We start from the raw sequence: 60,549 nt of genomic DNA, 5'->3' as shown, positions 1-60,549 counted from the left end.
ATTAAGAAAAGTAAATTGTAGAAAAATTAATTATGATGAGAGATAGCCTCCAGCTTCGCTTTGCCTCAATCTGTCTCGATCACTGAAATGAGTTTTACTCCGGGTACTTACCAGTTACAGTTTATAAGGCTCAACCCTTGTAACTTACTCTTCTAGCTGATGAACTAATTTTCCAAAGCCAATACTTGAAATTTAGCACTCTTTGGATTAAAGATATTGAGATGTCTAAAGAAAGGTTGATTGACTCTCTTTATCTGCCGAAAATCAAGAAAGAAACCTGAAGGTATGGAGCGCCTTTGTAATTCTCACGAGATTGGATTGAGTCGCAGCTTAGATATCAGCTAATGAAAGGTTAGCCAAGCATGATAGAACTCATGCTTGACGTTGGAAAGAAGAGTAGATGAAAAAGAAAAGAATTTTATTAGAACGAAAGAATAAACCAAAATCAATTCTATACTAAATTCTGAACTTGTAAGGTACATATGTTGAGCTTCACCTTGATGAATATTTATAGCTTAAGAATACCTAAAGAAAATAAAATCCTAATAAAAATCTTTAACGGACTAAAATCTTAATTAATTAAACAATAAAAATCCTAAATAATAGTAAACTACAATTTTATGCAAACTAAAATCCTAATAAAATAATAAATGTTTGAATTTAATTACAACTTTTAATTCCTAAAGAATTGCGGTTCGCCTTGCTTTTCTCCTTTGATCTTGCTACTTGGATTATTTTAATGAAGTTGGTGCCCAACTTGGTATCTGAATCTGAGTTGGGGCCGACTTCTCCAAATAATGAGATAAATCTACTTTAATTCACACTTTAATTATTGTTTTCTGAAAAATAGAGTCATGCGCGAAATCTAACACAAATAACCCAAATTAGCACTATAAAAGGGAATAACATTGTTTAATTAATAATAAATTATTAACCAAATAAAACACTTGTCAATGTATCTCACTGTTAAAAACTTACCACGTTTAGTACCTAAACTATCAATTTTGGTCATGTTAGTACCTAAACTTTCAAAAAAAAAAAGTTTAAATTTTGAACAAAGGTACTAAAATGAAACAAAAAAACTAAACTTTAAATATGATTTTGAAAAACGAAAATTTAGGTACTAAAACGAATCAAAATTGATAGTTCAAGTATTAAATACTTAATTTACCTATTCTTAATTAATGTCACTTGTCATGTTTTAACTTTATGTATCTATTTCAACCGGAAAGATAAATTTAAATACTTATTTCGAGAAAAAATATTTTAAATATTTAGAAAAAAATATACTTTTTTTCATGATCATCTGATCAAACTATATTCCTTGGTCAATTTACGGCATGATGTGGTGGGATATTTTGTGTACAAAAAGTATATACTATTTAGAGTAATTTGCTAGGATATATATTTTAATCAAGTAATATTTTTAAAATATAATTGCAGATATTTGTTGTCCAACCGAATTTAAACTCTCAGTTAAGACTAATATTAAGAGGTGATTTACATTTTAATTAATTTCAAAAGAAATGTTTTTAATTTAGATACTATTTCAAAATGCCTAGAGTTACTCACCAAATATTTTCAACGTAAGAAAATCTATATTTAAATACTAACTGTTTTTGGACATTTAATTATTTAACCCAAAAATGATTGGTAAAATCTTTTTTGAAACTAAAAATTATTTTCTAGGAAAAAAAAAAGAGAGGACACCATTGCTTTTGTTTACCCTTTTTTAGCCCCCAGAAAATCATTTCACGATGTTCTTCGTACCATTTCCCCTTCCTCTATCTGACAGGTACAAAGAAAAGCATATTTTTTTTGTTCGTTTTAATCGTGTTTTTAGTATCTCAGTTTCTTTGTCATGTTGTTCTTTACAATGTGCAAGTTTGTAAGGATTTTGATTGTATTGTGCATCATCATGTTCCTCACATCGAAACAATTAAGTTTAATATTGTTCATAGTATATCATCTTTCCCTTTAACATGTTCTATATTCTTATAGTTCTTAGTTTTGTGAATCATTTTATTCTCTTGGCATTGCTTTTCTTGATTATGAATGAAGCTGCAATATAATTATTGGTTTTAATTGCAAATGCATTAGTCTATAGTTCCTATGTTTTTTTTGGTTTGTAGATTAGAAGTGAAAGATGGGGGAGAGGGTGGTAGTAGGTAGATACTGGTGTTACATATGTTCACAAATGGTGAATCCAACAATGGAGGCAGCGATCAAATGTCCATTTTGTGAATCTGGATTCCTTGAAGAAATCACCAGCATCAGACCTCACTCCCACAACAATGGCGGAAATGATTCAGGATCAATCAGCAGTGTTTCCATTTGGGCTCCAATCTTGCTTGGTTTGATTGGTGGTTTAGGCTCTTCCCAGTTGCGCCTCACGAGCAGGGCCCAAACCAACGATGCCGATGATCCCACGGATGACGAACTTGGAAGAGAGTTCGAATCCTTGGTTAGGAGGAGAAGAAGAGGCTCGGGTTCCGGTATTCGGATGCTTCAGGACACGAGAACCGAATCAGAGAATATTGAAAGGGGTGGTGGTTCTGACCGTGCTGGAGGCAGTCGAATGATCTTGTTCGATCTGTTCAACGACGAGGCCTTGATCGTTCAGGGTTCGTTTGGTTTCAGCAACGGACAAAGCTCAAATCCAAGGTCAGTCGTTTCCTTTAGTCATTACCTACTGGGACCTGGTTGGGATCTTCTGTTACAGTATTTGTCCGAGAATGACCTGAGTCGCCACGGAAGCCCACCGGCAAAGAAAGAAGCAGTGGAAGCAATGCCGAACGTTACCATTGATGACAATGTACAATGCTGTGTATGCTTAGAAGATATTGAGATGGGGAGCCAAGCAAAAGAGATGCCATGTAAACATAAGTTCCATGGTGAATGCATTATTCCATGGTTGGAGCTTCATAGCTCTTGCCCTGTTTGCCGGTTCCTGCTTCCTTCGGACGGCGAAAAGGTCGAAGGGAATAGCGCCGGAAACGGAAGCCGGAGTGGCGGCAGGGCGGGAAATCGAAGGAGGTACTGGATACCGATTCCATGGCCTTCTGAGGGTTTAGTGACTTTATCAGGTTCTTCTCAAACTGGTTCTTCTTCTACTTCAACTGCTTCATTGGAAGCCATGCCTGGAAACTCAAGTGGAGCTCAGACAGATGACAATTGATAATAAACATTTGTTTCATTCTTTTTCAGATGATATTATTAACTATTTTTTCAGGCCTTTCATGAAATTGCAATACGATTGTCCAATAATAAATGTCAGAATGTCAATACAAAGACAACAAAAAATAATTATGATTATTATTATCAACAAAAAGGAAAAGGAAAACAGTCACCTAATCAAACGGATTAATATCATACTGATTATTGCTGGTAAAGATCTGACATGGAAGCCTTGTTCTTTATTAATGGTGCCAAAAAGTATCCCATGTAGATGCTGATTAGTGCTACCATACAAACAAATAAAAGAGGGAATCCCACTTTAACTTCTTTTAGCTTCGCTTTTTTCCTCAATAGCGCCTGCATAATATTCACATACAAGTTCATTGTCAATAAATTTAAAGGGGTTTCTCATAATAGCTAAAACATACATTGAAGTTCGACTATAATAGATTTTTGTAGTACTCGATCCTGATTAATCGACTAATGGATCGAATATTGGTTATTATACAAAAAAGCGTACATTAACCCTGATAAACAAAGCAAAACTAAAAACTAAAACATGCATCGTTTTGATGTAATCTAATGAAAATCTATAGAATATTTGTATATGGTGGGTGATTCATAAATCCATAATCCAGAATTTTCACTTTACTAAATGATAATGATTATGTTATCCAGACTCAAATATGAAAGCACATATAGAAAACTTACTAGCTCGTCTTCTAAGATTTTTCTTTCTTGAGCTCTCAACCTCCTTTCTTCTGCAAGTTTTAAAATGGTAGCTTCAGCCTGAAAATGATGACCATTATAGGTATATGAATCGAACACATGTATTTTATATGGATATTTCAAGCAAAATGAAGAGCCTGAAGCAACAACACAAGACAACATACGCAAATAAATGATGGCAAGATTTTCAAACCTTATTTTAAACTGTGGTAACTATGTAACTTTGGCTACTAATTGTATAACTTCTTATAGATAGAAGCTTACTATAGAAAATTGTGCTTCCAAGGTTAGTAACAAATTGCCTTAGAGATAGATACACTCACCTCGCCTAGCTTAGATTCAAGGTTGGCCACGTTTGATTTCATTTCTTCTACATCTTTTGCAAACATTAGCTCCTCCATTGTCTTCAAAATTTTCCCTTCACCATCCTTCAATGGATTGGACTCTTTTTCATTCACAGAATTAAATTCCCCAGTATCAAGAACATTCTCCCTTGGCTTTGAGTCCACATCTTTCACCGGCTTTAACTCCTTGCTATTGAAATTATTCTTTGGTTTCAGCTCCGGGTCTTTAGTAAATTTTAAGTCCTCATCATTAACATCATTTTTTGGCTTCAGCTTTAAATCCTCTGCACAGAACATATCTTTCCTTGGCTTCCAGTTCACATCCTTTGTTGGCTTTAAATCTTCCAAATTTATCATATTTGATTCCTCAACCTTGGTGACCTGTTGCAGGGAAGAGAACATCAATAAAAGTGTTACTGTTAGGTATAAACTTAATCAATGGGACTTGAAGCTTGTCTTTAAACCTCACATTTGAACAAAAGTTCTATTCAAGTTCACGTTCACATTAAAAGAATATATAGATGTTCCTTTAAAAGATAATGCAATCACACATGCAAGTAATGTGTGTATACAAAGATGTAACCATGTCAGAACCGAAGTGTCTTTACTGTAAGGGCTAAAAGAACTAATAATGCATATCTAACCGTCTGCAATGGCACATGAATCCCAACTCTACTGAATTTGTGCTCTTTTGGTATCGAAGCATCGTGATCTGTTCCCTGATTCGTTGTCCCATTAATTGTTGATGATACTGGCAAATGAGGTGGGCTGACAAGAGCAACTTTAAGCTTGTGCTCTTCAATATATCTTCCACTGTCCTTGACAAACTATCAAAGAAAATGATGATCAAAAGTAACTTATTATTATCAAATAAAGCACAAGCAGAGCATAAAATCTCTTACTGTGGCAGATGTAATGTCAGCGTCAATTGTTCCAACAGGGACAACTGTGCTTTGGATTAAGAACTTATCTCTGCATATCATATCGGGAGGAGCTTCGAGCTGAGCTTGCATGGTAACTAAATAAAAAATACATAAGGGTGAGAACATATAATATGGCACAGGGAAGTAAAAAAAAATAAGGATAAAGAACACAAATTAGAAATTTCAGTACTATCTTTCAATTACAAGTTCCATCATTAGTTTTGATTCACTTGTCCTGCCACTGATGAGGCAGCACAATGGCAGATTGTTCTAAATATCAAGATTGCTGTTAGTCAAGCATTTATTTTTTGTTTGCTCGATATATTTGCATTCACAATAAATTTATCATGAATTATCACTAATAGCCAACTACAGAGACATGCACTGCATTTAAAGCACCTAAACCACTACAAAAATTTCTCTTATCGACTTATCCCATTCCTTACACTTTCCTAGATGGAAAAATCATTGAATCCTGTAGGGTCTCTTAGCCAGGAGGCCTTGTATCTACTAACACCATAGTTATGGCCATTATAAAATTAAAGGAAACCTATCTAGATTCAGGTTTGGCTCAAGCAAGTTAAGCTTGAGCTCAAGTAGCTCAGTATGCCAGATTCAAGTATTCTAATGCTTTACACAAGTGGCTGTGAAGCCTAACAAACTCAAGCACAAATAACCAAATTCGAAGTCGAGTACGGATATCAAACTCGTATTTTTAATATGTAAATGAGCTTTCATCGAACCCAATCAAGTGAGCTAGAGTAGTTTGCTTGTATCTCGAATCAAGCTGAAGCATCAAAGGTAAAACTAGATCAAGCTCAAAACTTGAGCTTCATACAGCTTGAGCTCAACTCAACTCGATTAGAGTTGTCAGTTATGCATTTAAATGCATTGTAGTTCGTTCGTTACACGCACAAACATTGAAATATACAATCCCGTACAAAAGCTCCGTACCTGTAAAATCGCATATTGATCCGGGCATAATAATGCCAACATTAGGCCGCACGCAGTATTTCTTGGGAGATGTAGTTTTAACCTGCAAAATACCATTGCTAAAATTACATTGGAATCCAATACTCTAAACTTTAAAAAAATTCCAGAACAAAGGCCATAAACTCTGTTAAAAGAAAAATAAAAAGAATGCCGAAAGCGCTGGTTCAAAGTTCAGACCTTGAAAGCAAGGTTTTGGTCAGTGTTATTCGTGAGCCTAATGGAGCAGTAGCATTGCTTCTTCAATATAACTGCATATATATATATATATATAAACCTTAAATGAGAAATAAACAATTATGCAAATCTAAACGAAAAATCATATACTATTAAATTATTTAGCCCTCAATTCTTTCACAGAAAACTCAGAACAAACTAAATACAATAGATACAAAAACAATCTTAATCTTTACTCTGTTTTCTATAAAAAAATATTAAGAGTTAGAGAAACAGGTTTAGAGGAAAAATGGTTATAAAATAAGATTGATCATTTATTCTAATAATTGGAAGAAAAATAACGACTAAAATGTGTCTTAATTTAGTTACTATTAAAAATAGTTTTATGTGAAAAAAATGAATTGGCAATCAAGTAATTATGTACTCACATTTGAATTCAAGCTCCTTTGGTTCAATCTCCAAAAGTTGTGTATTCATTTTCCTTCTTCAATTAGCATACAAAACGTAATCTGCATATCATAATTATTATCATACTAATTAGCAAAATAACGGTAAGCTAATCCCATTTTGAATTTTAGATATTGATAAAAATATTTGTTTCCATAAAAAGTCGAACGAAAATCGAGTTTTACGTGCTTTGACTCATATCAGACTTGAGGCACTCTGTTTGAATTCCAAACATCGATTACGCAACGATTACACTTCGTTGAAACTGAGGCTATAATTTTTTGAAATCAAATGTTTAAAAAAAAAACACAAGCTGTGTTTAAAATTTTGAAAGCAGAAAACCAGATAATGCTCGGCTTCCAACTCGGAGCTAAAACTAACTCCAGCTTTGAAAAAATTAGCTCAAACGAACTCGGAACTAAGTGGATCTTCAACTCAAGAGAAACGGCAGCATTGTATTTGCCTTCTTTGAAAGGGATCCGGAGATCGAAACTCGAGAAAGAATCATTCAAAACGACACCGTTTTTTCGGGTCTCCACTTGCACTGAGCATGAAATTCAGTGGGAAAGTGAGAAACAGAAGAAGAAGAAGAAATCATACCTGGTTTAACGAAAGAATCTCCGGCCAGAGATTAAGAGAGAGAGAGAGAGAAGGCGATGATCGGATTTTGGTTGTGGAAGTGATGGAAACAGAGAGACAAACAAAAAGGCTGATGAAGCGAAGTGGAAGTGAAAGTGAAAGAAGACAATCATAGAAAAGATACCAAACTCTTCTTTTCTAGAAATAATGAAATATTAAAACGCACACGCAAAAGAAAGAGCCCAGAGCGTGTACTACACAGTAAATCTATTCAAATTTGGATAATTCAAATTATTTCAAAAGTTTTACATTACGACCTTAACATACGATTAAGGAAAGACGTTATTAATTTTATTATTTTTTAATAAATTAATAAAAAATTACCTAAAATATTATTATTTCTATCGATTTTGTTATTATTAGACGTTTTATCAAGCTTGATAATATATCCGATAAAGTGCTACTTAAAATATTATTTTTTCTACCAGTTATATTACCAAATCTGGTAAAACACCCAATAATAATAAAACCAGTAAAAATAATAATGTTTCCAATAATTTTTTTCATTTTCTTAATGTTAAATACTTCTCTAAATTCTCTTCATATTAAAAACTATATACATTCATTCGCATCAAAATAATATGTTTACAATCAAATTTGAACCTAAAATTTTACTTATACTTTATTTTATAATAAATTTCTAATTATTAATCATTAGCCACTGGTTGGGATATTAAGTACACCATAAATCGACAAGACTGGGATTTTAATTAATTGAAAATTTTGATGGAACACCTTTACAACTCCTTGCATAAGCTAGCAATACGAATATAGAAATTATATAAAATAATGTGAAATATATTAAAAATAATGATTTTCGTACAAATATTGGATGTAATAGAATAAAATAATATAAACGATCATAAATCCAATAAAGGGGGCAATTTAACGTCAAAATGTTTGTCAAAAAGCCAAAGTTCCCATAGAAATGGTGAATTTGTCAATAGTGGAATTGTGATGGAGAAAAGGGAAAATAGTGCATTATGACAACGTTTATTTGGCAATTTTCTTTTTTAATGACAGGGTTATTTAATTTATTCTCAATTTTAAAGTTAAACAAATGAGAAAATAATTTTAGTAATAAAAAATGTCTTATAATATACGATTTTAACCAACTTTTTTTGGATTTATCAAAATGACCAACTAAATCGTAATGTGATCGATAATTCGCAACGTGATCTCCGGTATCGCAAATCAGTTTCTAGATTCGCAACGCGAACTTCGACCACAACCACGACCAGACCACGACCCAACCCGAGATGAGACGAGACGGACGGCGGCGGCGGCGCGCGAGAGTCTCCTTGTTCTCTATCACTCAACAAGGAAGTGGGAAAGCCAAGCCTTAAATACTATTCCCAATAGTGTTTCCAATATTATGTGGGATTGAACATTACCAACACTTGTTTCCAATACAATGTGATTATTCAGGAAACAATTAACAATCATGCACCTTAAAACAACTAAATCAACAACCAATTGCATTAGTATTATACGATTAAATATGTCATAATTAAAAGTCAATCTACAATCAATCGCGATTATTGCAATTTTAATTAAAACATTCAAAAATAATATCACTATTTAAGGCTCAATCCCACATAGTATTGGGAACAAGTGTTAGTAATGTTCAATCCCACATAGTATTAGAAACACTATTGAGAATGGTATTTAAGGCTTGGCTTTCCCACTTCCTTGTTGAGTGATAGAGAACAAGGGGACTTTCGCGCGCCGCCGTCTCGTCTCGTCTCGTCTCGGGTCGTGGTCGTGGTCGTGATAATACGTGCCTTTGACACGTCCGCGCGAATACTATATTTTTAGAGAAAATTCTTAAGAAACAAATGCAATACCACCAGTCGTTGCGATTTTGGACTATCGCAAGGAATTTGGAATAAATCGCAACGCGAACTTGGAATAAATCGCAACGCGAACTTGGAATAAATCGCAACGAGAACTTCGACTATCGCAACGAACTTGGAATAAATCGCAACGCGAACTTGGACTATCGCAACGAATTTGAAAAATCGCAATGTGAACTTCGACTATCGCAACGCGAACTTGGACTATCGCAATGCGAATATGTAAATCGCAATGCGATAGTCGAAGTTCGCGTTGCGAATCTAGAAACTGATTTGCGATACCGGAGATCGCGTTGCGAATTATCGTTCGTATTGCGATTTAGTTGATCATTTTGACAAATTCAAAAAAAGTTGGTTAAAATCATATATTATAAAGTATTTTTGGTCACTGAGGTTATTTTCTCAAAACAAAGTGGCATTTTGGTATATAACTTTAAAAGTAGTGGCAATATAGTCAATATTTGTAGCTATTTCCACATCTACAGCTCTGATATCTGAACGCATCTCGTTCGTACAAATTTTTATTTCAAATAAATGTTTATTTTTTCCTTCTGATATCTATCGTTTTTCGCTTCTCTGATCATCCACGCGGATTCAAAACCCTAATATGTTTGTTTGATCGGATTCTATGCCAGTAATCTCCGGACTGTAATTTGTTTTTGTTATTGTTTGCCTGCCGGGAAATAAGGAGGAGGCAAGGTAATGAAAATTCGAACTTTTTTCCATTCTTTTTAGAATTATGGAAACGGTTTCATTCGATTGATGGTTCTACTTCGTTTTCATGAGTTCTTTTTTGGCATTGATTTATTCGTGGAAGTTGGAATTTGACGTGGGTTAACTTTCTAGGGTTTTGTAAAAGCTTACAAATAAGTGAAAATTGTTGAATGAATAGATACACGATCGAACCGATTTGAATTTACTTTTGCATATTTTACTTTGTGTTTATTCGGATATGTGTTTGGTTTGTTTTTCACTGTTTGACCTTTTTAAAGATCTTTACTCGTATAGTTGGAACTGGAATAGATTTTTGTGCATTTTCAGGTGTTGTCTTTTGAGAATTTATCAGTACCTAGACAATGATTGAGATCTAATTAGATATATGTACATTGATTATATGCTATACCTCCTCTGGAATATTGAAGAAAACATTCAGAATGACAGAATCATGACTTGGAAATGAAATTGAGCTTGTTTAATAGATACCTGAAACTGGTGGAAGGGAAAATAATTGTTAAAATAATGTGATGGCTTTTTATTCTGTGCTGTTGTTCTTTCTTTCCTGTCTCCTGGTTATGCGATGTAAGCAGAGAGAGAGGAAGCTTAGAAATATCTATTTCCTCCATTTGAGTTTGTTCTTTGTTCTAAGTAGGAGAAAAGAAGGGAGAATTCTCTCATTTCCTGTGACATTTGCTTCATCAAGTTCGGTTTCCAACTTATACTTTACATATTTATATTGCTTTGCTTTCAAATTGATAATTAGGGTTTTCAACCGTTCAAATGTAAGAAGATGGTTAGAATTGCCATTATATGGTTCTTAATTAAAATAGATTGTAATGTATGACTGAGAAGGGGTTGTAGCTAATCAATATTGGTTTGGTTCAAGTCACAATGCAGACATAAAATTTAAAGACAGTATTAATGTGATATTCCAAGACAGTTGGAAAATGGTGGTGTCAGATATCCGCAGCCAAGTTTATCATTGAGTCACAATGCAAACAATAATATTTAAGGTGCGAATATTTGTATAGACGTATCTGGGACATAGTATCATTATGTCTGTTTTGGAGCCTATATTATAAATCACACTCCACTGGCAAGAGAGACTGCAAAGTTTCTTGCATGAATAATTCTAGTTTCCTTATTTATCTCAATAATGATGTAAAACATTAAATATACATTTGATTAAGAAGGACTTACTGTTATTTAAAATGTAAAATTTGGTTTATTCTGTGGTAGTTAATTTTCATGGAGTTTACTTTAACGGGCTTTAGGCTTGCCTAAACTGCCCCACTCTCTACCATGCACGCGTTCCTGTCTTGTTTTAGAATTTTATCTTCTTGCCTGCTAATTTGACCAGGAATACAATCGGCTTTTAACATTCTTTGCTTCCGTCAGCTATGGAGCAAGAAAATAACAAAAATGAAGCTGACACTACTGCAGACTTGGCAAGATCAGAACCATCTGAAAAGAAAAGCTCAAATTTATCGAAGGCCAAAACTGATGTTGCCAAGAAGTTCCTGAAGAAAAGAAAAGCAAATAATACTTCTGAGGTCCAGGAAAAGGAAAAAGAAGAAAAGTGTGAGCATATCAGAAGGCAGTAAAGCAATCGAAAATGATGTGATGAAGTTAAATTCAACGGAAGAAAACCAGCAAAAGGATGCTACCACGAGTGTGGAGCACGTAGAAAACAACCAGCAGATCCAAAAGAATGATGAAAATACAAGTGCATCAGATAGCAAGGAAAAGGTTACAAAATCAAATTACACTCCCAACAAACGAAGAAGTGGCGAGGAACCTGGCCTTTCAAACAAAAAATCGAAGAATGAAGAAAAGCGAGAGGGTAATAAAGGAGGGAAGCGAAATGAACATAAGGAAAAGGAAAGTATTTCAATGAAGAATAACACAAGTGACGACAAGCGAGATGGTAAGGGAACACAAGAAGAACCTAAAAAGAAAGAAAAGATTGATGGTCTAATATTTATGTGCAATGCAAAGACCAAGCCAGATTGTTTCCGATATCATGTAATGGGGGTATCAGGTGGCAAAAAAGATCTTGTTCTGGGCATTAGGCCGGGGATTAAGCTTTTTCTCTATGATTATGATCTCAAGCTTTTGTATGGGATTTATAAGGCATCCTCATCTGGTGCCATGAAGCTTGAACCGAAGGCTTTTGGTGGGGCTTTCCCTGCTCAGGTACCGTTTGTTTTAGCTGTCTTTACTTGCAACTATTCTTCATATTCATTACTTTAAGGAGATTTGTGTACCAATGACTTCTGTTTCAGGTGCGTTTCAGTGTACATGCTGATTGTTTTCCTCTGCCAGAGAGCATTTTCAAGAAAGCAATCAAGGAAAATTATGATGAAAATAACAAATTCAAAACTGAACTTACTGCTAGACAAGTAAGGAATAGTTTCCTTACCTATTAATTTGACGTTTATAGTTTCTTGCTTATTTTGGCACTAATGGCGTCTGATATTTCCCTTAGGTTCGGAACCTCACAGAACTTTTTCGACCAGTTCCAGTTCAATCAACTGCACCAGCTTTTCATTCCTCATCAAGGGTGGCAGCTCACATGATCGAGCGATCTGAAAAAAGGGAGGCTCATGATCGACCAAGGGAAGCAAGGCTTCCGTCACACAGGGAAGCTTCTCTTAGAGATTATGCATCTCATGAAAGGGTTCAGCGAATTGCACATCGAGAGTTGGCATCTACTAAGAGGGAGAATGGTCATCGCGATTTATACCTTAGTGAGAAGGAATACAGGGCTTATGGTCTTCTGGGAGAGAGAAGAAACTTGAGCCCTCAGCATCATATCGCTCCTACATTAACATCTTACCTGGGAGATCACAGAGAGCCACCTTTGCGACGACCAGATACAGTATACAGGGAACCTGTGCCTTCCCAGAGAGACACAATTCGCTCTGAACCGCTTTACTTGACTGAGAGAGAATATCAGACGTATGATTTAGGTGCTACACGAGCAATGCATCCAACAGTTTCTGCAGCAACTGCAAATACATCTGTAGCTGGTGCTTCCATCTTGGACCCCTATATTACAGATCCATATTATAGCCGTTATTCTGGTGATGCATTGGTGGATGCTTATCTACCACGTCCGAGAGAGGCTCGACTGACTGAAACAGATCTTTTGAGGAGAAGAGAAAGCAACCAAGCAGATAGATTATACGCCGCACATCCTTCTGACATTTTAGTAGATCATAGCCAGATGTATCGTCATCGAGACGGTAAGCCTGCTGCTGCTTCTACGTCAGTTTCGTCCCGGTATTCTTTTGGTGGTCCATCATTGTCTTATCGCTGAGAGTCATCGGTCACATATCGCTAACTCAAGACATGCTCTTTCGAAATTAATGATATATTTTCCTATTGTCTGCATGCATGCTGTTGAACTAAAATAAGCTACTCTGTTAAATGGTTTATCATGCATGATTAGGATATAGCAATTTGCAAGTCAGTACTTTCGGAAGCTATCTGATTGTGGTTGGATATCTCGTCGGAACCTTTTTGCCAACCTATGTAATCGGCCTTTTTGCTAATACACTGTTTTGGCCGTATTCTGTTTTCATATGCCGGCAAGGTTGGCATTATATGTATGTTCAATGCCAAGTATAAGGTACATGCTTGTTTGAGTATAACAAATTTAAAATATAATATTTAACCTTGTGCTGCATAGCCCGTCGATCAATCAAAAGCTCAATGGGTAGCCAATGGTTTCTTTTGCAAGCAAAGATTTGGAAAGTTGAATTAAATTATTTTTCATTTAGAAAAAATAGGAGATTAAGTATCATTGTTTAACATCTCGTTGAATAAAAAAAGGAATATTTGAGATTAGTAGCACTAATATCAAAATATAGAGAACCCTAAAGGTGATTTACATTTAGATGAAATTTAATTTATTTAATTTTAAAATTACATAAATTTTAATTTAATTTTATAACCAATAATTTTTAAATTAATGAATTAATAATAAACCTCAACCTTAACACCATCAACGGTATTATTATAGCTCGACAGAGAGAAAAGGAAAAACGAAAATCGGCACCACAACACGCAACAAATAATGCTTGAAAATGGTACTGAATTTTTAAAAGAAGGGGATTACAGTCAATTTGAGCTTTTGAGAAAAGACCTTGGGATTGTACTTTTAGAGGGATTAATTTGAACTGCTTAATTGATCTATTTAATGTTAGTGAGAGTAAATTTAAACAATATATAATTGATATATTTTGCCTAACATAATTATATAAAACATAGGGATTAAACTCAAATTGGGTTCATTTAACTTGAGATCCCATTTTCAACTTCCAAAAGTCAACGTTCTCCTCAAAATCAAGCAAAGCAAATGGCGCCTTCTTCAACCCTCCTCCTCCTCCATTGGCTCTCGCCTCACTTCCTTCAAAGACATTCTTCTTTGCTCCTGCAACTTTAGCTCTCGTTTCCGCACTTTCCATTCTCTTTTACATCTTCTTCACAACTTCAACTCTCTTCATTTCCCATCAACACGAACACAAGCTTCACTTAAAACGAACGTATGTATCTTCTCAAGCTTCTCCATTGACTCCGAATCTTCCCTCAAATGGTTTTAAAAATGGGAGCTTTCACTTGTCAGCAAAGTCTCCATCCAATGCTTTTGGCGTTGGTGATGGGAATAAAGATGGGACTGTGAGTCGAGTGTCTTCAAGATCTCATTTTGGACCGAAGGGTATGTTGATTTTGAGATATTTGATACTGGGTATTTGTTGGTTCTTCCTTTTGTTTTGTTTTTCTCTCCGTGTCTTGCTTCTCTGGTTTTTTTCATTTGAGCTTCGAATTTTCAACTTTGGTCTCTGTGTGAGTTTGGCTCGAGTTTTCACCTAGTGTTTGTGAATATGCTATCGGTTCATGTTGAACTTCAAAGAAATTAAATTACTTTAAATAACCATAATGATCCTTCGGCTAACACACATTAAAAATACTATAAATGCTTCGACTAAGATTAAAAAAGAGTTAGAACCTTAGATACTTCATATCCCAATTTCTATCTTCATTTTTTATAATAACCTACTTTCTTCTTTATTCAAATATTGATTAACGCTCATTTTTTATCGACTGCACATTTTTATGATTCCATTCAAATTAGAAGAGAGAAACAATTAAAACTGACAAGATAAACTTGTCGTAGTCAACACCAGGCACGAGTTTTGTTTAAATTTATTTGGCTTTCAATGTCTACAAGGTAAATTAGAAGTTTTGGGGAAAAAGGAAATCATTCTTGAGTGTAAGGGATTGTTTGTTTACTTCAGAATGATTAAGTGCTGAATGATTTAGAGGTTCTGGATGAATTAGCTCTGAATTTGAATGAATTAGCTGAATGGTTCAGCATTCAACACTGAATGATTCTATTAAGAGGTAAACAAACAGCCCCTAAAACTTTAAATCTTGTGTAAGTATTTGATTGATTAGTTGAAGGTGATGCCAATTTGTTTACCAGCTTAATCTAGAAACTTGAATGTTTTGCTGCTAGAACTGCAAATTCATGGTTTTTATGGTTCAGGAAGCAACGTCGATGTCTTCCATGACGGAGATATCTTCCTGGAGGACTATCGAGAGATGAATCGGAGCTTCAAGATATACGTTTATCCTCACAGGCGAAAAGATCCCTTTGCGCATGTATTCTTGCCTGTGGATTTCGAACCCGAGGGCAATTACGCTAGTGAAAGTTACTTCAAAAAGGCTCTAATGAAGAGCTATTTCGTAACCAAAGATTCGAGCAAGGCGGATCTTTTCTTTTTGCCTTTCTCGATCGCAAGGCTGAGGCATGATGCTAGAGTTCGTACAGGAGGTATTCAAAGTTTTATCCGAGATTACATCTCCAACATTAGTAGAAACTACCCTTACTGGAATCGCACAGGCTGAGCCAATCATTTTTACGTTGCTTGTCACTCCATCGGTCGATCGGCGATGGCTAAAGCCATGGCAGTAAAGCTTAATGCCATACAGATTGTGTGTTCTTCGAGCTATTTCATTTCCAGATACGTTGCTCATAAGGATGCATCTATACCTCAAGTATGGCCGAGAACCGGAGATCCCCCTAATCAAGCCACATGCAAAAGGTCAAAACACTCACTTCCTTGATATGTAAGACATCATAGTTGTTGAAGTTTTTGGTATTGTTGTTAAAGGTACTTAACCCTGTTTTACAGGAACAAACTGGCGTTTTTCGCCAGAGCGATCTTCGCCGGAGCGATCAACTCCCCTGTGCGCGAAAAGCTTCTGGAGTTCTGGAGAAAATATTCCGTGATCTTTGCTCATCGGTCGGTTTAAAACACCGTATGCCGACGAGCTGCTCGGCAGCAAGTTCTGTCTCCATGTAAAAGGCTTTGAAGTCAACACAGCTCGAATAGCAGATTCATTGTATTATGGTTGTGTCCCGATCATAATCGCCAACTACTATGATCTCCCATTTGCCGATGTACTGAACTGGAAGAGCTTCTCGATTGCTGTCGCAACTGCCGATATCCCGTCCCTTAAGAAAATCCTTCAAGGGATAACTTCCGACGAGTACTCGACGTTACGACGCAATGTACTGAAGGTACGTAAACATTTCCAGTGGCATGTTCCTCCTACTGATCTTGATGCATTTTTAATGGTGATGTATGAACTGTGGCACAAACGAAGTTCTACTCGAATAAATAAATGACTAATTGATTGTATTTGCCAATTCTTTTTCAATGATTTGCTTTCCCAAGCAAACATCATCGATTGATGTATATAATCTCCATTGTTATGAAGTTCTATTCTCTATAAGAAATGCTAAACTTATTATTATGACAAATAACGTGTTTTAGTATCTAAATTATCAATTTTGATTTATTTTAGCAGTTGAACTTTTAACTTTTTTCAAAGTTTAACGTTAAATTTTGAATGTGTGTATTAAAATGAAACAAAAATTAAACATTAAGTATGATTTTTAGTTTCTACTAAATTGATTAATACATAAATTTAAATATAAAAATTGATTAACAAAAACTATTCGAATCGTTGATAAAATATTATATATCTGATTAATAAATAAAATAAATTGATTTATATATAAAAAGTTGGTATAAAATTACAGAAAATAGAAAACCATATGCTATGATTTATCCTCTTGTAGACATTATAACATCGGACATTATGAAGCATATTTTCATAATGCTTGGACGCGAATGGATTGAAAACAAAAGTTGGGCAAAGAAATAAAATTAAACTAAAATGGTATTGAAATGGATTTGATGAATCCGTCTTCAAATTCAATTATTTCCTTTTTGGTTGGGGGATGATGGCTCTTAATCCATGATATTTAAAAAATAGGGTAAAATACACAAATGGGCCCCGACTATGGGTATTGTTTTAGTACGTCCCTTGACTATTAAAGTTACAAAATGATTCTCCAATTACATAATGTTGTTTTTTTAATCAATCTACTATTAAAAGTTATAAAATAGTCATCCAATTATTCATTATGTTCTAATCTCGTCATTTTTATTTTAAAATTGACGGTGTTCTAAGTTTAACGTTAACTTACTGACTGTGATATGATAAAATTTGATCATAGAATCTCAAACGACTATCATATCTCGATCGTCATGTTAACGTCCGACTTAGAAAACTGTCATTTTTTAACATAAAAGGACGAGTTTGAAATATAATGAATAGTTAGTTGACCATTTTATAACTTTTAATAATTGATGAACTTAATAAAGTATATTATAATCGGGATCATTTACACGTACTGTACCCTAAAATAATAATAAATCAATAGTGCGAGTTTAAATACTATTTAATGAATTAAATGTCCATTAGCATCGTCATAAACCCACATTCTTCTCCTTTGAACGAATGTAGCTATCTATCAATTAACCTAAACTAAATCATCAAACGAACTTATAAATAACTAAATTAATTCATTCAAAAAATATTCATTCTCTTTCCATCTCAATGGGGAAGAAATCATCTTCATTGGTTTACCAGATCTTCCAGCACCGATTCCCAGCAACATTCAAAGGTTTCTTCTATTTTTTACCCATAAGCTTAGCCTTAACCACACTTCTCATTTTCATCTACATTTCCACTACTGCAAGTGTCACTAAAAGCCATGCACAAGCCACTCTTTACCTTCTTCCACTTCTTCACCGAGTATCGATCAAACCAGTAATGTCCCAGTGGTTTCATTTGGAGATAATGAGAACGACAATGATAATCTGTTTGCAGATCCTTCCAGAATCGATCGTCTGTCAAGGGCTAATCAATGGCTTCTGGGGAACCTTTTCGGCTTAAGTAATGGGAATTACACAAACAACAAAGAAGCGTACAATGATGGTGATCTCTTCTTACAAGACTACAAACAGATTAACAAAAGCTTGAAGATTTTCGTGTATCCTCACAGCAAAGATGATCCTTTTGCAAATGTGTTGTTGCCTCCTGATTCTGATCCAAAAGGAAACTATGCAAGCGAGCTTATGTTCAAGAAAGCTTTGATGAAATCCCATTTCGTCACTAAAGATCCCAACGAGGCTCATCTCTTCTACATGCCTTTCTCGATTTCTCCGATGAGGACCGATCCACGGATCGACGTTCACGGGATCCCGGTTTTCGTGAAGAATTATATCTCGAATATTACTCAGAAGTATCCTTACTGGAATCGGACCGGCGGAGCCGATCATTTCTATGTCGCTTGTCATTCTATAGGGAAGATTGCGTTCAGTAACGTTCGTGGCGAGACTCAATGTTATTCAACTCGTTTGCTCTTCGACCTATTTTCCTTCGGCTTATCTTCCTCACAAGGATGCTTCTATGCCTCAAGTTTGGCCTCGACAAGGCGACCCTCCTAACCTTGTTACGTCGCAAAGGTGAGTACGATCAATAAAATGTTCATTTATTAAATATATCGATCAAATTTGATTCATTCAATTAACTATATTTTCAGGAAGAGGCTTGCATTTTTCGCCGGAGCAGTGAACTCTCCCGTACGTACAGCTCTTCTCAAGGTGTGGGGCAACGACACCGAAATCTTCGTGCACTTCGGCCGCCTCCAAACTCCGTACTCCGAACAACTCCTCGGCAGCAAGTTTTGCATCCATGTCAAAGGCTTCGAAGTAAACACGGCACGCATCGCGGACGCGCTATACTACGGTTGCATCCCTATAATCTTGGCCAACCATTACGACCTCCCGTTCACGGATATATTGAACTGGAAAAGTTTCTCGGTCGTGGTTCACCATGTCGATATTCCGGTGATGAAGAAAATACTTCAAGGAATAAGCAACGAAGAGTATGGCATGTTGAGGAGCAATGTGCTGAGAGTTCGTAAACATTTCCAATGGAATGTTCCGCCCATTGATTTTGATGCATTTTATATGTCCATGTATGAGCTATGGAAACGTCGTAGTGTTGTGAGGGTTAGGTTAACCCCTTCCGTGGAATTTATGTAAGAGTTTTATCTTTTTCAACTTATCAACCCGGAATTGTATTTTCTTCCTTGAAAAAGCTATTTTAAATATATTATTTTAAAGTCATTTGTATCTTTTTCAACTTTATTTAATGAAAACTTTAAAGTCGGATCCGATTTTAGTCCGCCCCGGTCCATAGAGAGTTTATCTGCTTGAGCCAGCCCAATATTTGAGCAAACTGTTAACAGTATTAGCTGTGTAAACGTCAATCGAGTGTTAGCTAAGTGAGAGAGCGTGATATTTTAGTTTCAGTCACACACGAATTCATGGATTTACAATGAATGTTCTCCATCTTGTTTGAAACAGTTAATCTGTTTTCTCTTAACCCTTCTTCTTCTTCTTCTTCTCGATTCTCTGTTAAAATTACTTGCATATTTCTCTGTTTGCGTTTTTCTGGGATTCTTTTCGTTTTGTGATTGCATCGGAGGGCGTTTTAAAGTTGTGTTGAGTCCTTTGCTTTCAATCCAGATTTGAACTCTACCTACTTCTCAATTCCCTGTTTTCCAGCCATATAAATCTAGGGGGGGGGGAAGAAAAAGAAGGATTTGAATCTTTGATTCAAATCTGGGTTCTTTATGTTCTTTACTGGTTTCCAAGGTCTGGGTTTCTTCACTGGGGGCTTGTTACAACTTTCCAGGTAAAAGAAAAAGGGAAAATCTTTTTCATTATGTTTATTTTACATTGATATGTTTTAATGCAATTATTGGAATTTTGATATACATTGTTTTTTGGACTGTAGGGAGAATTGAGTGTTAACTAACTTCTTTAATGAGTTAAGATGGCGGTAAATTCTAAGCTAAAATGGGTTGCATTATTTGTATTGGCTTTATCTTTGGCATCGTTGGTTGCCCATCTTTCAATGACAAAGTTTTCAAGTATGAATTTAGCCCAGAATAACCCAAACGAAGCTTTAATCCATGCTTTTCCTAATATTGGATCGCCAGTAAGTTTTTTTTTCGGATTCTGATAACAAATGCTTTATTTTCATCTGTTTGCATGTGTAATTTTCTAATTTGATGATGCTTTTGTATTCTTTTAAGCTGGAGTTTAAAAGAAATAAGAGGCTATGGGGTGATGTGAGGTCTTTGGAGTCTTTGCAACCATATGCAAACCCCAGAAGCAGCTATCCTGGTAAAGGGTTTTGCTTAAACTACTTCATTTTGTATTTTATGCTTCTATACTGCCAAAAAACTTAAAGTGAGTGTCGGGAATGGGTATATGTTCGAGATGCATACGTTTGATTTTCCATATTTTTTCATGTATTTGATATGTCCTTGAAGGGTCATATCTTGGTGCTATAACCGAAAATATGTTGGGCATGGTTGTCATGCTTTGGAAAAATAGGGAGTCGGTGCAGCACCATAGACTTAATGTGCCGATGTATTATATTTAGAAGGTTACTGAATTGATATGATTTTTATGCCGAAATTTTGATGAATTTATCTTGTTCTCTAGGTGATCATAACAGTTCAACTTGAACTCACACCATTTTTTGAATTGAATCCGGTTAATATTTTAAGCTTTCTTAGCTATGATATTTCCCTTGTTAATACCGGAATAAAAACTTGTGATCAAAAGATGGAAAGTTGATTATATGTGCAGTTTAAAATTTTTACAGCACCATTAATTCTTGAAATAGCATCGATAGATTCCAATGCATAATCTCGTGTTGATAACTCTTAATAGGTTTTCTAGAAGGGAAGAAAGAATGGTTGAGATCTCTATGATACCTGCAATGCAGTCTGAAAAGAACTATTCGGGAAGAAGGCAAGTGTGTTCTTGATTACTAAATGATCTTATCTGAACTGCAGTATTCTTTTTACTTCCAATTGAACAAAACCACTGTGTGTTTTGCTGTGTCATTGTTTGATAATTGACTAGCTTCAGAATAATTCTTTTAGTTGGTTAATTAGTAAATAATCACCTCTCTTTTTAACAGCTCCGGATGAAAATAGTAACGGTTTCATATATGCAAAAATATTTGGTGGATTCGAGAAGATAAGATCTTCGGTATGACCTGCTAGATGCATTAAAGTGTCTTTTTACTATTCCTTATCGGCTGTTCATAACATTTTTGTTAAATTTCTAGATCAGTGATCTTGTCACCATATTCAGGCTTCTAAATGCTACTCTTGTAATTCCTGAGATACAAAAAAGTACCCGTTCAAAAGGCATCAGGTATAGTTGCTTAATGTAATTGTTTTAAATTCGTTTTCAAGCCCTATATAATTTATTCTCACCTGTTTCATTTTTGCACAGTTACAAATTCAAGAGTTTTAACTATATTTATGACGAGGAGGAGTTCATTCTATCACTTAAAAAAGACGTGAAAATTGTAAAAACCCTGCCCGAGCATTTGAAGGCTGCAAGGAAAAGGAGCAAGTTGCCTATTTTCAAGCCACGAAATTCTGCTTCTCCAAATTTATATGTCAAAGAAGTTTTGCCAAAATTGAAGAAAGCAAAGGTTGTCGGCTTGATTATCACAGATGGACGGTGCCTGCAGGTAGTTCTTAGTCTCTTGTAATTGTACATTACAAATTTATCATAGCTGCGCCAAGATCGAAAAAGTTTGAAGTTCAAGTCTTTTTCCAAGATTTCTCCAAATACATTCTCTAACTGCAAAAAATGCTTTCAGAACTGATTTCTTGTTCAGATGAACCTATTTGTTTCTCTCTAAATTCAAGGGGATTGGTTCTTACTTCTTTGGCCCTTATTAGTTTAACTCATTAGTTTATACCTATCTCTAAACCATACATGCATGTTGAAACATCTCCATTGTATCATTGTTTTATGAATACATCTTTGTTTCTAGGGGAATGAAGATTGACTTTTCTTTCTTCTGATATTTTCAAGGTAATTTTGGTTGGAGAGCTGCTTGTCAATGTCAGGCGGTAGCTTGCTGTTGCAGTATACTTTCTCCATGCTAAAAACTTCTTTCATTAAAATGTCTTTCTGGAACTTTTATAATTTCTGGGGGTTGCTTTTGGTGAATTAAACCGAGCCTTAGTGAAATTTTTTTACTGTTTCTTGTGAATGCGGACTTTCTAAATTGAAGACAAAACTATAAGATCAAATCTTAAAGCAGTAACCATATGTCTTTCAGTCTATTCTTCCACCTAGTATGTCCGAGTTTCAGAGGCTTAGATGCAGGATTGGATTTCATGCACTCCAGTTTCGACCTGAAATTCAGATCCTTGGCCTCCGGATTTTGGAGAGGTATAATTTCCATTTGCCTTTCCCAGTAAATGAAAGTAATGCAATGCACTATCAAGATTTATCCAATTCTTTGTGCTACATATCTTCTCCTTGTTAATGCATCTGCAACTATACTTCACATGAGTATCATTTGATATGCCTACACTTGATGAACCGGAGCTTTCTAATATTCCTTTAGGCTTCGAGCATCGGGACAACCATTCCTAGCGTATCATCCAGGTTTAGTAAGAGACACCTTGGCATATCATGGTTGTGCTGAACTTCACCAGGTCAGCTGTTTATGTCTACCCTAAGTTTCATCCTTTTTTTACTGCCGCATATAATTTTCCCCCTAAAGTCTAACAAAGTCAACTTTTGACATTCTTGTGGAGTATTTTGCAAATTTAACTGAAGAAAACTAAAGGACTTCCATTGTCACCAGTTCTGTGTAATTTTCCTTTGCTTCATAGGTATTTGATGCTTATCGTAGGATGTTCATACAGAACTTATACTATACCGACGGGCACAGTTGATCAAGCAAGGGATTATTAATGATGAACTAAGAGTTGACTAACACATGCGAAGAGAAAATGGTTCATGCCCTCTTATGCCTGAAGAGGTATGTTACAAATAGAATCCTCAGTTGCAAACCAGGGTCACGCTCTCTGGGCGCATTTTATGTACAATTCCTTGATAATCCAACAATTTGCTTGTTTCTTTCCTTGTTGCATGTTCGGTTGATTGAAATTTACACATCAAAGTTTATATGTCCTAATTTGAGATTTTACAATTTTTTTACTTCTAATATGGTGTTGGAATGATGAATACAATGGAGAGAAAGGAGGGTTGAAATAGTTGGGAAACAGAGTGAGAATACCAGAGGGGTAGAAATAAAATACGACATTGATACGGAAATCTTAGTCGAATCCACTGATCCAATGCCGTTGTAACATTAAAGTAGAGTACTTGTGGTTAAATAACACATTACCTTAATGTAAATGCAAAATCCAATCTAGCTCTTTTAAATATATGACCTAATAAGCACTTAAAGTTACTCTTCAAGAAGACATAAGGATGTTTGAATGACTACAGTAATGGACCGTTGTGCTTCTCTTATATTAGTTTATTCCCCAATTTTGTAGGTCGGGCTTCTTCTTCGTGCGATGGCCTATCCCTCTCAAACAATTATATACCTGGCAGGATCAGAAACTTTTGGTGGTCAACGTCTTCTGATCCCTCTACGTGCTTTGTTTCCGAACCTAGTAGATCGCACTACGTTGTGCAGCGAGACAGAGTTGCTGGACTTAGTCAGTCCCGAAGCTCCTCTTCTTGCTGATAATATTTTTCGACCAGCTCTTCAAAAAAGTGAGCAGCAAGTTATAGATGAGTGGAAAAAGGCTGGTCCACGGCCCCGTCCTCTTCCTCCACCTCCTGATAGGCCCATATACCAACATGAGAAAGAAGGTTGGTATGCTTGGATTACAGAGACCGACAAAGAACCTGACCCTTCACCTATGGATCTTAGGAAGCAAGCTCACAGGTTAATTTGGGATGCTCTCGATTATATGGTCTCTGTGGAAGCGCATGCATTTATTCCTGGTTTTAACAATGATGGTAGTGGATGGCCAGATTTCTCAGGCTTGGTTATAGGACAGAGATTATATGAGAGAGCTTCTTCTAGGACTTACCGACCGGACAAGTTCGTATGCAGAAATCGATTTCGTTTTATATAAAACTTTATGAGCTATTCAACCTTTTTCTCTGTAATCGTGTTTTGTTTCACTTCTGTTTTATTTCTTCAAACAGGAAAAAAATTGCTACACTTTTCAACATTATGCGTGACGATATGTACCATCCGAAGCGTAACTGGACGCTGTCGGTTAAGGAACATCTCAACAGAAGTTTGAGTGAAGACGGCCTCATCTGGCAATCACTGTTGTCGAAGCCAAAATCTTTTCTATCACATCCACTTCCCGAATGCTCTTGTAGGATCCCATCCGTTGAGATTCCAAAACAAATAAAAGGCAAAGATGGCAGGATTCTTTATGGAGGTGAAGAGCAGTGCCCCAAATGGATGCATTCAGCTAGGGCCGGAGGCGCTATAGACAATGACAAGGAATCAGCAGAAGACAATGAAGATGCAGTCGAACAGCTAGAATCCGATGTAACTGATGTCACAAGTTGCTTAACATCACTGATTGATCACGACGAAGAATGGGATCCTAATGACTAACTGGACTCTCTACAGATTATACAATCTCCTCTCAACCAAATTCGATTTCCGGTGAGTTATGGAATGAAATTCTTTTTTCCGGCACAAGGGTAGCCATTCTTTTACTTAACAGCTTTTGAGATAAACAAGTAGTCAATGACTTTCGTCTTTATTGGCAGTGACAAAGAAAACCAGAGTTATTTTTATATTGGCTCATACCATCACGATTGAAAGAATTACAGCCTTTGCATAAAAATGCCTTTTAGTTATCACCATGGAAGAGAAGCTCAAACTCGGTGCTGTTAAATGTGTGTAAATTTGCGTAGAGAAAGGATTCCAATGACAGTTTTGTAGAGACAATTCTTTTATCACGTTATTAGTTTGATTGTTTTTTTTCTTTGCTCTGTAGGGTGGAATTTATTAGATACATATGCCATACGATGCAACACTTATTTCCCTCATAAAATTTTAACCATTTTTTTTTCTATTTTCCAAATTCTTTTTCCTTTTAATAGCGCTGTCTTATCACCATTTCTGTCTTCAAAAACAGATCTTATTGCATCTGTCCATTTCAGCAGAGTGTAATACATGATACATTATACATAGCTGTGAGCTTAAGGTACACGATTTCTATATCAACGTTTATTATAGGTGTTTTGATCTGCGATGTTGTTAAGGGAGACGAAGAGAAAGAGAAGAAGGATAAAGATCATGAAGAAGGCAAAGAAGGTGAGAGAGAGAAAAAATGTAAAAATCCTATCAAGCATGAGGAAAAAGAGGAGAACATGGAGACAAAGATAAAAATGTTTATGGAGATAAAGAGAAAGAGAAGAAGAACGATAAAAAAGGAAGGAAAAGAAAAAAAGAAGGATAAAGAGTCGAAGGTGGAGCAGGAAAAACCGAAGAGAATAAGAACAAGAAAACGAGGAAGCATTCTCATTTGTCTTCCTCAGATTCTTCTTCCTCATCTTCCTCAGATTCGTCAACTTCATCTTCTTCTGATTCGGATTCAGATTCAAGAAAGAAAAAGAAAGAGAGGAAGAAAAAAGTGACAGATCACAACTCGAAAAAAGGGAAGAAAAACGACGAGACAAAGGAAAAGAAGAAAAAGGATAAAGATCATAAAGAAGACAGAATGATAGGGGAAGAGAAAATGCAAAGACCCTGTCAAGCTAAAACGAATGCTAGAGAGAACTAATAACAGGATAGAAACCCTTATCGCAAGAAAGGCCAACATCGAAAGGATGATGAAAGAAGCCAAGCAGTAGCAGCAGATAAGTGAAGCCATAGCTACCCGTGAAGTTGCAGTCGCAGTCGAGAAGCAGATCCACCAAGCTGCTTCTCCCACAGAGTAGCAAGTCACTGAAACCGGACCGTAAGTACGATACACTCCACCTCCAGAATACCAATATGCCAGACATTTTGCATTTTGAATTTTCTTCACGAAACAGAGAGCGATGAATCCATGTATACATACATATATAATATGCATTGATGTGAAAAAATATAGCAAAAAAATTGCAGGAAAAGATTCGTAGTAGTCCAAATTACTTGAACAAGAAAATAATAAGGTTTTGAAGTTGAAATATTTTACAATTGTTATTATGCAAGTGCTCTGTCTGGCCAATGAATATAACATATGATCCTCCAAATAAGTGAACAAAAAACTTATAAATAATTGAGCATATGCAACACTAATCCTGAGTCCACTTTAGAACAGTCAATACCTGTATTGGCAGTTCATTGCAAACCACAACACATGCTTTTGGGGCAATAAATAACTGGCTCACTAAGTTCTGCAAGCCACATCCAACACTCATCTCGAGTCCGGATTAGAGCAACAATACCTGCGTTATAAGTTTGGGGGGCTATGAATAACAGGATTATAAGTTCTAGAAATACAGAGATGATCATTACATATATGAAGAACAAGGGCAGAAAACAGGTAAATTGTAATAAATTCCCATGATTGCTCTAGAAATAGCGTATTCAACTAACATAAACAGACAGAGAGAGATGTTTCTACTGTGTATGTACTGTGATGGTGATCAGTTACTCGAGACATGGATCTAAGAGTTCTAAAGAGCTCAGGGAATAATGTAATTCGAGGTTTTCCATTGAGGGATATGTCTGGCTTCAGCACAAATATTCGCATTTCAGTTGACCTGCACTCTCGTGAAGAGTATTTGGTTTTAGTGAGTACATGAGAAAATCCATTTTTCTTTTGTCCAGATCAAGAAGTTTATTCTTCTTCCATGGAGGCACAGCCAAGAATGGATCCACCGGCCGGACTACACATAGGCCGGATTTCCCTCCAGTTTAACGGCCTCCATAAAGGATCACAAACTCTCACCCCAGCTAACATCACCACATCAAACCTCCCAGCTCCTGAATCTTCCCACTTGAGAACTTTCCCTCCAAGAACATATAATTCATGTCTTAGTGCAGCGAAACCATAACCAAAGGCCTCAAGTTCTCGGGAGTGATCAGGAAGGCGAACCGGAGGAACGGCACCAACATTGTACCACTCTCCTCTTAAAGAGTCTCTTATTTTAACTAAGCTCTCACCCCAATCCACCACAGTATAAACTTGATCATCCCCCATCACCTGAAAAGCAAATTGCATTGCCCTCGAAAAAGGCCGAATATCATTGACCATGTGCCATGTTTTACTTGGTGGATCAAAAATTTCGGATGGGTTCTGCTCTGACAAGCCTACCTGGTCACTCAAAACATGAAATTTGCCTTTATATTATATACCTAGGCAGTCCATTTGTGGGTTCAGCATTTCCGGCACATCCTCCCACCTGCAAGTACCATTGAAGTCATAAACCTAGCCAAAGCAATTTTGCAAATAAAAGAAAATTGTGCATATGTCATAGATTGATACCATAAGAAATAAATGATTCTAACACGTTTTCAAACAATTAAAACATCCACCGGATGTCAGCAAGATGCACCAAGTGAAAGTAGCAGAGAGTTGCGATAATACTATAGCTGTTTTATCAACCCTCTTAAGATTAAACAAAAACACGTAATCCTTGAATAAATGGAGCTTACTGATCACTTAGCGGATCATAAACCTTGGCAAGAGAAAGCCCTCGGTGATAAGATAAGTTGCGCCCTCCTGCAACATAGACTTTCCCTGACATAACAGAGCATGCAAAGTGAGATCGTGGTGTTCGCATACTCGTTAATCTGCTCCACCTTTTCCTATAAGGATCAAACTGGATAACATCATTCGTTATCACAGGAGTTTGTCGCGGATAAGCAGTATCACGTGGTGCATGAGAGCCACCAATCACAAGAAGCCGGTTGCAGACACACACACCTGAAAATCCAAAATGCTGCAAACCATCATGGTCTGTTGGAATCTTTGGCAACGGATGCCATCTATTGGCTTCACGAGCATAGGCAATCCACTTATTATTGGAACGTTCGGTCACAACAAATAACCAATCCCCACACCATCCTTGATTAGCTTTATAATTAGCATACTCGGAGCTGCGAACCAAATCTTTCCACCTGTTTGATACAGATTCAAGCACTCCATGGTAACCATGTGACAACCTGGCAAGACATCTCAAAGCCAAATCATCTGGCAATCCAGGAAGAAGAGTTTCTTGAGAAGATTCCCTAAAGCACAATGCAACAGTTAACAAACTTAAAAAAAACTTCGATAACCGCTTCAGAAAATATGGAAATATAATAAACTAGCGGTACACAAAGGTGGTGACTATCAGGTTTCTCGCATTTTAGGGGGAATACTGGCAAGGGTTGAACCATAAAATTTGCTGAAGGTCATTCGAAATTTCATCAACAAAGGATTTTCCAAGTTGGGATAAACTATATAAATACCAGAGGACACACATTCAAAGTCATTAACCAATTCTTCAAAAAAAAAATCAAGCTCCCTTGCATTTCAGCTTTTGCTGACAAACAAAACCAATTTATAAATAATACACATAGCACACAAAACACAACACAAAATGTCAAAATTAAATAAATAAATAAATAAATAAACAATGTGCTTCATGATCAACAAAGGAGAAATGTGCTATGTCCCCATACAAGCCAGCAACAGCTCCCCCGGGCACGAAACTTGCACAAAGATTCTAATACACCTATGTGAGTTAGAGATATCATTTTGATCCAGGACACTTTAATCACTTACACAATCACTCCTCTTTGGTTTTTGCTAATTTTCCTTTCTCCATTGAAATTTTAGCCCATCTCTTTCCTCAACAAGTTCACTGGGCAATTATTTCATTAATATAATTCGAAAATTAACAAACAAGGAACACATAGTAACAACAACATTAAAATCCTACTCCCATACGCGATGGGATAAGGGGAGGTAGTATAGTAGGCTGCAACCAGCGTCAGGTTGAGAGCAACTTCCGTAAACACCTCCGGCAGTCAAAAAATTTAAAATAAAGATACAATACAATGCATGTATAAATAAATATATAAATACATAGTTAAACAGTCTTCTTATGCAGTCTTGTTATGCGCGTCTGTAATGAAAATTAATCTCTACAAATAAATCTGCATAAAAATCTCTGTATATAGACAGAAACGTAAGACCGAGTTAAATTTAAAAAAGAAAACATGAAGAGAATAATTCATAGAAGTCAACGATACTAAGCAAACACGAAAACATGAAGCAAAGTAAACAAACAAACAGGCAAACTTCGATTTTTTTCAAAAATTAAAGACAGGAAAATAAAAACCCAGATTTATATTCGTAATGAAAGCAATAAGACTTGCATGCTTCAAAGAGGCTATCCACATAAACCTTAAAGACTAGAAAGGGAAGTTCGAATAATCACCTGCAAAACAAATAATAATAATTTGATAGATGAAATAGAAAAGAGGAAAGTGCATTTTTTCCTGAGTAATGGGTAAGGGAGAGTTCTGTGATTTTCTTTAACAAATTCGGATCAAAAGTGCTGAATTTTAAGAGAAGAAAGAAATAACTCCTTTATGATACTTTATAAAGAAATAAATTTTGGACGTGGCACTACTTTTTCTAGCTTTGGATCTTAAGTCCACTTTATAAAAGTCCACTTACGTCAGGACTACAGTTGGCGACACCAAGGCATTCCCGGTAGAAATCGGATTTCACCAGGGGTCGGCTCTTAGCCCTTATATCTTCGCCTTGATTATGGATGACATCTATTGTGCAACACCAAACGGTGTTCCATGGTGTATGCTTTTCGCTGACGACATTGTCCTAATTACCGAAACAAAAACTGATCAGAATAGAAGACTGACTACCTGGAAGACTACTTTGGAAGAAAAAGGTCTAAGGATCAATATTGAAAAGACAAAGTACTTATGTTCAAACTTCAATGGGAACCAAAACGATAAGATGTAGAATATGCATCGAAGGACACGTTCTCCCCTCAAATGATTGTTTCAAGTACCTAGGGTTTATGATACATAAAGATGGGGGTGTAGATGATGACGTTACACACCGTATAAAGGCGAGATGGCTAAAGTGGAAGGCTGCTTCTGAGTTTTGTGTGACAAGAAGGTGTCTCTAAAACTTAAAGGAAAATTTTATAGAATGACAATAAGACCAGCGCTGCTGTATGGATCAGAATATTGGGCAATCAAGAAGGATGGAGGCCGCAAAAATGAAAATGCTTCGATGGGTATATGGTAGGACTCTATTTAGCCATTACTGAGACATGACCTCTGATAGGAAAGTATGAAGACTTAAGACCAGGGTAGCCGAGTAGTATGGGTCACAAACATAGGGTGTAACATCTCTGTCCTCTTTTTAATGCCTTTGTAATATTTTCCATGACTTATACTTTATATACGGTTTCTGTCATTAGAATTTATGAAGGCTTAGAACTAGGGTAGCGGAGTAGTGTTGTCTTAATTTAGGTTTTTAACTCATTAGACTTTATTCATTTTCGTAGCTTGCTACCGTTGACTATTGTGTATCATTCTCTTCATGTTCTCTCTTTTTAAATTTAGTCGGGTCTTAAGTTTCTGTCTATATGCAGAGATTTTAATGCAGTGATTTATTTACAGGGATTATTTCTCATTTCATAATTTGGAGGTCTCCTACGGAAGCTGCTCTCAACCTGGTGTTGGGGGCAGCCTACTATCTTACCTCCCCCTTACCCCATACATATGGGAAAAAAGGGACAGCCATTTCATTTCTCATTGCAGTCGTGCATATGAAGATGGCATATGAAGATTATTCAACTATGTATTTATTTATTTATTTATATATTCATTGCATTTTATCTTTATCTTTAATTTTCTGACTGCCGAAGGTCTTCCACGGAAGCTGCTCTCAACCCTGGTGTTGGGGGCAACCTACTACCCTACCTCCCCCTTATCTCATTACACATGGAAATAGGGTTTTGTTGTTGTTGTTGTTGTATATGGACTGGAGCCTGATTAATATATGAGATTTATATATTTTAGAGTAAACTACACGTTTAGTATCTCAATTATTATTTTTATTTTATTTTATTTTTATTATTTAACTATTATTTTTTAAAATTATATTTAATGTTTAGTTTTAGTTTCGTTTTGATCATTCACCGTTAAAAAATTAACATAACTACTAACATGATAGTTTTTTTTTGTTTTTTAATAATGACGTGACATTATCATGTGGTGACATTATCATGTGGTGACACATTAGCATCACCGTTAATTTTTTAACGATAGACGATCAAAATGAAATTCAAACAAAATTATATGAAATAATGGTATACTTTAGGTACCAACTTTGACAAAAAAATTATTTTAGATATCTAAATGAAAAAGATAATAATTTAGATACTTATTTTGATCAAACAATAATTTAAATATTTAAATAAAAAATATTATACTTTAAATACTTATTTGTGACGTAAACCTATATCTAAATCAATCAAAGATTCGTAATTACAAAGGTAATAGAAAATATTAAATTAATAAGGAAGATGGAGACTAGTAGAGTATCTAAAGAAAAAGATGAGAGACTCCTTTTAGATTTTAATTCCTTTCATTTATGTTTAGTGTTGGAATTAAGTTGGAAAATTTATATTGTATTCTTTTATTTTTTATATTGGTAAAAAAATAATTTTTTATTTATAATTTTTTTTGGATAAATCAATCAATTTCATTACCCAAAGAACAAGTCCAACAATAGAACAAAATCTGCTACAAAAACAGCAGTGTTATGTTTCCAAAAACATTCTACTTACAAAAAGAATCAAGAACAATTAATATCCCAAAGTTTACAAAGGGTATAATTTATGATGTCATTTCTATTTATATCCCTATCCCTCAGTTGAAGTCACACCACATCCTTTATGGCAAGGAACAACTCTTGGACGTTTCTACAGTGACCTTGAAAAAGTCTCTTGTTTCTTTCTTCCGAGAGGATGTAGATGAAGGCATTGAGGACAAGCTTCATAATCGAAGTTAGCAAAGATTTACCTTTCCAAGTAGAGCTTGCCGCACAGAAAAAGCATCCCAAGAGGTGATGGAAAATTGCATACCAGAGTGAGTGAAAACAGAATTTCATAATTGATTTGCCATAGGACAATGGAGGAACAAGTGCTCCCTTGTTTCCCAAGGAGCATTGCAGAATAGGCAGTTGCATTCATTGATAATCCCCATTTGGTGAAGTCTCACCTTTGTTGGAAGTCTATCAAGTAATGTCATCCAAGTAATCAAGCTGTGTTCAGATATGTGAAGAGGAAACCAGATAATTTCTGCCAGTGGACATGGGGTCTCTTATCACGAATAGCATCCCAAATTACAGAAACTTTCATTGCTCCAGCAGATAAAATTGAGGAAGCTTCGGTTCTTAGTTTAAAAATACGCCTTAAGTTCCAGCTACAAGTGGGCTGAACATTAAAATTCCAAAAAGTAACAATAATCTATATAACTATTGAGATAAATTAGTTTGTATATTTAAATCTCTATTTTATCGTATGATAATCATGCTTGTCGTTATCTTCCCACTAATATTTTAAGACTGCTCTAAACATTATTAAAAGAAAGGTTCAAAAGACTTTCTTTGTATTCAAGTAACTTAAAAAGATATTAAATTATTCAATTATATCAAGTACAACACGTACACCAATAATAAAAAAGATATTAAAATAACATAAATTACATCTCAACATGCATATAAGTCATTGACTGGGAACCGACAATAATTATTTGAACAATTCAATGACCCAATAAATATAAACACGACAAACAGGTTTGAAAGTAGAGAAACCGGCTTCAGTGGCTAATGCCTGGAACTCTTTTAGTGTTCTTTCCTTTCCACCAGGGACAGTGTGAAGCAATCCCACGTCGAAACTGGTTGTTGTGGCCGTGACTGTGTCAGTGGTGGGCAATTCTGGCATTATTGATTCTATCACTATTACTTTTCCCGACTCTGGTATTGCTTCATAGCAATTTCTCAGCAATTTCAAGCATTCTTCATCTCCCCAATCATGAAGTATACACTAAGCCAATCACAATATATTATATATATATAATTATTAGTTTTAATAATGATATAAAAATAGAATTGGATCAATTCAATTAAGAATCATTTTAAAAAGGAATATTATATTTTAGGGTAAATTATACAAATGGTCTCCTGACTATAGGATATTATTTTATTAAGACGTTTGACTATTAAAAGTTACAAAATGGTCCTTTGATTATAGAGTTCTGCTTTGCTAAGTCCCTCGACTATTAAAAGTTACAAAATAGTCATACGACTATTCGTTATGTTCCAAACTCATCTTTTTATGTTAAAAAATTGACAGCATTCTGAGTTAAACGTTAACATGCTGACTGTGATATGATAAAATATGATCTTGGAATCTCAAATGACAATAATAACTCAGTTATCATTTTAACATAACGGAAAAGGATGAGTTTGAAACATAATGAATAGTCAGGTGACCATTTTGTAACTTTTGATAGTCGAATAACTTAACAAAGCAACATTCTATAGTGTGATGATCATTTTGTGTATTTTAATAGCCAAAAGACTTAATAAAATAGTACTCTATGGTTAGGGATTATTTGTGTACTTTTACCCTATATTTTGTTAATTTAAATTTATAATAAAATTTCATATCAAGTTTGGTTTGATCAACTCGATGAAAGATATTGATTTTTTTTTGTAAAATAAAAAAATAAAATATTTTTAAATTTATTTAATAAGCCAGTGAATGGATTGAACATTGAAAATCTTTAACAATTGTACCTCCACTTGTTAACCTTAGTTTGAATATATATACACACACAAATTTAATTTGGTGAAAATCAAATATGATAGCTAACCTTCATGGAAATAGCTTCTCCATTAGGAATTTTGTTGAACATGTCTCCTCCTACATGCTCCACACCTAATATCAATTAGATATTGTCAAAATCCAAGGAAATTTCAAACGTAGTTTGATACATGGCTTTATAAACACACACACTTATAAGATATACAAGTTTGATTTGAAAAATTAAATTAAATTTGATTGAATCGATTGTAGGATCCGATTACCTGGAATGTTGGGTGCAACTTCAACAACAAAGGGCAAATCAAAGTTAATGCCCTTAATTTGTGGGTACTTGGAAACAATGAGCTTAAGATTTGTTCCCAACCCACCTCCCACGTCGATGAGTTGAGTTAAGGCTTCAAATCCTTTGTAAACTTGTAGGACCCTTCTCGTGATAATGTTAGTGAGATTTGACATGGATTGGTTGAAAGTATTGGCTAAATCACTATCTTTTGCAACCGCCTCGAACACGTCTTCACCAAATACCCTCCTAAACGGTAACCCTCCTTCCAACGTAGCATCCTTCAAATAGTTCCTACCCAAAATTTATGAGATTTATAAGGTCACAAGATAATTAAAAACACAATTTTAATGAACTTATCATCCCAATTTAGTACTTAAAAAAATATTGTTATTTTTTAAAAAAAATTGGATTCAAACTATAACGTTTGTAGGGTGCGTGTGCTTTTATTATCAATTTATTAAAAAAATTAAACATATATTATTTTATAATCATCTTAGATTAATAAAAATATGATTTTAATAAATAGCAGTTGTGTCAATTGAATTTAGCTAATTAATATCTTTACTGATAGTAGGGGTGAGCGCTCGATCGAGTCGAGTAAAAAAATTTCGATTTATTCGAGTTGACGAATCTATTTTATAACTCAACTTAATTTGATTTTTTTTTCGAGTTAAGTTTATAAAATTAGAGCCGAGTTGAGTTTTTGAATTAAATTTAAATTTAATTGTAAATATTTATAATATTATGATACTATTCGATTTATGTTTAAATGATTTTTTTATAACCATATACAATACATATATATTTACATATGTGATATATTATTTGAGTTTAGGTATTAAAACGGACCAAAAACTGATAGTTTAGGTCTTTGTTTTGAAAATCGGACCGGACCGGCCGGTTCAACCGGGAACCGTTGCTTAGTCCGGTTCAATCTAAACCGGTTAAACCGCTACTAGTGAACCGACCAGAACCGCTGAACCGTTCGAACCGGACCGGCTGAAAACTGGAAAAAACCGGGAATTTTGTTTTTAAAAAAAATTAAACCAAACAACGTCGTTTGTTAAACGAGCCAAGTCGAACTCGAGTATTGCTGAGCTCGACTCGAACTTGAAAACTTTAAAAGTAAGCTCAACTCAACTCAAACTCACAAGCTAAAAATTATCAAGTTCAACTCAAACTCGAAATATAATATTGAAACTTAAACTCATAGAGGTTTGAACTCAAAAAATTTAGAAACTTGATTGAAGCCTAAAATTCGAGCTTGATTGAAGTAAAAGAATAGTTCACTCAATGCTCACCAAAAGGCTCCATGATTTTAAATACAAAATTACCTCTATTATTTATAGAAGTTAGTTGTGATGATCTTCTATGTTTCTTAGCAATGTGAGATTGTTTTGTTCTCATATTTTTACTCTTTAGACTTTTGGGATGCTCTACTATGTTTCTTAGCCATGTGAGATTGTTTTTTTTTAAAAAATTAAACCAAACAATATCATTTTGTTATGATTTTTTAACCCCAAATTTATTTTTTTAATTATAGTTATATAATTATATTTATTATTTAATATGTTTTACCTTAAATATTATGTTGTAGTTAATTCGAATCATTTTGTTTCACTTGATTTTATGGTTTTTAACTTATATATGTTATGACTTGCTTTGAATATGACTTGTGATATAAAAAATTATTTTTTATTAAATATTTTTAGTATTTTTATTTAATTTTTTAAACAATTATGACGTCGTCCGGTTCTTCCGACCGGTTCGCTAACCGGTCCGGTTCTAAAAACTATGGTTTAAGTACTAAACATATTAAATTTTTAACGGCGGATACTAAAATGAAATGAAAACTAAATGTTATATATGATTTAAAAAAATAAAAATTTAGATACTAAAACTGACAAAAACTTATAGTTTAAGCACTAAATGCATGGTTTACCCTAAAAATAACAGTTGCAATCCAATAGAGTACAAAATCCTCCATATATAGCAATCAAAGAAAAAATCCTCCGTATATAATTTCAGAAGTATGACGAACAATTTGATAAATCAAAGTACTGATCAATAAAGAATTGAATACTTGATAATCGATATAAGCATAAACCGTAGGTAAAGGACTAATTTAATACTTAGAAATCATAGATTCTGAAAGAAAAAGAAGACTGACCAACACTCGAAGAATCGTCTATCGGTCGAAATTTTGAGAGATGGAACGAGAGAAATTCCATCTTCATCTTGAAGAAAGTATCTGCCGATGGAAGAAATACCGTACAATCTCGTCGTATTTCCATTTTGATCAGTGACAAGATCGCAATCTAAGATGGAATGAGCTGTGAGAAATCGAAGGATACGATCGATCATATCGGGGGCATTAGGGTTCCTAGCCGGGAGTTTCGGCACAATCTCAGCAACCGAGACCTTGGAGCCTGGACCTGGTTTCGCTATGGTCTGTAGTAAATCAAGATCGACGGCGGTTCGCAAAACAAAAGGAAGCAATGTTGACTGAACAATTCGAAAAGCTTGTAAGCAATCTTCCTCTTCGTTTGTTGTAATTTGTTGTGAACTCGTCATCATGATTTAGCTTCCTTTGATTCCGAAGATGAGGATTTGCAGAAAGTTTAAAATGCACAAAATTTTATAGTTGAATTTGAAGAACGGAGAATTTGAAATGACGTAAAATAGAACATTTTTTTAATTTACATTGCTTTTCTTCTTTGACAAGTCACCAGTTAATACGCAGGCTCCGGCCGGCATTCCAAACAAAACGAGTTTTAAATTCAACACAGAGGAAAAATAGTGCACCATGACTGTAACTTAATTTATCGAACTAACCTGACACGACCTTTTAACGCAAACCTATTTCAAAATAATGGAATTGTCCGTTTAATTCAGTTAGTAGAGCTCAAGGCTTTTAATCTTGTGGTCGTGGGATCGAGTCCCACTGAGGGCAATTCATAACGGATGTCTTCCACGGAAGCTGCTCCTAACATGGCGTTGGGGGCAACCTACTACCCTACCTCCCCTTATCCCATTACATATGAGAATAGGATCAGCTAATTTTTATTTTATTTTCTATTTCAAAATAATGATTAATTTTTTTTAAATAATGATATTTTCGTTCATCGATTCAAATGGTGTAAATATACAAAATAAGGTGGAAGAACACGTACTTTAAAATCAGCTCTATATAACGACAAATTATATAGATTAGTGAGAAAGAAATCAGAACATCTTTAGTCAAATTTATGGATTTTGGACATTTCTTGAAACAAAAATAATTGAATCTAGACTCGGGTGCCTAAGGAGGTGAAGTGGTCATCTTGATGATTGGTTATAGTAAGATAATTTCACTCTATTTGAATATGATTTGACTTTTTAGATTAAATTAAATCTGGTTCGAAATAATATAAAATTATTAATTTTATTTAATAGAATAGAGAATTCATTGAAAAATAATAATATATAAAAGGTATTTTATAATTATCCTTAATATATAATGTATAATAATACTTTTTTTAATATTTTTAGTAAAGTGTTATCTAAAATATTATTTTTTTCTATCGGAAATGTTAATATTGAGAACTACCTATAATGTTTAATATTTCTGGTAAAACTTTACCTAAAAAATTATTTTTTCTAATGGAAAGTTAATATTGGGCGCTACCTATAATATAATTTTTATACCGAAAATTAGGTAGTAAAATTAATATTTCCGATAGAAAAAATAATATTTTAAGTAACACTTTACGAAAACGTTTAAAACAATATATTTCCTTAGCGGCTGCCGTACAGCCACGAATACTCGCGTCTGACCCGGATCTACATTTAGAATTAGCACCTTTGGTATTTATAAAATAAGTGCGCTTCTAGCCTTTGAATTTTCTTTTCTTTGTAATTAAGTCCTTTTCAGCATGAAACTTGTTATCTTTTTATTTCTAATTTATTCAATTCAATGTCTACTTGTTTTGTTTCTTTTAATTTAATATTTTCTGCAATTGATATCTAAAATTTTAATTCTTTGTCTAAGATGTTATTTTTTTTATTTTTAATTATTAATTATAATTAGTATTACTAACATCTTTCTATTTTGACATTCCAGAGATACTTTAACCTTTTCCGTATATAACTAACTCTCGAATTCTACTTTGATACTAGTGTTAAACACAAATCAAATTATAAGTATTTGATCATACCCGATTCGAAATAATTAATGATAATTCTTTTAAAAACACGTTGTCAAAAAACATTTTAAAAAAAAATCCAAATAGCTTTGCCGCAGTGTCATGAATCATCACTGAGAGTCAAACCACAAATTCTAAAGAATATGTATCTTATGAGAGGGGCGTTGATTTGTGAGTGGTGTTACTTGTCGTGAACTCTTCATCATGATTTAGGTTCCTTTAATTCCAGGCTTGGTGATGAAGATTTGCAGAAAGTCTAAAATGCACAAAAATGTATGAAAAGTTGAATCTGAAACGGCGTCAAATAAAACATTTTTTTAATATAATTTTGCATTGACCAAATGGATGATAAATTAAAGTGAAAATCTTTCTTTGATCTTTAATCGGGATATTCAATTTTTTACTCATGTTTTCTTGTGGAAGACCTTGCTTGTCTTTTTCAAGCCCCTGCTCGATCACTGGTCCGGAAAAAATGGCCCTAACGTCCCCGGCTAAGTTTCGAAGAACTCCTCCACAACCTGTTTTACCTTGTAAACTAATACCATCCACTCTCAATTTCATCAACCCCACAAAAGGACACCAAACTAACAAATTTAAATCATTGAGATGACTTGGTTCGTAAATATTGAAAAAACTTTAAGAATAATTTAAATCATTAAGTTATAGAGTTGACTCGAAATTTATGTATACACAAACATTTTACTATGTAAAATATAAATCTAATATATTAAAATAACATAAATTATTATTGTATTACAATCTATATAATTACTGAAATCCAAGGTGTGATTAGCGTAGCGACTAATGTGGCGAATTGCGGATATTTTTTAATAATTCCATGACCCAATAATTATAAACACGACAGATAGGTTTGAGAGCAGAGAAACCAGCTTGAATGGCCAATGTGTGCAATTGTTTGAAAGTCCTTTCCTTTGCACCGGGGAGCAGGTGAAGCAATCCCACATCGAATTGGATTGTTGTGGTTGTCACTACGTCAGTGGACGGCAGCTCCGGCATTATTGACTCTATCACTATTACTTTTCCACATTCTGGTATTGCTTCGCAACAATTTCTCAGCAATTTCAGGCATTCATCGTCTCCCCAATCGTGAAGTACCCACTAAATCAATCACAATATATATTTATTGAAACAAATTACTAATTGAACCAATCAAATCAAGGGTAAAGTAAACAAATGGTTCCTAATTATAGAGTACTACTTTATTAAGCCCATCGACTATTAAAAATTACAAAATAGTCCTTCGATTATAGAATGTTACTTTGTTAAATTCATCGACTATTAGTTACAAAATAGTCACTCGACTATTCATTATTTTTAAACTCACTATTTTTTGTCAAAAAAATAGCAGTTGTTTAAGCTGGATGTTAACATGATGATTGATATATGATATTCGTTTGAGATTTTGTGATCATATCTTATCATATCACAGTCAATGGATTAACATTTAGCTTAAAATATCGTCTATTTTTTAATGAAAAAGATGGATTTAGAACATAATGAATAGTTGAGTGATCATTTATAGCTTTTAATGGTCGAAGGACTCAATAAAGCAACAATCTATAGTCGGATGACTATTTTGTGACTTTTAATAGTCAAGAGACTTAATAAAGTAGTACCCTATAGTCGGAGACCATTTGTGTACTTTTTACCCTTAAACCAATCACATTGATTTCTTTATTAATTTTGGTGGTAATTTTTGAGAGCTAACCTTTATAAAAATGACTTCTCCATTAGGAATTTTGCTGAACATATCTCCTCCTACATGCTTCACGCCTAAAAAAAATACTAAATGAAATCGATTCCAACTCAAATCAAAATTTAAACATTATTTTTAATTAAAGTCAAACATTTTATATTTTGAATTGGACTCGAATCATTTGTATTTAAATGTTTCTAACCTGGGATATTGGGAGCATTTTTAATAACCAGGGGTAAATCAAAGTTAATGCCCTTGATTTGTGGGTACTTGGAAACAATGAGCTTAAGATTCGTTCCCAAACCGCCTCCCACATCGATCACCTGAGTTAAGCCTTCGAATCCTTTGTAAAGCTGTAGGACTTTTTGCATGACGATGGCAGTGTGGTTTGACATGGATTGGTTGAAAGTATTGGCTAATTGCTCATCTTTTGAAACCACCTCAAACATGTCTTCCCCAAATGCCCTCTCAAACGACAACCCACCTTCCAGCGTTGCTTCCTTCAAGAAGTTCCTACACAAATTTACAACACATCCTATTAGACAATATAAAAGCATGGATTATATATGTATATAGACAACATTCTCTTACAATGTATAAAATTATATATAATCATTCGATTTAAATAAATAAATAAATAGTTTAGGGTCTAAACTCTAAATCCTAGAAGAAAAAAACTATTGTGAGTTAAAAAATAATTGTTATAAAATTTCATAAAAGTTAAACACGTATCGAAGGCAAAATTCATGTGTTACTATTCAGCTTACGCTTGTGTGTGCTCTATGACACGTACCTTTCATGTTTTTCATTTTTGAATTTTCTTTTGTAATTTTTCATTTCAATCCTGGTTTTTCCATTTTCCTTCAATTTCACCCCTACTATTTCTTTTGGTCTTTCTAATTTGGTCCCTGCTACTTCCTTTTCCCTTCAATTTTGTGCTTCATCATTAAAGTGGTCATAATCGGTCAGACAGCTCCAACAAAATCGTCGACAGCTATGTTCAATTAGTGTAGAAATTAGATCGATTTCCTAAATAATTTTATACAAAATCCATCTATACTCTCAAAACTTTAATAATCATAACAATGAAACCATAGATTTTCAAGGATAAAGACTGAAGGACAATTAATTATATCAGTCAAGAAGACTAACCAACACTCGATTAACCGTCTATCCATAGTCAGGTTCAGCATTGGAACTACAGAGATTCCATCTTCACGTCGAAGAAAGTATCTCCCGATCGAAGAAACACCGTACAATCTCGTCGTAATCCCGTCTCTATCGGTAACGAGATCGCAATCCAAGACGGAATGAGTCGTAAGAAACCGAAGGATACGATCGACGATATCGGCAGCATTTGGGTTATTCGCCGGAAGTTTCGACACAATCTCAGATGCCGAAACCTTGGAGTCCGGGCCTGATTCCGCTATGATCTCAAATAAATCAAGATCCACGGCGGTCTTCAAAGCAAAAGGAAGAACCGTTGAAGTAGCATATTGAATGGCTCGTAGGCAATCTTCCTCTTCCTTTGTTGCGATTTGTTGTGAATTCTTCATCATGATTTCTAGTTTCCGTCAACTCCGGGCTTGGAGATGACAATTTGCAGAAAATTTAGAATGGGGGAAATGGTATGAAGAGTTGAATTTGGAAAAACGTAGAGTTTGAAACGGCATTAAATAAAACATTATTGAATTGCATGGAGCGTCACAAAAAGCTTGTCTTCTTCGATCTTTAGTTGACCATTCCAATTTGCTTTATATGTTTTCTTGTGGACAAGTTTATCTTCTTCGTCCAATTACAAATTAATAGGTAGGTTATAGCTTCCTCTCTAATCAAGTAGAGCTCACAACTGTTTAAGAAAAGCATTTGAAATTATTTTTTTTTTAAATTCAACGAGCTCGGTCAGTTTTTATTATTATTTTAAATATAAATCAATTACCTAAACTAAGTATATTTTCTCAACTTGGTGTTTAAATTTTTTTATTCACAAGTCACTGTTTAATATTTAATTTTATTTATCGTTTTGATACTTTATCAGTGATATTAACTTTTGATGAATTGATAATATAAGATTGCACCTAGTTTGCCAAGCACAGGAATCCAGAATCAGAGTTTTGTCTTGATTAATCCAAATCGACTCACGTTGCACATATGTTTTTGATGGACGAATCACAACAGAGATTTTTTGCATACATAAAGACTCGAATATAAAACTTTGTTTAAGAAATATTAAATTGTTTACCACTTGAACCAACTCCGTTGACATGAAAATTTAAGATATTAATATCGTATTAGTAAATGTATGGTTTTTATTTTACTACCTATACAGGTATATCTTCTTGGATTAATCCATACTTTAAAAATTACTAAACTATCTGAATATAAATATGAGAAAATAACCTCAGTGACCGAAAATGCCTTGTAATATATAATTTTGACCAACTTTTTTTGAATTTGTCAAAATGACCAAGTAAATCGCAATGCGATCGATAATTTGCAACGCGATCTCCGGTATCGCAAATCAGTTTCCAGATTCGCAACGCGATAGTCGAAGTTCGCATTGCGATTTATTCCAAATTCGTTGCGATAGGCGAAGTTCGCGTTGCGATTCATTCCAATTCGTTGCGATAGGCGAAGTGGGACGGGACGGCGGCGGCGGCGGCGGCGCGCGAGAGTCCCCCTTGTTCTCTATCACTCAACAAGGAAGTGGGAAAGCCAAGCCTTAAATACCATTCCCAATAGTGTTTCCAATACTATGTGGGATTGAGCATTACCAACACTTGTTTCCAATACCATTACCTTCATTGTCTGTAAGAGTTTAATTTTGAAACTAATAAAATATTTATTCGAATAAATAACTTACCCTTTGAGGACTTTGATAGAAGAAAAATATTAACCAAACAAATGCAAAGGAGACAATGATGGAAGTTTTCAACTGAGGATGCTACGAAAACTAGCTGCTAATGACACAAAGGAAACATATCGAGTTGTTTGGTCATCATCTACTCTTTGCAAGTAAGTCATTTGAACACTATAAGAACCCGAATCAGAGTTAGTTTTAGCAATTACTTCATTTATGATCAAAGTCCCGTCTCGGGTCGTGGTCGTGGTAATACGTGTCTTCGACACGTCCGCGCGAATTATATCTTTTTAGAGAAAATTCTTAAGAAACAAATGCAATATTTGGAATGAATCGCAACGCGAACTTCGCCTGTCGCAACGAATTGGAATGAATCGCAATGCGAACTTCGCCTGTCGCAACGAATTGGAATGAATCGCAACGCGAACTTCGCCTATCGCAACGATTTGGAATGAATCGCAACGCGAACTTCGACTATTGCGTTGCGAATCTGGAAACTGATTTGCGATACCGGAGATCGCGTTGCGAATTATCGATCGCATTGCGATTTACTTGATCATTTTGGCAAATCTAAAAAAATTTGATCAAAATCGTATATTACAAGGCATTTTCGGTCACTGAGGTTATTTTCTCCCTCAATAACATACAAAACTATGTTCATATACAATGTAAGTTTTAAAATTATTAAATAGATTAAATAATTTAATTTAATTTGTTTTGAAGGTGATTATAAAAACATGTCTAAGATAACAAGTCGAATGCTTTAGTGGAACAAGGTTCAAATTGGTACAATACCATGATACCAATAGTTGCATTAATAATGTCTAAGAATGATTAATGCATTCTTGTAGTTTTCAAATACACTTGAAAGTTACACACTTAATCAATACTAATTAATTTTAACTCAAAGAATTTACTAGCGCAGGTATCTCATTTAAAACTTTAATTCAAATCGATTATGCAATTGAAAACGCATGATATATTAAAGAAACGACAAATATATGTTTTAATATATGGATTAGATTTTAATTTATAATTTGTTCTTTAATTTTCTTTATTCAATTAAGTATTTAAATTTGTTTTTAAGATTTAATTTTGTATCTAAACTTTTTTTTGTTTAATTAGATTGAACATGAATGATTGATTTGAATTACTATATAATTTTATTTGTAGATCAAAATTAGAATTTAATTATGTAAATGATTTCTTAATTAATATGAGGTAAGTATAAAGTAATATATGTTCAAAGATAACTCTCAATATTTTTACCTTAAAGGCTTACATCCTTGACATCTATAGTGCTCGAACTCGGATTCTCAAAGAATAACAACAATTCGTTCGTCGCGGAAGTCATTTGATTCGTGCAATGAATTATTTAAATCAACTAGGATGATGAAGCCAAATTTAGATATTAATTTAAACCAACAAATCAAGTTCAAAGATTTAAATCGACCAATAAAAATTTGGATAAATTACGCATTTAGTACCAAAACTATAGTTTTAGTTTGTTTTAATATCTAACCTTTCAATTTTTTTTAAAACCATACCTAACGTTTAATTTTCATTTTATTTTAATACCCTATGTTAAAAAATTAACGCATTTAGTACCTAAATTATCAGTTTTAGTACCTAAACTTTCAATATTTTCAAAACTTAACGTTAAATTTTGAGCATGTGTACCGAAATGAAACAAAAACTAAAGTTTTTAACGGTGGGATACTAAAATAAAACAAAAACTAAAGTTTTTAACGGTGGGGTACTAAAATGAAACAAAAACTAAACTTTAGGTATGATCTAAAAAAATTGAAAGTTTAGGTATTAAAACGGACCAAACTTTAGATACTAAACGTGTAATTTACCCTAAAATTTTATATATTAAATTTGACTTTAAAACTAAATTTGTATTTTTAATTAGACTCTAAAATCAAATTTAAATTATAATAAGTCGAACCTTGAGAGCACGAATATATATATTTACCATAAAAAAAAGCCAAGTTTGAGATAAGAACTTTAATTGGGAAATTCCATAATCATCCCAAGTTATGGCGACAGAGCAAAGTCTAATAGGCGGCTATTATTTATCAACGCCTTATCTTTCAGGCTGTTAACCACATTAATTAAAGTACACTTATTTTTAAGAAATTTTAAAATATAACTCGTTAGCATAAAGCTAAAAGAAATGACATAAATTAATTATAATAAAAAAACTATTAAGAGCATAATTTTTTAGATTAAACATTATAATATTTCTTATTCTAACTCAAAATGTTATCCTCTTTATAATATCTACCCTTATTTTTTTCAAAGGTCAACTAGAGTAGACTGAAAATCCGGGAATCGCTGGAATTACATTGAATTGGGATGGCTCTTCAGTTGGAAACCCAGGATCAGAAAGAGTCAATGCATTAATACGACACAGTTTTGTGATCCATCAACCTCCAAGTAAACGAAGAGAGAGAAGCTCCACGACCAGAGACAGGACCCACATTTTCATTTGGCTAAAACATGACACTCACAAATTATGTGCCTTTCAAAGTAATTAAAGGCAGTTTTATATATTCCCAAAAGTACACAAATATTTAGAGCAAAAAGAACACACCCGAAAAAAGGAAATCAATTGGCCTCAAAGTGGGCACATGATACGCCTAACACAAGAAAGAGATACTCGTATTATAAAGCATAAATTTCTTTCATTTTTTCCCTCTTCGATTGTATTCGGAAGACTCCGACTGTCGGATAAGCCTCTCACTCGGCACTCGCAAGTTGGGTGCGGAGTAGCTTGGCAGCAGCAACCATGTTGCTTAGGGCAGGTTTCACTTCGGCATACTTGCGTGTCTTGAGCCCGCAGTCGGGGTTAACCCACAAGATGTTGGTCTCAAGCACGGCAAGCATCTTGTTGATTCGGACAGCAATCTCTTCGGTTGATGGTATTCTGGGAGAGTGGATGTCATAGACACCGGGACCGATTCCAGCACCGTACTTCACTCCTTCACGGAAGACAGAAAGGAGCTTCTCGTCTGAACGTGAGTTCTCGATGGTAATGACATCGGCATCCATGTCGATAATTGAGTGGATAATGTCATTGAAGTTGGAGTAGCACATGTGGGTGTGGATCTGTTGGACAAATACAACATGGATGAGGAATTTCATGGATATTAGAGTTTTTTTTAGACTTGAAAGGAGTGATGTAATAATATACGAACCTGAGTAGTGTCCTGGACACCGCAGTTGGTGATCCTGAAGGAGTGGACAGCCCATTTCAAGTAGAACGCATGCTCGGACTTCCTAAGTGGCAACCCCTCTCTCAAAGCAGCCTCGTCAATTTGGATAACATTGATACCGACCTTCTCGAGATCCTCCACTTCGTTCTTAATGGCCAAGGCAATCTGGTAGCAAGTCTCGAATCTGGAATTTTTGCAAATCGTAGAACGTTAAATGATATATCATATAGCAAGTAAAAATAAAAAGTTCTAATCATGATTTCAGCTTTCAAGAGCATACCTTGGTTGATCATTTCTGACAAAAGACCAGTTGAGGATGGTAACAGGGCCTGTAAGCATTCCCTTCATTGGTCGAGCAGTCATGCTTTGGGCAGTAGATGACCAGAAAACAGTCATTGGGTTGGGGCGGCTAACATCACCATAGATGATTGGTGGCTTCACACATCGAGATCCATACGATTGCACCCATCCATTAACAGTGAATGCAAAACCGGACAACTGCTCGCCAAAGTACTCAACCATATCGTTTCTCTGCATGGTTTAAAGTAATAGTTAAGTATGCTTTGCTAAGAACTAAACATAGATGTATCTCCTTCACTGCAAGAGGCCAAAACAAAAAGGTGTACTCACCTCAGGTTCTCCATGAACCAAGACATCAATGTCAAGCTCTTCCTGAAGGTCGACAACCTTCTTAATTTCCTCCTTAATGGCTTTAACGTAATCATCCTCAGAGATCCTGAAGGGAGAAAGCACTAGTCAAAAGACTGGTCTCATTGACATTTTACGATAAAGATACAGATGAAAAATTCCAGAATAACTCACTTGTTAGCCTTGAATTCACGACGAACTCTCCTGAGTTCCAAGGTTTGAGGGAAGGATCCAATTGTTGTGGTGGGGAGGATTGGCAGGTTAAGCTTTCTCTGCTGGGCATCGAGTCTGGCACTAACATTAGTTTCACGTCGGTGGTCAGAGCCCTTCAAAGCAGCAGCCTGGGAATGCAAACATAACATGGTAAGCAAAGAGATTTTCACATCGAATAACCATAATTGAAGAGCAGTTACGTGAGAGAAAATCAAAATTTTAGTTTATCAAAAACTTACAGCCTTTTGAACGGCCTCATTGGTCACTCTTGGGGAGGACTTCCTTGAAGTCTGAGCAGTAGCATTGGCAGAGAAGAAGGCCTAGAAATAGATGAAATAACAAGTGAAATTGTGTCATCTGAATATGGATAAAACATCGGGACATCATGCCCATAATGAAATGCTATCCTACTTCTTAAAAGACTAGCAAAAACAAGTGACAAGATTAAAAGAGATACCTCATCCTTCTGACCAGCCAATGCCTTGGCGAGGGCATTGACTTCAACAACTTTCTGGGCAGAAAATGCAAGCCAGGATTTGATTTCATCATCTAACTTAGTCTCATTTACTAGATCAACAGCGGTGTGGAGAAGAGAGCAGGAGGTTGATACCACAAGGTTGTCTGTACATCAGAAAAGTAATTCAAATATATTAGTTATAATAATTAAGAAAATGGTGATAGCTATAATAAAATGCAGAAGACAATAGAATACTTTTGCTGACAACAGCCTCAAGCTCCTTCAAGGTGCTAAGAGATGAAGCAAGATCATTGGCCCAAATGTTCCTTCCATCAACAACTCCAGCAAAGAGGTACTTGCCCTTGGGGAAATTTCTCTTGACCAAATCAATGGTCTGGGTTCCGCGAACCAGATCCAAACCATAAGCAGTGACACCCTTCAAACCAATGAGTGTCTTATATGTCTCAGCAGTAAGATCAGTAAAGTAGGTCTCGATCAGTACATTCAAGCCTGAGAGAGTGGATTCCAAATCAGCATAAGCAGCAGTGAATGCCTGCAATTGGTGCGAGTCAAGATCCAAGACAAGGGTGGGTTCATCAAACTGAATCCAGGAAGCACCAGCTGCCTTAAGCTCAGATATGACTTCCCTGTAAAGTGATTCAATGCAAATATAGTAAATTAGAACAGCGACATTAATAAAACCTCGAGGACATAAATAGAAATAACTCTTACTTGTAGATAGGAAGGATCTTGGGGAGAAGAGAGAGAAGAGAAAAGTTCTTCTCAACACCCTTTGCAGGCTTAGAGAGCAACAAGTATGAGACAGGGCCAACAAGGACTGGGACAGTGTCAACTCCAAGCTGCATGTGGAACAGATAATCAGCACCCAAGTTTCATCATAAGACAAAAAAAACATATAAGAACTAAAAAACATAGGATAAAAGACAGGGCAACACAATCAAGCAGGTCTAAGTAATTACTATCCCCAGTCTCACTCCGCCATTCTTTAAAATTTGTATCATATAAAAATACAATTCTTGAGAGATTTAAACGACTGCTTATATAATACCTCAGGCATAATGACAGACATGAGACCATTCCCAGAAATTTACACATTCTAAGCCATTGTTTAGAACAAAGCATATTAAAACATATTTATTCAGGTCCAAAGCCTTTAATCTATCCCAAATTCAGACAATCATGTATTTCACTGCAATGAAGAACTTACAAACTCTACTAAACTAACTGCTCTAATTCCAGACTACCTCTATACTTAGTCTTAACATTAGCTGTTATAACTTATCTCTAACTAATAACTTAGCTACTAGCATAAGTATACATGAAAGACAATAATGACATTGTTATCATATAAGTATACGGATAAATTAGATTCAGAGAACATACCGCCTTAGCTTCCTTGTACTCATCAACTGCCTTGTGAGATGCGTAAGAGAAGTTAACATCAGGTCCCAATTCAGGAACGATGAAGTGGCTGAAACAACACATTGGATACAAATTTAGTATCAGAAAACCCAGCATACAGTAGATAAGCTAATCAAGTAAGACCAAGAAACGGAAACTTACTAGTTGGTGTCAAACCACTTGGTCATCTCCATGGCGGGGACAGCAGCATTTCCTCTGGCCATGGAGAAGTAAGTGTCGAATCTGATCTCACCGCCTTTCCAGCCGTATCTAGGCGGAACAGCTCCGAGCATCGCTGTGGCATCAAGAACCTGGTCGTAGTAAGAGAAAGTGTTGCTGGGGATGTACTTGATCCCAGCATCAGACATCTGTTTCCAGATGGATGACCTGATATCAGCAGCAACCTTCTGCAAATCCTCGGCACTGCTCTTCTTATCCCAGAAAGATTCCAAGGCAAACTTAAGCTCTCTCTTGGGTCCCATGCGGGGGTATCCAACAATGTGGGAGGCCATTTTCTGAACCAAACAAAATAACAGAGAGAATTCAGATTCGTTGTGTAACATTCAAATATAAAAAATAAATTTAAGCTCTTTCTATCATATACTCCTGAATTGAAAAATCATCAGACTCAAAGCTAAGATCCATTGATTAATCCGCAATGCAGCATGGGCTGAGATAAAATGCTCACTTCACTTTAGATCTATAGCAAGAAACTAATGATCACACTCTGGATGTATACGTTCCAAGCCAAACGACTGGATCTAATCGAATTGCTTTCAAAAATACGCAAAATTGAAAGCTAAGCCACGAAATCAGATCAAACACTAACACTATTACACTAACCAATAGATCTCACCATGAAAATAAAAATTCTTCTATGAATACTAAAGGCTAAAACCCAAGTTGGAAATAGAATTTTTAAAACATTCAAATAAAACTCCAGAAGGAAAATCAAGTGCTGACGCTCATCGATATTCAATAGATCTTAATCAAATAGTCCAATTTTTTAAAGTTCTTTTTGACAAAACCCAAGTAATAAATCACAAGTCCAAATCATCTTAGTGGAAACCCAGAAAGAGAATCATTAGTGAGAGTTGAAAATATACTCTGGAATTAACAGTAGATCTCAGTACAAAGAGACGCAAGTCTTAATCTTATTTTAGCAAAAAGGGAAATCGAAGCGCAAAGGTTTTGAGAAGTTTAAATCCATTTCAAATAATTGTTAAGAGTTAATTAAATTGAATTATAAAAGAACAACCTTGACTCAAAGAGAGCAATTACAGTACCGTAATGGAACCGGAGAGAAAATCTAGATAACGGTCCCTTAGATAGAGTGATTAGAGATGCAGAGGAGGGAAAGGCACGAATTGTGAAGGTGGAGGAGTTGCCCTTTTATAGACAAAAATGGGCAGCCGCTGCCTTTCAATGACTGTAAATCAAAATAAAATTAAATCTTTTTTGTGTCATTTTAATAGTGAAGGGAAAAAAATAGTGAAACTAAAGCCTACGCGCGGCTCTTTCTTCAGTGTCGCATGGGAAAGTTTTGGATGAACTATTGGATTTAGGGTAAATTACATGTTTAGTATCTCAACTATTACTTTTATTTCGTTTTGGTCACCTGACTATTTTTTGTTTCAAAATCATACCTAATGTTACATTTTGATCACCTACCGTTAAAAAATTAATGGTGGTAATGACGTGTCATCATAAGAAAATATCATATCATCATTGAAATAAGTTGAAAAATGGCATGTCTGATGTCAGCAATTATGCTAGTTTTTTACTACAAAGGACCAAAATGAAATTAAAACATAAGATTAAGTATGATTTAAAAAATAGTTGGGTGATTAAAATGAAAAAAAAATGATAGTTGATGTATAGAACGTGTAGTTTACCCTTGGATTTAATAAAACTAAGGTTAAATTACTTATTTAGTTAGTGAACTATCACTTTGATTTTGTTTTCATCATCTAATTATTTTTTAAAATTATCACTAATGTTACGTTTTAGTTTCATTTTAATCATCCAAAGTTAAAAATTAATTATTATATTTAATATCAATTTTTTTATTAATCTAAGGTGCTTATAAGTGTTAGTTTATGTTATAAGGAGTCTCCACAATTTGATAATATACATTCAAATATTATACAATCTTTAGTGCTCGAATCTGAAACCTTTGAAAATAACAATCATTCTTTTTAACCACTGAAATAAAATAGAACATCAACTCAATTAATAATTATATATATATATATAATATAAGCATAGAAACTATATTTAAACCGTATACATAAAAATTGAAGTGTTTCTAAAAGGTTAATGAACGAAATTAGAGGGGAAAACTATGAAGGTGATTAATCAAAGATGTTTTCGGGTACCCACGCGCCTTAAGAGACGCCTTGAAGTTTGACCTACTACCGGTGCCACATCAGTAAAGGAAAATAAAAAATTATTAGCTGATTTTTATTTGTATTACGTGTAATTACGTGTTTTCCTTGAGACTGAAATTGATTGGTTTATATTGTATTTTATTTCATTTTTCATTGAAAAAATCTGAGAGGGTTGGTGGCTGAAAGTTGTTGGGGGGAAGGTGGTGGGCCTATTTTTGGCAAAAGGGTTGAGAGATCAATTTCTTTAAAAAAATAAATATACACATTTATCAAGTGGTTTTAATTAATAATTAATTTTATTACATAAAGAAAATTTACTTTATTATTATATATTATGAACTTAGTTTGATATTTAGAAGAAAAAAAGTTATTAATTGGATTAATATTATTTTATTTAAATTATTAGATTAAAATATTTTTATAATTAAGTGAAAAAACTACAAGTTAGAATGTCATGTATATGATTTGTGCAAATTTGATTGGGGAGTAGGCGTAGTGGGTCCAATTATTTTATATAAACAAACACGAAACGTACACATGTAGGCAATGGCAGCCATAAAAGCATGGATTATTTGTGGTTGAAATGTGGATTTTAAAGTGTGATTTACTAACAGACAAATGAAGCACCAAGGTTAAATCATGGTGTACATAGAAATTAATTTTATGAGAAAATAACAATGAAAAAAAATTACTGTAAGTATTTGTGTACAAAATAATTTACTGTTTAGGATTTGTACCAAACAAACTTATCAAGTCGTCATATTTATTCCAAAAAAAAAATTACTTACCAAATACCAATCAAGGTTGACAATTGGAGCTAGTTGAATGGGAAAGTGCGCTGGAGAGTGTGTGGCACGTCATTTAAACGGTGTCGGTGGTACCACGGATCTCAACGTACAACTGCCAAACCCATATAAGTCACATGCTCTTCCAATCGCTCGTGTACAACTGGCAAAACCATATTCACGTTCAAATTTCATCTCAAACTATATATATATATATATATATTAATCACACCCATTATTAATAAATTCAGTAGGCCAAGTTATATTATTATGACTACCATTTAAAATTAGTCCTTAAAATTTTGAATATTTTAATTTCATCTCGAAACTATGACTTTTATTTTAAATTGATCCCTAAATTTTTTGAACATTCAAAATTCATCCCAAACTATACATATATATTTGGATGAATTTTAAATGAAACTAGAATATTAAAAAAGTGTGGGGACCAATTTAGAAAGAGGGTCATAATTTAGGGATGAAGTCAAAATGTTCAAAACTTTAAGGATTAATTTAAAATGAGTCATAATTTGGGAATGAAATTGAAATATTCAAAAGTTTAAGGATCAATTTAGAATGAAGATTATAGTTTGGGGACATATAATGAAATTAACTCATTGTATACTATGTAGGCAATCAGGTTCCAGGTCCCAACCAATGGCAAAACTTGAGAAACACTTAAAAGAACAAAATTAATTATATATCCAATTTAATTGTGCTAATGCTGAGTCGCTGTTAGAAGTAGGATTGTCCTTGAATTTTTGCTATAATTAAAGGAATTAAGGGGAAAACTAGAGGAATTACTTATAAAAGTGAAGGGATCAGATATTTTGAGAATCAAATCTAAAATTTAACGAATATCACAATATGAAAATATTTTGAATTCTTTTATTGACCCAACATAATAAAGGAAACATCTTTGAAGTGGTTTGGGTCGGGTTTCGGCCAACCCGACTCGACCCGGCTAAAAAATATATACTCTTCATCCGACCCGAATCCGACATGATTTTTTAAGATAAAATCCGAACCCGATCCAAAATAATAAAAAATATTATTTTTATTTAATAAAAACAGTAATTTAATTAGAAAAATAATATATATATGGTATTATTGTAATTATTCTTAAATAAATAAGGTAAAATTATATTTTTTCTGGTCGGTTCGGGTATTTTTCACCTTAAACTCGAATCTGACCTGATCCGAACATCATCTTTAAAAAAACTCGAACCGACCCCAAAATTTTTCAAAAAACCGACCCAATCGAATCGGATTCCGGTCTCATACCCATTCCTAATTTAAACACATAATATATTTTTATTTAAATAATTATAAAAACTAAAATCATTTAAGTATTGTATAAATAATGGAATATTCTTCTATATATATAATCTCACCAATAAGGGGAAAATGATCACATGCGATAATCTTAATATACGTTAAAAAAAGATGTTATCAATTTTATTATTATTTAAATAATAAAACTGATAAAAATTTATTAAAACATTATTATTTCTACCAATTTTATTATTTTTTCTACTAATCAATAACAATTTTTTTAGTTATATGTTAAAGGTGTGGCGAACTTCCTCCAATGAGGCTATAACTACCAACCCATTATAGTTGAAGTCCTAGGTGGCTGTCATACTATACTGTTACGATTGGCATCTGAACTATAACAATTTTTTAATGTGATACTTAACTTTAAAAATATCAATTTTGAGACCAAAAGTTTCACTTAATGCTAAAGTGGTACATGTCAATGTCATTAATATCTTAAAAAATGTCAAGTTATTTTATATATGTAGAATTATTGTATATAATCACATATCAATACTTTTTTAAAAATATAAAATTAATATTTAGTTTGTTAATTTGTATCTCGAAGCATTATGTAGTGCCTTTAAATTAATTCTTATCGTTTTTTCCAAGTCATTAAAAGACTCGTAAAAATAATTAGTTTATCCTTACTGAAATGTTTATATAAATTTTCTTTTTATATTTTTCTATTTTTGATTTTTTTTGTTAGCGTGATAAAAGTAACAAAATAATTATAGTCAACATTTAAATAAGAACAAAATATTAAATAAATTATTATTATGTTAGGTTTGAGTCAATTTGATAAAGATAAAAGTTTGAAGGGCAAGAAAATATAATAAAAATGTAAAGTCAAAAATGGTTGGGAAAAAATAAAGGCGGCAAAAACTCATTATGCCTAGGGCTGTAAATGAGACGAGACAGATCGCGAGTTACTCGAGATTGACTCGATCAATGCTCGATAAATACTAGGATCGAATAGACTCGACTCGAGTTCTTAACGAGCCGAAGCGAGCTACTCGATATTCGACTCGAAAAGCTCGTGAGCAGCTCGAAAATATAATATATTAAAATTTTATTTTTTTTAGAAATAAATTATTAATAATATTAATATTTATGTATTAATATTTTATAAAAAATAGTAAGATTTTTTGTATTTAAGGTTCATGTTTGAGTTCGAGTTTGAGGCATCAATCGAGTTAAGTTTAAGATTTTTTTTCATTTCGAGCTTTTCGAGCTACTCACGAGCTTCAGTTTAGGATTTCGAATTCGAGTCGAGCTTGAAAATTTTAAGCTCGCGAGTTTTTGAGTCGAGTCGAGCTCAGCAATACTCGAGCTCGACTCGGCTCATTTACACCCCTAATTATGCCTACTATTTTCTACTTTCGTACGCACATTATTTTCTACTATTTTTTCAGTTTAGTATCTTACACTTATTTCGTTCTAATTTGGTGTCTAACGTTTTATTTTGTGAATCAAAATAAGTCCAACCGTGACAGATCATTAAGTTTGACCGTTAACCACTTCTACTTTCGTACGCACATTATTTTCTACTATTTTTTTCAGTTTAGTATCTTGGTTTTTTCCCGAAAAAATCACCGGTGACGGTATATATATCGATCTAACACCGGTCAGACTATATTTCCCGATCTAACACCCTTAGCAGTAAAGTGTGCCCCTGCACAGCGCTATATGCTGATTTGGCGCCACGTGGGGTAAGGCGCGCCCCCCTAAAGCGCGCCTTATGCTGACATGGATATACATGTGTAAAGCGCGGCCCCTGGGGCGCGTCTTACGCCACGTAGGTGTATAGCGCGGGGCAGGGGCCGCGCCTTACCTTTAATTCTGATTTATATATAGCGCGGGACAGGGGTCGCACCATACCTTTAATTGATATAATTATATAAGGCGCGATGCGGGTACCGTGCCTTGTAACTTTTCCTGGCTATAAATATCATTCTCCCCGATTAAGTTACTCACATCTCCTTACATCTCTCCTCTTAACTTATAAATTAATACAACAATTCCGTCAACGAGTCAATAATTCTGACAATTTTCTCATATTTTATTCAGAAGTTTGTTCGATTTTTCGTTATAAGGTAATTTTGTGATAATTTTTTTATTATATTTATTGTTTATTATGATTATTTGAAAAAATATTATACTAATTGTTGTCAATTAATTTCTGTGTTTGTAAAATTAGAAAACGGGAATATACGTCGAAATAGTTTTGTGGTACATGTAATAATATAAAATTATATTATTTAAATTATTTACGTTTATGTGTAAAAAATTTATTCTGTCATATTTTCGTTCATATATTATTTATTTAATCAGCATTGTTTCAGTTGTTTTTTTTACAGATATAATATTGCCGCACTTTTAAACTCAAAGAATGGCGCGACTTTCAGCTATTGTTTATTATGATGGTGAAATTCGAGAAGATGAAATCGGCGTTGTTTTCGTATCAAATGAGTGTGTTAAAATATCATTGAAGATAAACATAACTCTTGAGGAGCTGATAACGAAGATTTCGAGGAAGATTCATGTTGGAAGTAGTAGAAGAATGTCGTCGTTGCAGTACAGATTTCCAACATCATTGTTGCCATTAACTTATACAGCGTTCGAACTTTTGAACAATGATGATGTTGAAATGATGTTGAAGCTCAAAGTAATTATTCAGACGCCGATATTGAGATGTATGCAAATTTTATTCAAGTGTTGTCGTTCGGGGTCAATCATTAAGCTCCCACTATGGGTTGGCTGAACAAGTTGACAACCCGACGACAGTAATGTGTAATGATTTTAATGCCATTATGGAAAGACATTCATCCGCAACTCCTTACGATATGTATCGAGGTGGATCGACGAACAATCCGTATGGCAACATCGCGTCCAGTTCAAGGGGAAGACATTCATCTGCAAATCCGTTTGACCTTAATATGGAGATGCCATCGACGCAACCATCTGTGCAGTTTCCATTTGACACGATGGCTTCAATATCTATGGGGAGGCATTCGACTGCGAGCTTTTTCGATCTCAATGTTGATATGCCTTCTAGTTCAAGGGGAAGACGTGCAAGTAGTAGGTACTTCGACCTAAATGTGGAGCACATGGAGGAACCATCATCTCCACCAGAAGAACCACTTCGTGAGCCTGGTGCGGATGGTGCTGAGATTGGACTATTCATTCACCTAGAATCACCGCAATTCAACTCCGATGATGATGAAGTTCCATGAAATATGGCACAAACTGACCCTCCTGCACACATGTATGAAGCTTATTATGGTGAAATGTACGATTCAGAATTTGCGGATATGTCTCATCTCGGTGACTATGGATATTACTCATCAATAAATAATGGTGAGTTATCTTTAGGCATGGAGTTCTCAAGCGAAGAAGAAGCGGTGATGGCTATAAAAAATTACAATATCCGTAATTCTGTTCAGTCCAGAGTCAACCGATCCACGACCGAAAAATATGTATGCTACTGCGCCCGACTCGAAAACGGATGCAATTGGATGGTTCGCGTATCGAAAAGGAAGAGGAAAAATAACATATGGGAACTAAAAATATACAACGGTACTCACACATGTTGTGCTAGAGGGGTCAACCAAGATCATCCTAACTTGGACTCTGAAGTGATATGTCAAGCCATCATGCCCATGGTAAAAGCAAGCTCTCATATAGTTGTTGTTGTGTTGATTTCAGCTATACAATCGCAATATGGGTACACTGTCTCCTATAAAAAAGCTTGGTTGGCAAAACAAAATACCATTGTCAAACTTAATGGCGAATGAGATGCATCTTACAACGAACTTCCAGGCTGGTTTAGACTGGTACGGAGGTTAAATCCTGTGACAATTGTGGACTTCGAAACCTCCTATGTATACCATAATGATCGAGTTCTCCGCGATCGATGCCAATTCTACCGGGTTTTTTGGACTTACCCACGGTGCGTTAATGCTGTCAAATACTGTAAGCTTGTGGTCCAGATTGACGGGACTTTCTTGTATGGAAAATACAAGCAAGTTTTATTATTGGCAGTTGTCCAAGATGGCAATCGCAACATTCTTCCAGTTGTTTTTGCTCTTGTCGAAGGAGAAGATACATGTTATTGAGCTTTTTTCCCCGAAATTTACGTGCACATGTTATCACGAGGGAAAACATATGTGTCATTTTAGATCGCGGAGCTGGGATCAAAGCAGCAATGCAGTCTTTGGGTCCAATGTGGCAACCACCCTTTTTCCAACATAGGTATTGTCTCCGACACATTACTGTGAACTACTATGGAAGGTACAAGAAGAATGATCAGCATCAATTAATTATGCGCATGGGTAAGTGAAACTGATGTAGTGTATTTTCTTTTCGATCGTTTTAATTTTGCAAAGAAAGCAAGTTAGTAAGTTATACATTTTTTGATCATGTTACGAACTACTTCCTCGAACGTTTGAATCAATGCTTCAAGATTTGCGGGCGAAGAATGAGGAAAGATCCGATTATATCAGCCTCATCGATAAAGAAATGTGGATGAACGCATATGATGGTGGATATCGATATGGATACATGACAACCAACTTGGCAGAGGGAATCAATTCGACCTTAAAGGGTGCACGTCACTTACCAGTAACGGCTTTGGTAAAGACTATATATTTTCGTTTGGGGTGGCTTTTTGCGAAGCTCGGGGGACAAGCTCAAACATGGATGCAAGGCGGTCATGTCTATCACCCTAGATTAGTTGCAGATCTATAGAAAAAAAATTTCTGCATCAAATGGAATGTCTGTAACAAGCTTCTCTAGAAGGCATGAAATGTTTCGTGTCACAGAGTTGTCGCGACCTCTTCAAGGGATTGAAGCCGTGTCGTTAAGAGTAAATCTAAGGGACAGAACGTGCGACTGTAGGTTTTTTCAAGCTCTGAAGTATCCATCCTCTCATGTGATAGCAGCTTGCTCGTATACACATCAAGACTATAACCATTTTGTGGATCCCGTATACCTACTATCTGAAGTTTTTAAGGTATACGAATTTGAGTTTCCCCCCATAGGTAATGACAAAGACCCTGATGAGGTTCAAGATTGGCTTCCGATTGTACCAAATCCGAGTTTATTGAGGGAGCGTGGTCGTCCAAAATCCAATCGAATTCATTGCGATATGGATATTCGAGAAAGATCTAGACAAGACAGAAGATGTGGGCATTGTAGAAACCCAGGACACACTAGAAAAACATGTCCACTTCTGTTGCCATCAAGTAACAATTGATGAGGAAATGATGTATTTGTTTATCAAATAATAATTCTTTTACTTCAATTTGCATTTACTTCAAGTTAATGTCATTCGATAATCGCTGATTAAGATTAAAAAAACGATACAATAATACGAGATTGCACATTTGTGTTATATGTGATTATAATAAAAGAGATAATAAGTGACAAACTTAAGAAAGTTATCGAACAAAATCATTAAATTTTATCGAACTGATAACAATTTGGTATTTCAAAATAATTTTAAATACAACAAAGTTACAATAAATATTAAATGGTAAATGATAACCAAATTACAATAATTGATATTAAATGATAATAAATAAAATTAACTGAAATACATTAAAAAAATCCAACAAACTTAAAAAAATAAAGTAAGTATTAAATGAGAAATAATAAAAAATTACAATTAAAAAGTTCAATAAACTAAATACAAATATAATAAAAAAAATCTATCGATGCCTGCGACGCGAATGTGTTCCGCAGAGCGGTGGTTGTCGGTCTCGAGAAGGATTTCTTCGTATCACTGGTTGTGACTCCTCGCTGTCATCATCATCACCATCATCATCGTCATCGTCGTCGTCCTGAGTAGGTACATGAGGAGCTGATGACGATGAAGACCTCCATAGAATAAGGACCCTGGAAGTGTATGACTGACTATCCCACCGGCCTGTGAAAACTGGGAAAACTCATAAAACCCAAATATCGCTGAGTGTGAAAATGTACAGGAGGTGTCTGTGCTGCGGCCATGGGTGATGAGGCTGAACCCGCCAAATATCCAGCATATGAACCCTAAGTTGGATCTATAAACATAGACCCATAATAGCCTCCATGAGGGGTCATTGTGACGGCGGCGGCGGGGGGGGGGTCATAAAACTAGGTGACAGCGACGGAATGGGGTAAGGGAATGGCGGCGACGGTATCTAGTAATGGAAAGGCGGTGGTGGCATCATATATGGCTGTGGTGGCTGCTGTGAAGGTCCTGCTGGTGCAGCTGAGGATGAACCGGAAGCAACTGCTCTCCGTCCACGAGTCGGGGATGATGGTGCTGTATCGGTGAACGTCTCTGTCGACGTAACAGAAAGGTATGCCCTCGTGCATCCTCGAGAAGCAGAAACGGTTTCCCGTTACTGTTGAACCACTCGAAATGACCCTCAGCAACCATCAAGAGGTCATCAAAAATGGGCTCTCTACGGGGAAGACACCGATGTCGATCCTCTCACAACACGACCAAAGCATGATGTCTCACCAACCAATCTGTATCTGTCTTGCCACGTCTATCTGTGCTATGCAACTCGTCCATATTGCGAGGTGCTTCCCGAATTGGTTGAAAACAACCAAATTGCTGGAGCACACGATCAGTGGAGTGTCACTCGACGGTCGCATAACAGATCAAGGGGACCGTCGCCATCCAAACATCTTATGGTCCCCTCAACTCAGGTGAGATCACCGCCTTCACATCATCAGTAGAATATGACACCCATTCAAACTAAAACAAATATATATAATTTTTATCAAAATAATAATCTAATTATATAACTATAATCTAAAATTGATTTTTAAACATTAAAATTCATACATGTGTGCTAGCCTCCTGATCGATGAGCACCCTAATTTTTTCTAAATCATCAGG

At 34.8% G+C, this 60,549-nt stretch overlaps 7 protein-coding genes and 3 pseudogenes across 9 annotated transcripts; 5 read left to right on the top strand and 5 right to left on the bottom strand.

Annotated features, from left to right (window-relative positions):
• The first annotated feature begins 1,777 nt into the window (after positions 1-1,777).
• Positions 1,778-3,187, top strand: LOC120164968 (E3 ubiquitin-protein ligase SIRP1-like). The gene is made up of 2 exons (XM_039174587.1): positions 1,778-1,795; positions 2,133-3,187. Exon 2 carries the CDS (start codon positions 2,147-2,149, stop codon positions 3,176-3,178), a length of 1,032 nt encoding a protein of 343 aa, XP_039030518.1. The 5' UTR covers positions 1,778-1,795; positions 2,133-2,146; the 3' UTR covers positions 3,179-3,187.
• A 68-nt stretch (positions 3,188-3,255) lies between these two features.
• Positions 3,256-7,494, bottom strand: LOC120164967 (vesicle-associated protein 2-2-like). The gene is made up of 9 exons (XM_039174586.1): positions 7,388-7,494; positions 6,769-6,849; positions 6,344-6,414; positions 6,128-6,209; positions 5,153-5,268; positions 4,895-5,077; positions 4,230-4,631; positions 3,889-3,966; positions 3,256-3,534 (listed from the first exon to the last, which is right to left on the bottom strand). The coding sequence occupies exons 2-9, from the start codon at positions 6,815-6,817 to the stop codon at positions 3,379-3,381; spliced, it is 1,137 nt and encodes a 378-aa protein (XP_039030517.1). The 5' UTR covers positions 6,818-6,849; positions 7,388-7,494; the 3' UTR covers positions 3,256-3,378.
• Positions 7,495-9,850: 2,356 nt separating this feature from the next.
• LOC120164965 lies at positions 9,851-13,572 on the top strand. 3 transcript variants are annotated; one of them, XM_039174585.1, is made up of 4 exons: positions 9,851-9,981; positions 11,398-12,195; positions 12,285-12,401; positions 12,488-13,572. In XM_039174585.1, exons 2-4 carry the CDS (start codon positions 11,623-11,625, stop codon positions 13,319-13,321), a joined length of 1,524 nt encoding a protein of 507 aa, XP_039030516.1. In that variant the 5' UTR covers positions 9,851-9,981; positions 11,398-11,622; the 3' UTR covers positions 13,322-13,572. The 3 variants fall into 3 exon arrangements, with proteins under 3 accessions (XP_039030516.1, XP_039030515.1, XP_039030514.1); XM_039174584.1 differs by having other exon boundaries at positions 11,360-12,195; XM_039174583.1 differs by lacking the exon at positions 9,851-9,981 and having other exon boundaries at positions 11,355-12,195.
• A 740-nt stretch (positions 13,573-14,312) lies between these two features.
• On the top strand, positions 14,313-16,699 carry LOC120164914 (annotated as a pseudogene).
• Positions 16,700-17,969: 1,270 nt separating this feature from the next.
• Positions 17,970-19,481, top strand: LOC120164966 (annotated as a pseudogene).
• Positions 19,482-19,712: 231 nt separating this feature from the next.
• On the top strand, positions 19,713-25,297 carry LOC120164964 (annotated as a pseudogene).
• Positions 25,298-26,820: 1,523 nt separating this feature from the next.
• Positions 26,821-29,800, bottom strand: LOC120164969 (F-box/kelch-repeat protein At1g16250). The gene is given in 3 exon segments (XM_039174588.1): positions 26,821-27,704; positions 27,958-28,533; positions 29,668-29,800. Coding segments are annotated over 3 exon segments (1,143 nt in total). The 5' UTR covers positions 29,670-29,800; the 3' UTR covers positions 26,821-27,139.
• Positions 29,801-33,050: 3,250 nt separating this feature from the next.
• LOC120164933 (caffeic acid 3-O-methyltransferase-like) lies at positions 33,051-37,045 on the bottom strand. Its single transcript, XM_039174558.1, has 4 exons — positions 36,614-37,045; positions 34,424-34,734; positions 34,210-34,274; positions 33,051-33,377 (listed from the first exon to the last, which is right to left on the bottom strand). The coding sequence occupies exons 1-4, from the start codon at positions 37,018-37,020 to the stop codon at positions 33,081-33,083; spliced, it is 1,080 nt and encodes a 359-aa protein (XP_039030489.1). The 5' UTR covers positions 37,021-37,045; the 3' UTR covers positions 33,051-33,080.
• A 2,367-nt stretch (positions 37,046-39,412) lies between these two features.
• On the bottom strand, positions 39,413-41,983 carry LOC120164932 (caffeic acid 3-O-methyltransferase-like). Its single transcript, XM_039174557.1, has 4 exons — positions 41,497-41,983; positions 40,547-40,857; positions 40,357-40,421; positions 39,413-39,746 (listed from the first exon to the last, which is right to left on the bottom strand). The coding sequence occupies exons 1-4, from the start codon at positions 41,901-41,903 to the stop codon at positions 39,429-39,431; spliced, it is 1,101 nt and encodes a 366-aa protein (XP_039030488.1). The 5' UTR covers positions 41,904-41,983; the 3' UTR covers positions 39,413-39,428.
• A 3,914-nt stretch (positions 41,984-45,897) lies between these two features.
• LOC120164959 (5-methyltetrahydropteroyltriglutamate--homocysteine methyltransferase-like) lies at positions 45,898-50,552 on the bottom strand. The gene is made up of 12 exons (XM_039174579.1): positions 50,452-50,552; positions 49,328-49,680; positions 49,148-49,235; positions 48,476-48,603; positions 47,999-48,390; positions 47,744-47,907; positions 47,526-47,606; positions 47,248-47,414; positions 47,056-47,161; positions 46,706-46,956; positions 46,408-46,609; positions 45,898-46,318 (listed from the first exon to the last, which is right to left on the bottom strand). Exons 2-12 carry the CDS (start codon positions 49,675-49,677, stop codon positions 45,950-45,952), a joined length of 2,298 nt encoding a protein of 765 aa, XP_039030510.1. The 5' UTR covers positions 49,678-49,680; positions 50,452-50,552; the 3' UTR covers positions 45,898-45,949.
• Positions 50,553-60,549: the final 9,997 nt, after the last annotated feature.

This window comes from Hibiscus syriacus, unplaced genomic scaffold (assembly GCF_006381635.1).
Source record: "Hibiscus syriacus cultivar Baekdansim isolate YM2019G1 unplaced genomic scaffold, ASM638163v2 tig00111558_pilon, whole genome shotgun sequence".
NCBI lineage: Eukaryota > Viridiplantae > Streptophyta > Magnoliopsida > Malvales > Malvaceae > Hibiscus > Hibiscus syriacus.
The sequence above is the reverse complement of the archived record's forward strand: the minus strand, read 5'-3'. Positions and strand labels throughout refer to the sequence as shown.

Coding starts and splice junctions, on each gene's coding strand:
- LOC120164968 (XM_039174587.1), top strand. CDS start 2,147: ATGGGGGAGAGGGTGGTAGTAGGTAGATACTGGTGTTACATATGTTCA.
- LOC120164967 (XM_039174586.1), bottom strand. CDS start 6,817: ATGAATACACAACTTTTGGAGATTGAACCAAAGGAGCTTGAATTCAAA. Junction 6,415..6,768: donor AAAGGAGCTTGAATTCAAAT/GTGAGTACATAA, acceptor ATATATATGCAG/TTATATTGAAGAAGCAATGC. Junction 3,967..4,229: donor TTGAATCTAAGCTAGGCGAG/GTGAGTGTATCT, acceptor CATCATTTTCAG/GCTGAAGCTACCATTTTAAA.
- LOC120164965 (XM_039174585.1), top strand. CDS start 11,623: ATGAAGTTAAATTCAACGGAAGAAAACCAGCAAAAGGATGCTACCACG. Junction 12,196..12,284: donor GTGGGGCTTTCCCTGCTCAG/GTACCGTTTGTT, acceptor CTTCTGTTTCAG/GTGCGTTTCAGTGTACATGC. Junction 12,402..12,487: donor CTGAACTTACTGCTAGACAA/GTAAGGAATAGT, acceptor TATTTCCCTTAG/GTTCGGAACCTCACAGAACT.
- LOC120164933 (XM_039174558.1), bottom strand. CDS start 37,020: ATGATGACGAGTTCACAACAAATTACAACAAACGAAGAGGAAGATTGC. Junction 34,275..34,423: donor AGTTGCACCCAACATTCCAG/GTAATCGGATCC, acceptor AATTGATATTAG/GTGTGGAGCATGTAGGAGGA. Junction 33,378..34,209: donor GAGAAGCTATTTCCATGAAG/GTTAGCTATCAT, acceptor TGATTGGCTTAG/TGTATACTTCATGATTGGGG.
- LOC120164932 (XM_039174557.1), bottom strand. CDS start 41,903: ATGATGAAGAATTCACAACAAATCGCAACAAAGGAAGAGGAAGATTGC. Junction 40,422..40,546: donor AAATGCTCCCAATATCCCAG/GTTAGAAACATT, acceptor TATTTTTTTTAG/GCGTGAAGCATGTAGGAGGA. Junction 39,747..40,356: donor GAGAAGTCATTTTTATAAAG/GTTAGCTCTCAA, acceptor TGATTGATTTAG/TGGGTACTTCACGATTGGGG.
- LOC120164959 (XM_039174579.1), bottom strand. CDS start 49,677: ATGGCCTCCCACATTGTTGGATACCCCCGCATGGGACCCAAGAGAGAG. Junction 49,236..49,327: donor AAGTGGTTTGACACCAACTA/GTAAGTTTCCGT, acceptor GTGTTGTTTCAG/CCACTTCATCGTTCCTGAAT. Junction 48,604..49,147: donor AGTACAAGGAAGCTAAGGCG/GTATGTTCTCTG, acceptor TTCCACATGCAG/CTTGGAGTTGACACTGTCCC.